Raw genomic sequence first — 72089 nt, 5'->3', positions numbered from 1 at the left:
AGACAAACCATGAGAGACTCTTAACTGAGGTTTGCTAGGGGGATGGTGTTAACTGAGTGACAGGCATTAAGGAGGGCATGGGATGTGATGAGCACTGAGTGTTACATACAACTGATGAACTACTGAACTCTACATCTGGAATGGAAGATGTCTACATGTTGGCTAATTTAATTTAAAAAATACAATCAGATGCACCTCTCCATCCCTAAAAACTTCTGCTCCACAAAACATACTGTAGAAAGAACAAAAATACAAGCCATAAACTGGGAGAAAATATGTGCAAGTTGTGTGTCAAAGCAGGACTTGTATCTAAAATAAATATCAATCTCTCAAAATTCAGTAAGCAACAAACCTAATAAAAAATATTGGACATCATTAGTCATTAGGGAAAGCAAATTAAGATGAGATACCACTATATATCTTTTAGAATGTCTAGAATAATTTTTAAAAAAATTTTTAAGTTTTTTTTAAAGTAGTCTCTACATCCAGTGTTGGGCTTGAACTTAACCCTGAAATCAAGAGTTGCATTCCAAGTGAGTCAGCCAGAGGCCCCTAGAATGTCTAAAATACTGTTTTTTAACTAAATATGCAAGCACGATGAGAAAGTGTAAAACATTTGGAGCTCTCATACTGCTGTTAGAAATGCAAAATTATACAATCATATTAGAAAAACAAAAATTGTGAAAAAGTGGAAAGAAGAAAAGAAAATATATTGTCAGTCACTTCATAAAATGAAATGCAAATGGCATATAAACAAGTGGAAAGAAGAAAAGAAAATATATTGTCAGTCACTTCATAAAAATGAAATGCAAATGGCATATAAACAAGTGGGAAATTTTTCAGTCCCAACATTAAAGAAAGAAATGAAAGTAAAATATCAGATTTTTAAAATAACAGTACTCAATATTCGTGAGGATTCACTAAGACATATATTCTCATAAACTACTGGTGGCAATGCAATTTGTTAAAGCTCCCAGGAACATGATTTGTAAATATCTGTCACGAGTTATAAAAAATTTCATCCTCTCTGAATCAGTAATTTTACTTCTATGAATGGATCCTAAGGAAGTAATCAAAAATGAAGACAGAGATTTATATATAAAGAAATTCAGCATGGCATTATCTTCAATACAGAAACACTAGAAACAACTTTAATACACAAAAGACTTATAAATTCAATTATGGCACAACTATAAAGCAGAATATTATTCAGTATTAAAAATATTTAAGAAGTGTTTTTGATGACATGGGAGAATATTTCTGATCCAGTAAAAAAAAAAATCAGGGTAGAAAATTTTTTATAGTATGACACTGATTATATATACATAAACATGTATATATGTATGATTTTAAAAGTGTTAGGATTATTTATATATGGAGACACACACAGACACACGCACACACACACCCCCATTAAGACCACTAGACTAGACTTTGCTGTTTTATTTTTAAAATATTTAAAATTTTTCTTAAATCTTCTGGCTTTTTCACATTTGAAATTATTATCAGAAAAACTTACGTTGTTTTGCTGTGGTGAGCACTGGGTGTTGCATGAAGTGTTAAATGACCAAATTGTATACCTGAAAGTAATATTACACTGTATGTTAACTAAGATTTAAATAAAAACTTTTTTAAAAATTACATTATTTTAAATTGTTTTCCTTTATGGGGCACCTGGGTGGCTTAGTCAGTTGAATGCCTGACTCTAGGTTCAGTTCAAGTCATGATCTTCATAGGGCATGAGATGAACTGCATATGGGACTCCAGGCTTGGTTGAGAGTCTTGCTCTACCGCTCCCCCCACTTGGATTGGCACACATGCTCTCTCTCAAATCTTAAGCAAAACAAAACACTTCCCCCATCCAAAAAAAACCTGAAGTAAAAAAGTTTTCCTTTAAAATGTATTATAAGATCTGTATTTTATGTCTCCTTCAGCTGGAGACCTGCACTATGTCAGATGTAACTGTGTCTAAAGGGAAAATGTCAAGGATGTCGTTTCCCTCAGGATTATAGGATACTAGGATCTCCACTCCCTAGATAGCCATGATCTCTTATTGGCAAAAATAACTTCAGTTATAAGATCTTAGATTTTTATGGATCACATAATGGCCATCAACATCATAAAAAAATACATTGTGTTCCACCCAAACCTGACTGAGAAAATTTCACAAATTACGTATCATGATATACAATATCATAAAATATCTGAAATCTTTTAAATATCTCTATCACCATGTAACTGATACCCCATAATGAACAAAAGAGGATGGACAGAGAGGATGTCCTTTCATTTCAGTGATAAAATGAGGTGTTTAAGTCAAAGTTTTCAGTCATTCTAGATTCCCTGGTACTTCAGATATTAAAATTCTATACATCTCAAGTTACCTAAATTTTACCTATCAGATTGTTAAATAGGAATGCCATAATACAGATTAGGAGAATGCAAGATTTACAAGAGTTTTTATAAGCAATTAACTGGGGAAAATAATTAGACAGGGAAAATATAAGCTAAAAGGAATGTTACATTTAGATACATACCAAGCAAATTCACCTTGAAGAAATAATGACAGATAATGGATTCATCTGTCTACACAGGATCAAGAAACAGATTTTAAATACTTTTGACCTTAACTGAAAATATTGTGTTTCTATACAATTAATAATACGAGGCAAGATATGACATTAAAGGCTTACTTCATGAAATGACTCTTGAGGGTTTGTTGTTTTTTATCATTATTATTATTATTTTACAGAGGAGGATTTCTGTAGTTCTGTAGATTCATTTAAAATGAATGGGAAGAACTTCTGGTTTCTGCTTAGGAGGTTAAAAAAAAAAATAGCAAGAGAGCATCATTTTAACCCTTACGACAAGAACAACAAGATGCAAGATGATAGCCAAATTTATAACTCAACCTGAACCCATCAAAGATTAAAGTTTCAGGGCAATAAAAGCTAAGAAATAAATATCTTCAGGAGGTGAGGTGGCATGAATACTTTTTAACTGGGATAGACCTTGCCAGATGCCACTAAGAAGAATTCAGCTTACATTTTCTTAAACCAATTATTAAAGACCAAATGTGGCTAAACAAAACCACATGGGGCATATATATAAAGGGAATTTGCACCTACCTGCAGCCTCTTACCACATACTTCGCTGGGAACTCACAAAAAAAGATGGGAGGCAGGGCAAGATTTTTAATAAGGCATCACTTATGGGAACACTATTTACCAGGAGAAAGGATATGAAACCTCCATTTGGATCCTTCCCCTTTATTTTCCCTACCCAACAAAGGCTTAAGCCACTGTGGAAGAGCAGCAAACTCTGTGACCCTTCGGGCACTAGTTTTTATAGTAAAAAGCAAGCGTCTTGTTGTTCTTATTGTAAGGGTTAACAGAAAACACAACAAAACCTCTACTGGTGGGAAGGATGGGAATGTGTGCCCGAGACAGACCTCTAGGTGGAGGTTGGTTAGCTTAATTCCTGATTAAATTGGCTTAATGCCCAACTGTAAATGCCTAGCAAAAGGAAAGGTGTGCTCATTTCCAGTAGAAGAACTATGTACCTCAGTCTACTTCCCTATACAAAATATCTATCTTTCAATAAAAATTATGTGGCATTTCAAAAAGAAAAACACCCACATTATCAGGAGACAAATCAATCAACAGTAGATTCAGATATTATGCAAGTTTTGGAAATACTAGAGAGCTTCAATATAATGTTAATGGCCTGGTGGAAAAGATGGGCAACATGCATTATCAGACGGTTAATTTCGGCCAAGATGGAAACTCTAAGAATTGAATGTAAATAAATGCGAGCCATGAAAAACAAAGTAAAAAATAAAATCTAAAATGCCCTTCTTTATTAATTAGTAGATATGACGCAGCAGAGAAAAGGACCAGTAGGCTTGAAGCCAGGTCAATAACAATCACCTGAACTAAAACATAAAGGGGGTTTAAGGACAGGGATAAGAGAACTCTTAGAAGCTGTGAAGGAGATGGTGGGAGATGCCCTGTACTGGCCTCATAGAGCAAGCTAGACCACGGAAACAAGATCCTCACTGCGCATGTGCTTCCAGTAGTTCTTTTCCCTGTTCATTCCGTCCCAATAAAAACAGTGCCAGACCTTCAAGCATCCCATCCCCTACATGGTAGAAATAAGACTTTGTCGCAAATATCCATGCAGATCTCCACCTTTTCTCCCCTCCCTCGGGGTCGGGGGGATGCTGAAGGCCTCCAGCTGTTGTTATCAACACTGGTAAGGATACTCTATACTGTTAGCTCCAGGCTGGTAACAGTAAACCCCAGTAAATTGGAGCTTACCGCTCTCCGCCAATCCAATAAATATATAAAGCAATGCAGAAATACAGGCAAACTTTCTCTACCAGGGTGGTCTTCTCAACACGTCCAGCACTACTGCCTCAAACATAACTCACTCCTGTGCATTCTGCTTCTTACATATGTTTATAAAGCTGGTCACAATAAATATTATCACTGCGTACACCATGAGTGCATTATGGCGTGGGTCACTGTGTGTTCTAATATTCGGCATCCACTAGGGATCCCTGTTACTGCCACTTGATCAGGTATTAGGTTTTGTTGTTGCTCATCAAAAAAAAAAAAATGTTTATGGGTGGAGAGATATCCCCCACTGGAACAGTAGCAAGGTCACTTGGATAAAGTTAGATGGTTGGTGACTGGATGTTTTCCAAGAATCATGGCAAAAAGTTGAAATGTTGTAAGAGGGCTATGGAGGGAAGTGATGCATAAATTGATGTCTTGCTTCCTCTGTCTTTGGAGGAATTTTTGAGAACTTTTGAGTCCTTAAAGAAAGGAAGATGGGAAAACCTTTCTCACTGCATCCAGAGAAGCTACTAGAACTTATCATTTGCCCTAGAGAGGTCATGGGCAAAAACCCCATCCACCACCTCCTCCATTTCCAACAAGACCTTTACTTAACCACTTCAGAAATGGGGAGTTACTCACTAAGGGAAAATAGAATGGTTGTTATTGTAGCCATGCAGGCAGTTTGATAAATATCATATCAAATATCATAAATATCATATAGCATTTTATATAGGAGATTGAAGGGGGCACCAAATTAATATAAGAGCTAGCTCCCTCCAGAAGTGCTATCATCAGCATGAAGAGGGGTCCTTAAAGCCTTAGGATGTCCATTTGCATGAAGAAGGAGTTATATTACTTTTATTGCATGAAGTTGCACGTTAAGCAACAGGAAGAATAATACAGAATTGTTTGGGTTTATCGTTAATGCTAAGGAAGGCTACTGCCTTTGGTGGATTTGGGAATACAGACCCCCCCATTGGGAGATACTCCTGATATCAATATAAAATGGATTACTTCACTGAGGCAATTGCCTCTTTAAGATAGTTGTTGTGTTAACATAGTTACTGAGGGATCAAGTGAGAATTCTTTATAATATAACCTTGATACAGAAGATGTAAGGTGATTTAATATGAGCATATCTTTTCCAAAAGGCCATTGTCCTTGCATTTGCTCTTCTCACTGGGAGAAACTTATATTACCCTACCTCAAGAAATAATGAAACAATAATAAGAAAATAATAAAAAGAGCCCCAGAATGTGTCTTAGGTTTCTACCTAGGATGGAAAAAATGTGGGAAACAAGAAGTTAAAGAGAGGACATTTCCTAGTTAATTTGGTTGTAACAAATGACTACTAAACTTAGTGTTTTAAAACAATGACAACAGGGGAGAGGGCCCAAGATGGTGATGTAAAAAGACCCTGAACTCGCCACCTCCTTGGACACACCAACTTTATACCTATTTATAAAGCAATTCCTCCTTAAGAAAAACTGTGGATTGATTGAACAGCTTCTGCACAACAAAAAATAGACCACATAGAGAATGATAGAGAGACAGAGACATGGTAACAAAGGGAAACCTCACCCCCAACATTGAACTGAAGTAGGAAGGGAAAGTACTGAGGGACCATGAGCAGATTTGTCTATGCTGGGATGTGGTGTGGTGGGGTATGGCTTAAAAGGGCACCTTGAATTTAAAGCGTCCAGCTTTAGAACTCTGACACAAATGGTGGAGGAGCTGCTGGAACTCTCTTTTAGTTGGAGGAGGTGGAGATTACCACAGTTAACATTTCTCCTTCACCTTGATAGTGCAGATGGAAGTAGAGTCTGGATATTGTAGCCAGCCTGCCACGTCAGTGAGCCTTTGGGATTCTATCCAAGCTAGCCCTGGATGCCTGGGTACAGGAATTAAAAAAAAAAAAAAAATAGCCACTGTTTAAAAGAAGAACTAGAATATAAAGGATCCACCTCTAGAACTACATCAAATGGCTCTAACCCTCTCCAGTTCAAGCCACCCTGCCATGGTGGCCCCAGCACAGCACACATCAGAACACATTCTGGCAGCACTCACTACAGCTCCAAACATCTGGTCAAGGTGAGGCAGGTATGAAGTGCTGGAAACGTTCAGGCTCACACCACTTTGACTCTAATTTCCCAAAAAGCCCTGGTACATGGGGCACTCCAGGATTCCCCAGCTCACAGCCACTTCAACTTCAACTCTGCTGCCAGGGTGCATTCTGGGTAGAAAGTACTAGGATCACCCTAGCCTGTGCTCAGTACAGCTCCAACCATCTCACCAGGGCAGCCCACCATAGAGTACTTCAGGACACCCAGTCCAAGCCAGTCACAGCTCTAGTCAGCCAGCCAAAATCACCAGGCTCACATAGTCTATACAGGGCATAAACATACACAAGACCATTCCTTCCAGTTTGGGAGAAGTAGCTCTTCTTAATTCATAGAAATAAACTTAGAAAGACAAGCAAACTGAGACACATGAATATGCCTCAAATGAAAGAACAAGACAAAACCTCAGAAAAAGAGTGAATTGAACTGGAAATATGCACTCTTCTTGACAAAAGTTCAAAGCATTGGTCATAAAGATATTCACCGGACTGGAAAGAGGAATGAATAAACTCAATGAGAACGTCAACAAAGACGTAGAAAATATAATAAAGAACTCATCAGAGTTTAAGAATACAATAACTGAAATGAAAAAGATAGTAGAAAGTATCAACAGGTTAGAAAATGCAGAATAGATCAGTGATCTGGAAGATAGGGTAATAGAAAGCACTCAAGCCAAGATCAAAAAGAAAAAAGAATTTAAAAAATGAGAATAGGTTATATGAGCTCTTTTGGACAACATTGTGTAAACAAATATTCATATTATAGGGGTTCTAGATATAGAAGAAAGAGGAAAAAAGGCATAAAACTTATTTGAAGAAATAATAGCTAACAGCTTCCCTGACTTAGGAAATGAAACAGACACCCAGGTTCAGGAAGCACAGAGAGTTCCAAAATAAGACAAACCCATGGAGACTCATAATGTATAATAGTTAAAAAGTCAAAGATTAAAGACAGAAGATCTTAAAAACTATGAGAGAGAAATAGTTGTATACAAGTGTACAAGTGAAATCCCATAAAGCTGTTAGCTGGTTTTTTCAGTAGAAACTTAGACACAAAGGCAGTGGCATGATATATTCCAAGTTCTGAAAGGAAAAAAATCTGCAACCAAGTATACTCTACCTGGCAAGGTTATCATTCAGAATTGAAGAAAAGATAAAGTTTCCCAAACAAAAGTTGAGGGAGCTCATCACTATTAAACCAGGCTTATAAGAAATGCTGAAAGGATTTCCTTAAGTGGAAAACAAAGTCCATAATTAGAAGAAGATTATGGGGACGCCTGTGTGGCTCAGTGGGTTAAGCCTCTGCCTTCGGCTCAGGTCGTGGTCTCAGGGTCCTATGATCAAGTCCCACATCAGGCTCTCTGCTCAGCGGGGAGCCTGCTTCCTCCTCTCTCTCTGCCTCTCTGCCTACTTGTGATCTCTCTCTCTGTCAAATAAATAAATAAATAAATAAATAAAATCTTTAAAAAAAAAAGAAGAAGATTATGAAGAAAAATGTTATGAGTAAAAACAAACATGCAATAAGAGTAGTACAATAATCACTTATAAAGCTAGTACAAAGGTTAAAGACAAAAGTAGTAAAATTAACTCTATGTAAAAAAAATTAAGGGGACTCACAAAAAGTAAAATATGACAACATATATAAAAACACTGAAGGGGGAAATTATTTTAGAATGTATACTAATTTAAGTGGCCATCAACTTAGTAGAAATAATAGCGCAATAGATACAGTAAAAATAAAGGAAAAAAAGCCAAGTATAACACTAAAGAAAGTCATCCATCACAAGGAAGGAAAACAAGAGAAGACAGGAAAAGAAAACTACAAAACAACCAGAAAACAATGAACAAAAGTAAGTATGTACTGGGGTGCCTGGTTGGCTCAGTGGGTTAGGGCCTCTGCCTTCAGCTCAGGTCATGATCTCAGGGTCCTGGGATTGAGCCCCACATCGGGCTCTCTGCTCAGTGGGGAGCCTGCTTCCCTTCCTTTCTCTCTGCCTGCTTCTCTGCCTACTTGTGATCTGTCTGTCAAGTAAATAGATAAAATCTTAAAAAAAAAAAAAAAGTATGTACCTACCAATAATTAATGTAAAGGACTAAATGCTCTAATCAGAAGACATCGCATGACTGAATGAATAAAATAAACCTAAGACCCATCTATATGAATCACGTCAGACCTAAAGTTTGAAAGTGAAGAAATGGAAAAAGATATTCCATACAAGTGGAAATGGGGGGAAAAAAGTGGGGCAGCAATACTTATGCCAGACAAGATTAGACTTCAAATCAAAGCCTGTAACAAGAGACAAAGAAGGACATTACATAATGATAAAGGGATCAACACAACAAGGAGGATCTGGCCATTGTGAATGTCTATACACCCAGCAAATACATAAAGCAAATATTAATAGACATACAGGGAATAATTGACAGTAATACAATAATAGTAGGGGACTCTAACACCCCACTAAGATCAATAGATAGACCATCCAGGCAGGAAATCAGTAAGGAAACAGTGACTCTGAAGGACACATAGACCAGATGGACCTTACAGATAGATACAAAACATTCCATCTAAAAACAACAAAATATGCATTCTTTTCAAATGCATATGAATGCTCTCCAGGATAGAGCACATGTAGGCCACAAGTCTCAAATTTAATAAGACTGAAATCATAACAAGAATCTTTTGTGACCACAATGGTATGAAACTAAAAATCAATTACAAGGAAAAAAAAAACTGGAAAAACAAACACATAAAAGCTAAACAACATGCTACTAAATACCCAATGGGTCAGTGAGGAAATGTCAGTGAGGAAATTAAGGAGGAAATAAAAAATACATGGAGACAAATGAAAATATTATGTTCTAAAACCTTTGGGATACAGCAAAAACAGTTATCAGAGGAAAATCTAGTGATACAGGACTAACACAAGAAAGAAAAATCTCAAACAATCTAACTTTATACCTAAAGTAACTAGAAAAGAAGAACAAAGCCCAAAGTTAGTAGAAGAAAATAAGAGTAGAAATATAATAGATAATAAAAAAGAGAAAACAACTTGTTCTTTTAAAAGATAAATTGATAAACCTTTAGCCAGATTCATCAAGGAAAAAAGGAGAGAAGACCCAAATGAAATGAAATGAAATGAAATGAAAGAGAAGTAACCACTGACACCACAAAAATACAAAGGATTATAAGAGATTACTATGAAAAAATATGTCAATAAATTGGATAACCCAAAATAAATTCCTAGAAAGATACATCTTGTAAGCTGAATCAAGAAGAAACAGAAAATCTGTACAGACTGATTACTAGCTATTTATCTTATTACTAGTAATAAGACTGAATGAGTCATCAAAAAACTTTTAACAAACAAAAGTTCAAAAACAGATGGATTCACAGGTGAAGCCTACCAAATAGAGTTAAAAGCTATTCTCCTCAGACTATTCCAAAACATAGGGAAAAAAACCACAAAACTCCCAAACATTTTATGAGATCAGCATTACCCTGATAACAAAACACTTAGAAAGGAAGGAAAGATGGGAAGGAGAGAAGGAGAAGAAAAGAGAGAAGAGAGAAGGAGAAAGAAGAGGAAGAGGAAGTGATGAGGGAGCAGGAGGCTGGCTGAGGACAGAGCAAGAGCTGGAGCCTCGCACCCCCTCTCCACCCACACCCCTCCATATGTGTAGCATTCCTCAGGCACCCCTGACCGCCATAAAACGATAAATAGTCAACTTGCAGGGATCGCAATCCTGCAGAACAGGAATCTCCCGTGCTCTACAGATGTCCTAGAGACCTAAACAGGGAGGTTACCTTATCAATAGCACAAATTTCCAGAGGCATATAACTCTCAGTTCCTGAAGCCCTAATGTCTCCCTCCCACCATAAACTCGAGGAGACTGAGGTAAGAGGGAATGTAAATGACAGCAGGATCATAACACCCCACCAAGAATCTCCCAACTATCTTGATGTTAGTGCCTGACGACATTGATCAGGCCATAAGGGCAAGGCCTCCCCTGGCACCTTGTAGGCCCTCCTTAACATGTGAGAACTCTGTTGAAACCTGCCATCCCTTCCCCTCACCTTCCCCCAACCGCAAGGTACATAACCTGCCTGCCATCCCTCACAACCTGGGGCAGCAGCTCTTCCTGCCCATGGGTCCTGTCCCTGTGCTTTAATAAACCACCATTCTTCACCAAAGATGTCTCAAGAATTCTTTCTTGGTCATCGGCTCCGGACCTCAGCCCACCGAACCTCACCTAGGTTCTAGAACATCATCAGAAGGAAGGAAGGAAGGAAAGACAGAAAGAAAGAAAAAGAGAGGGAGGAATGTCTATACACCCAGGAAGGGAGCACCTAAATACATACAGCAAATAGTAATAGATGTACAGGGAAAAATTGACAGTACTACAATAATAGAGGGAGGGAAGGAGGAAAGGAAGAAAGGAAGGAAAGAAAAAGAAAGACTACATTCAATGTCTCTGATGAAGACAGATGCAAAATTTTCAACAAAATATTAGCAAACCACATTCAATAATACAGTTTAAAAAAAAAAAGAACAGGGGCGCCTGGGTGGCTCAGTGGGTTAAAGCCTCTGCCTTCAGCTCAGGTCATGGTCCCAGGATCCCGGGATGGAGCCCCGCATCGGGCTCTCTGCTGGACAGGGAGCCTGCTTCCTCCTCTCTCTCTCTGCCTGCCTCTCTGCCTACTTGCGATCTCTGTCAAATGGATTAATAAAATCTTAAAAAAAAAAAAAAAAAGAAAAAGGAACAACATTCACCATGATCTAGTGGGATTTATTTGGAGAATGCCAAGTGTTGTTCAAATGCAAGTGCTGATCTTTGATAAGGACATGTGACAGTGTGACATTGCTCCAGGAAGCTCCCAACTATTTTACTGTTAATGCCTTACTAAAAGGAAAAAGACCTCAGCCTGACAAAGACAAGGCCTCTGGTTTCTGGCAGGTCCTCTTTAGCATAGGAAAGTTCTTTTGAAACCTCCCTTTTCCTTACCTCCCCCAAGCCCATGGTATATAATCAGCAACCCCTCACAACCCCAGTGCAGCAGCTCTTTCTGCCCGAGGATCCTGTCCCTGTGCTTTAATAAAATCACCTTTTCGCACCAAAAAAAACTCAAAAAACAAAACAAAACAAAAACCCAAACCAAACAAATGCAAGCGCTGATTGTAAATCAATCAATGTGATACAGCCCATTAACATAATAAAGGATAAAAATGAAATGATCTCAACAGATGCAGGAAAAGCATTTGAAAAAAAATTCAATATTGGTTCATGAAAAAACAGAGTGAGCTTAGAGGGAACATACACCTGCTTTATAAAGATCATATATGAGAAACATAAAGCTAACATCCCACTCAAATGGTGAAACTCAGAGAGCTTTTCTTCTAAGATCAAAAACAAGACAAGGATGTCCACTCTCGACACTTTTATTCAACATGGTACTGTAAATCCTGGCCAGAGTAATCAGACGAGAAATAAAAGGCAACCAAATTAGTAATAAAGAAGTAGAACTCTCAATACATGGAGATTTGATACTATATATAGTATCAACTAAAAAAACGCCACCAAAAAAACTATTAGCATAAACGAATTCAGTTAAGTTGCAGGAGGCAAAATTAACATACAGAAATCTGTTGCTTTCTATATTCTAATAAAGTATCAGTAAGAGAATTTTAAAAGCAATTCTATTTACAATTGCACCAAAAATAATAAAATACCTAGGAATTAATTTAACCAAGGAGATGAAGACTGATAGAAAAAACTGATGACACAAATTCAAAGACATATTGTGCTCATGGAAAATAATTAATACTATTAAAATGTCCATACTACCCAAAGCAATTTAAAAATTCAATGCAATCTCTATGAAAATTCCTATAGCATTTTTTTTAAGAACTAGAACAAATAATCTGAGTTTTTAATAAAACCATAAAATACTCCAAATAGTCAAAGAAGTCTTGAGAAAAAAGGACAGAGCTGGAGATATCAGCCTCCCTGATTTCATGCTATGCCACAAAGCTATAGTAATCAAAACAGTATGGTACTTGCACAAAAATAGACACATAGATCAAAAGAATAGATAGCACAGAAATAGCCCCATGCTTATATGGTCAATCTACAACAAAGAAAGAATATACAATGGGGTAAAGACAGTCTCTTCAATAAATGGTGCTGGGAAATCCAGACATCTCCATGCAAAGTAATGAGACTGGGCCACTTTCTTACACTATACACAAGAACAAATTCAAAAGGAATTAAAAACCTAAATGTGAAACCATGAAATTTCAATTTCAAACCATGAATTTTCTAGTAGAAAATAGAGGCAGGAATCTTTTTGACATCAGCACTAACATTTATTTTTCTAGATGTCTCTCTTCAGGGAAGGAAAACAAAAGCAAAACAAACAAAAACCCTGCTGAAACTAGACCAAAACAAAAAGCTTCTGCACAGCCAAGCAAATCATAAACAGAATGAAAAGACAACCTACTGGATAGAAGATATTTGCAAATGACAAATTCAGTAACAGGTTAATATATACAAAATATATAAGAAACAAGTACAACACACACACACACACAAATAATCCAGTTTAAAAATGAGCAGAACACCTGAATAAACGTTTTTCCAAAGACAGACAGATGGCCTATCGACCCATGAATAGAGGCAGGAATCTTTTTGACATCTTGTTGAATCTTTTATTCAACATCCCTAATCATCACTGAACTGCAAATCAAAGCCACAAAGAGATATCACCTCATATCCATTGGAATGGCTTGGATTAAAAAGACCAGAAATAGCAAGTGTTTGGGAAAATGTAAAAAAAAAATTAAAGTCTTAATTCCCTGTTAGTAGGAATGTAAATTGGTGCAACTACTGTGGAAAACAGTGTGGAAGTTCCTTATAAAAGTTAAAAATACCGTATGATCCGGTAATTCTACTTACTACTGGGTATTTGAATTTAAAAAAACAAAACAAAACACTAATTCAAAAACACATATGTACCCCTATGTCTACTGTAGCATTATTTACAATAAGCAAGATATGCAAGTAACCTAAGTGCCAGTGGATGAATGGGTAAAGAAGATACGTTATATATAGAAGATTGAATATTACTTAGCCTGAGACCTTGCCATTTGTGACAACATATATGGATCTAGAGGGTATTACGCTAAGTGAAATAAGAGAAAGACAAATACCATATGATTTCACTTATATGTGGAATTTAAAAACCAATACAAATAAATGACCACCACCACCACCACAACAACAACAACAACAAAAACAGACCCATAAATACAGAGAACAAACTGCTGGCTGCCAGGGTAAGGGTGCGTGAGAGATGGACAAAGTGAGTGAAGATGTGGGAGGGGGTTCAGGCTTCTAGCTACGGAATAAGTCACAGAAATGAAAGGTACTACATAGGAAATACAGTTAGTGTTCTTGTGATGGCATTATATGGTGACAGATGGTACGTACACTTGTGAGCACAACATAAGGTACAGAATTGAAACCAATGGAATGTTGTACATTACCTATACTTCAGTACAAAAAATGACAACATATATTTTGTTCTTAAATCTACAATTTGAGCAGGGTTTATTGGGGATAGTTCAATCGATGTTCCACCTAGCATGTACTAGAAGAGCTAGAGGCTAGAACTGGAATGTTCTGAAAGCTCTCTCACTCATATGTCTGGAAGATACTCAAAACTCAGCTAGACCCATTAGCTTGAAAACCTGCATGTGGTCTTTCTGTGTGCTCTGGGCTTCCTCACAACACGGCGACTGGGTTTCAAGGGCTCCAAGGGCAAAAAGGCAGGTGGAGAGCCAGATAGGAACTCTATCATATTTTCTAACCTAGCTTTGTAAATCATGTAATGTAATTTCCCCCTGAATTCTATTAATTAAAAGTACCTAAAGTTGATTTATATTCAAAGGGAACGGTGGGAAAGGGGTGCCTGGTGGCTCAGTGGGTTAAAGCCTCTGCCTTCGGCTCAGGTCATGATCCCAGGGTCCCGGGATCTAACCCCACATCGGGCTCTTTGCTCAGTGGGGAGCCTGCTTCCCTTCCTCTCTCTCTGCCTCTCTGCCTACTTGTGATCTCTGTCTGTCAAATAAATAAATAAAATCTTAAAAAAAGGGTGGGGAAGTTGGTCCCACTTTTTGTGGCAGGAGTCAAAGAATTTATGGATATATTTTAAAACCACTACCATCTGTCCACTGGCACAAATTATTTACATTATTCCCATATGCAAAATACACTCAAGACCCGCCAAGATCCCCCACAGCTTTCATTTATTATAGAACCAGGCTCAGCATTATCACTTTTTTTTTTTAAAGATTTTATTTGACAGAGAGAGCAAGCATGAGAGTGGGATAAGGTGTAGAGGGAGAAGCAGATACCCCACAGAGCAGGGAGACTAATTCAGGGCTCAATCTCAGGACCCTAGGATCATGACCTGGCTGAAGGCAGCCACTTAACCGACTGAGCCACCCAGGTACCCCTCACCATTATCATTTATTCTAATTTGTTCTAGGTAGGAGCGAAACACTTCAGGTATATCTCCTTGAGTCTAGCTGGTCAAGTGAAGTTTTTCTTAGTTGAATACCTATGAACCAAAGAGAGAACTTTTCTACCTCAATTCACCGAACATATGATGAAAGTACAGGAACAGGAACAACTACTTTTCTACCAACAGGGTAAAATGGGAGGTGCATAGGAATCACTGGTCTATAGCGACTCTAAAATCTTGCCAAGCCCATGTTCCTGCTTCCTCAATTGAGTCTCAGTTCTACTACCTTGCAGTGATTCACTTTGGCTTTTCGCCCTTCCCTCTGTGCTCTTGTCACCTTTCCTATTAAGAATTGTTGTATAATAATTCCAAAACTGAGTCTCTTAAAAAATAATTATTTCTCACTATTTTTAAGGGTCAGGAATTCAGGGGCAGCTGGATGGCTTAGGTTCAAGAGCTCTTACAAAGCTGCTATCAGATATTGGCCAGGGACATAGTCATCTGAAGGTTAACGAGGCTAGAGAATCCACTTTTCAGGGAGTTTACTCATGGGCCAGCAAGCTGGTGTTGACTAGTGATTGGAGTCCCAATCCTTCTTTATATGAGCTTCTTTACAAAAATTTTTTAATGTCCCTCACAGCAAGCAATCTAAGAGTGAGGTGGTAGCCGTAATGACTTTATAACCTCACCTTGATTTACATACTATCGCTTCCACTGAATTGTTTTTTTTTTTTAGATTTTATTTATTTATTTATTTGACAGAGGGGGGGGGAGCAAGTTCCCTGTCGAGCAGAGGTAGATACAGGGCTCGATCCCAGGATCCTGAGATCATGACCTAAGCTGAAGGCAGAGGCTTAATCCACTGAGCCACCCAGGCAACCCTGAATTTTGTTTTTAAAGAAGCAAAGATCAGTGTAGGAGGGGGCTACACAAGGGTGTAAATATCAAAAGGTATTAGAAGCCATCCACAAAGATAAATGACTAAGACTCATGAAAATATAAAAAAAAAAAAACCCACAGAAATTGAACAGGTGCTCACCTGAAAATAATGGAAGATGTAGAAGAGACTGGCAGAACCATGTGAAAGTCAAAAATGTATATGGAGGGGGCACCTCAGTGGCTCAGTGGGTTAAAACCTCTGCCTTCAGCTCAGGTAATGATCCCAGGGTCCTGGGATCAAGCCCCACATTGGGCTCTCTGCTCGGCAGGGGGCCTGCTTTTCTTCCTCTCTCTCTGCCTGCCTCTCTGACTACTTGTGATCTCTCTGTCAAATAAATAAATAAAATATTTTTAAAAATGTATATGGAGGAAATAGGGGAAAAAAACAAATGGTGTCCTAAATAGTCTTAACTTTCCAGAAAGTAGTTCATGGTGAAAACTTATTTGGGTGCTGAATTTGTCATACCCATTCTGAGTTCTCGTGACTTTACTGACATCCTATTCCCGGAGAATGCTGAGGAAATCACTTAATGGGTGGCAGATTCCAGAGTCCCTGTTTTTTTTTTTTTTTTTTTTGGTTGTTGTTGTTTTTGTTTCATTTTCTTTCAAGTTTTCATTTAAATTCTAGTTAGTTAATAGCAGGTGGGATACTAGTTTCAGGAGTAGAATTTAGTGATTCATCACTTACTTGGAGAAGGATGAATTTAATGAGTCCCAAAGGTCAGGAGATAGACTGAAGACAAACTTTTAGCTTTTGATGGTCATGGGTCGGTATGGCCTTTTCTAATGGATAGGGAGTTGAGTGGTCCTAATGGTTGAGTTGGTTCAGCTGGTCTGAATCAGATCATGCACAAACAGAAAGTTCTATCAGCAACCTTAGTATTCAAACCTCCTCACTGAGCACCTGAGTAGCAAGGGCCAGGTACCAGAAACACCCTCAAGTATCATAGAAAATGAAGTATTCCCTACCTCATTTCAATCTAGCCTGTAGATCTATAACGTGGTGGCAGGGAGTAATTTCTTCAATTGGAGCACACAACCAGCTCTGCTGCCTCAGCACATCTTCAGAAAGAATATTGGGACTGAGGGAATGCTGTGTGCTCTGTACTTCCCTGATTTTACGTTCTTATCAGTAAAGCTGGTCATTATGTACACCTCGAGTCACTCACTAGTGTGTGGGTCAATATGTAACATGACAACAGTTGTCATGTAAACCCTCTCCCAAGCAACACTCCACAACCTCATGGGCTCTAGGCATCCTCTGAGGCTCTAGCGGCATGAGAGACAGGTTCAAGTATTAACTTGGAAATGGAATGGGGCTTTTTTGGTACAGCCTGAGTATGGAAAGAGAGGAATGGATGTACCTGTTCTATGTGGGAGGGGGTCCATTCAGGATACTTTGACTTGCAGATGCCATTATGTCCTGGAAGAATGTGCAAGTTGAAGTAACCTAGATAGACCCCAAGACAGAATAGCATTATCATGTTACATTGGCATTTCCTCTTTTTTCTAGCCTGGAGGGAATCTTTCCTACTGTATTCAGTTAGCAATAATTGTAAGATGTGATCCAACTCACTTCAAGAGACATGTGGCTTTAAACAGATGTTCTCCTGTGTTGGATTCCTCCAAAGGATTCTACTCAAACTGAATAAATAGGAAGGATAAGAAGCTTGGATTTTAAATTTCAGAGAGAAAACAATTCTTAGATGAATGAAAAAGAAATAGTCACTCTTAGGAGCCTTCACTTAAGGTTGTAGGTACTTTTTGGTCATTAACCTAACCACGCACATGGTTACATTATCTAATGCTCTTCTCTTTTCCTGTGCAATCAAACCCCACCAGGGCCAGGAATGGACATCAAGAGAGTTTGCTGCAGGGTGCCTTTAAAAAAAAAATTTTTTTAGACATGATTCAGGGCTGTGAACGATTTTCTCCTAAAAAAAAAAAATCATTTTGAGCTAATGACTGTTCCAGCTCTTGTGCATCAAATGTCATTTACAGGGTCAGTGAGTGGAATAAAAAGGAAAATGACAGGCTTTGAGGAGACACATGTTGGCATTTAACTACCAAAAAGCACAGAAATTGAGGTATTTTTTAAGAGACCCAAAGTACAGACTGTGAGGAGAGAGAAGGAACAGAAAATGTGTTATGAATTAGGGGAAAAGATGAGGGCTTGGGAGAGGTGTGGTGGCATGAAAAAGGAGAAGACACATACAGGGAGAAAGAGAAAACATAATTTCTTCTCTGCTTTGTAGACTTTGGTAGACTTTGGGTTTCAAAAATGGAGATTTGACTCACATATATACCTCACCTTCTTCCCAGAAACACATTAGAACAATGACGGGGAAATAAAAATAATAAAATCATCTATGGCAGCACTGAAAAATAAGAAAGAACATAAAATCTTGAGGGATTTCTAGACAATATGAAGCTTGCATTAGGGTTCTCCAGAGAAACAAAACCAAAAGGACATATATAACATTCTAGACAGATTTATTATAAGGAATTTAGTTGATTATGGAGACTGACAAGTTCCAAGAGTAGCAGGGTAAGTCAGCAAGCTGGAGATTCAGAAGAGTCAATGATATAGTTCTAATCTGGAGCCTGGCAAGTCTTGAGACCCAGGAAGAGCTGAAGTCTCAGCTCAAGTCCTAAGGCAGGAAATAGATGTTCAAATCTGAAAGTATTAAGAAGGAGGAATTCTCTTTTTCTGTGGAGGGTAATCCTTTTTTGTTCTATTCAGGCTTTCAACAGATTGAATAAGGTTAACCCACATCAAGGAAAGCGATTTCCTTTACTCGGCCTACCCATTTATATTAACCTCATCTAGAACATCCTACCAGAAATATTCAGATTGAGCAAATATCTAAACACCTTATGGCAGGTCAAGTTGGCACTTAAATTTATCCAAAGACAAAGAAATGAGATTTAAAAAAAAAAAAAAAAAAAAAAGGAAAGGCAGATTATAGTGCTCAGACCATGATTCCACAGCTAACCTCAGTTGGAAGGGGGTGCCTCTGCTTTCAAAAAAGAGGTTCCACCAGAGCTCCTGGTGGGGGAAAAAAATCTATAGCTTTAGTGTCGGGGAAAATAGCAGGTCAGGCTACAGACAGTTGGCAGAATTCACATAAAGGACTTCTTGTGGCTCTGGCCACAGCATCTGTCCTCAAGATTCGTTTGGCATAGACAGTTATAGAAAATATGGGGGCACTAACTAAGTAAACATTCTCTTACCACATCCTTTATTTATCTCATCCTTTATTTATCTTCCTACCAAAGCTCTGGCTAGACACTGATATGCCTAAATATGACCAGCAAAGGCTGGATGAAAGGGATAAACTGGGGGTATACACATGAGAACTTGCACATAGAGCAGCTTCTTGCCTCAGTTCCCCCTTCAGCCCAGTGAAGAACTTACGGGCCTCCTAGGGTCTAACATCCACTAAGGCACAAGATTATGAGAGGGAAGAAAAATGCTCAGCAAAGCTGTGAACACACCTGGCCATTTCACCCTTACCCTCATATACCTTCCCCTGGTATAGCAAAAACAAAGTAAACAAAATGGAAGAAATTAAAGTTTTCCCTGTTTCTTTTTCCAGAGATTTAGAAATTTGTACAGGAGCCCTTAAAGTCTGAGGAAAAAGTTATTATAAATTGTAACACTAAAAAGACCTACCTTTTAAAGAATGAGCAAAAAAAAATCAAAAGACCCCAAATAGACCCAGTATTTCAGAAGGGTTTCCTGAAGATTTAGGCAAACATTACAATATAAAAAGTCTCCTCTAGGAAACATGAAAATTTGTAGAAATCTTCAAGTTACTCTTTCAAAATAGCTCAAGAGGACATTATAGTCATAGAAATCTGAAATCCAGACACAAGTTTGAACTGTACAAAATGGCTGATACTTGATCTCTTTTGAGCTAATAGGGTTATACCTAATAGATTTCTTTCCAATGACAAAATGAAGAGTCAAAGGCCTTAGGGTGTGGACAGAAATAGTTTAATGGTTATAGTGAAAAGTAAGAATTAAGTAGATATTACAAAAAATGACTTAGGTCAGTTTGAGAAACTGTGAAAAGATTTAGAGGTAAGGGATTAAGAAGTTAAGAAGACTAGTACATTGAAAAATACACTCTAGCTCTGTCCATGTCACTGTAAATGGTAAGATTTCATTCTTTTTATGGCTATTTATTTTATTCTTTTTTATTCATATCTTCTAGAGCAAATGGAAGAGAAATTATAATAATTTTTAAAATTCCCAGGAGTGACATCATCAAGAGGGCAACACAGAGCAACCCAATTTCAGTCCTCCATGCAAGAAAGTCAAACAACAACTATTCATAGACAAGGCACCATTCTGGAACTCTCAGAACTTAGAAGTAAGGGAGAAGCACCCCTCTGGACAACAGAGACTGAAAAAGACTACATTAGAAGGATAAAAGGGGCAGTTTAATTTTCACCACATCACTGCTGCCCCCAAACAAGCACAGTGCTGTGCAGAGAGCCTCCCTGGGCCTAAAGTGTCTCTGGTGTGAAAAAAAGATCCGAAGGTAACATCCAGCTTCCCTGGCATTAGGGGATGCTTCCTGGGAGGCTCACTCAGGTCTCACCTCACAAAGCTCACTGGGGAAACCTGTGAAGCTTGACCACTAGCAATCAGACAGAAAAGGGGAGTGGCACTCATAGTACCAGTGCTCAGATGTTGGCAGACCACAGTCTTATTTGTAGTGGTACCTAAGAAGAAATCCTAGCCAACAGTTCTGGCCATCTACAGAGCCAATATGGTGACCATGTTCGGCCAGGAAGCTTGGTTGGCAATTCTGCCTGCTTTAGATTGCCAGCCAATGAAATGTGCTAACCACAGAGTCCATTTTATGACCTTGACTGGGTATGGAAGCCAATTCTTTGTCATATCCAACTTCTCAGAATAGCCTCCAGTCCCACCTCTAGAGGAACCATGGCCAGAGATGCATGGCAGCCACGGATATACCATGAAGCACATCCTATGGTCAGGCCAGACAGCAAAGCCAGCAGACTTGCCCAACTACTGAACATAGCCATATTACCAATGAGCCTCAACAGTGGCCCTGAGCCACCCAGAGCAAAGCCTATGACATTGTCCAGTCACAGAGCACAGCATATATCCCTGCTCAATTACTGAACACAGCCATGGCTTTGCCCAGCCAGTGACCTCACACAACTGTAGAGTATAGCCTGAGGCTCCACCTGATTAGAGAGCATGGACGGCAATTCCATATGATCATAGAGCATAGCCCTTACCCCTGTCCCACTCAATGATAGACACCTGTGAGGTGAGAAAACCCAGCCAGCAACCTCACCCCAAAGTGAAGCACAGCCAATGACCTACCTGATTACAAAATCTAGCTTCAAAGCATAGTAGCACCATCTAGTTGGGAAGTATAGCCTGAATGCCCACTCGATCAGGGATTATTATAGACCATGGCCTGCAGTCCTGCCAAACTGTGAAATCAATCAGTGGGCACTTTCCAGGAACACAACCTGAGAACAAACCTGACTGGAGTGATTGCAGAGCCCAATTAGTCACCTCACCTGGTCACAGAACACATCCATCAGTACTGCCAAACCAGGAGTCCCCACTTCAGACAGCTCCCCTTGAATGTGGAACACAATGAACAGGACTACCCAGTCATGGAGCCCAGCCAGTAGCACCCCTGACCTCAGAGTATGGGTAGTGACCTTGCCTAACAAAAGACCCCAGTATCAAGCCCTCCTTGCTCATGGATGTACCAACTGACCTGGTACAAGCTGAGCTGACTGATGAAGTTGTTTCCTTGCTGAAAAAAACCTATAAAATTTTTAAGAAGAAACTGCTAACTCAAATGTGCAGATACCAAAGCAAAACATTAAGGACCATGAAAAACTGAATAGACATGACACCACCAAAAGATGGTAGATAAAATTCTAATAATCAGCTCTTAAAGACTGGAGATCTATGAGATAACAAAGAATTCAGGACAATCCTCTTAAAGAACATGAAGATAACTAAATGAAATTGGGAAAACAATGTATTAACAAAATGAGTTCAACAAGTAGAAACAATCAATAGAAATCCTAGCACTGAAGAACACAATAACTGATGAATTCAGTAGAAAGCTTCACAGCAGACTTGACCAAAGAGAATAAAGAATCATGAACTTAAAGACAGATCATTTAAAATTATCCAGTCAGAAAAGCAAAAAGAAAAAAGAATTTAAAAGAGTGAATAAAGCTTAAGGGACTTATAGCACACCATCAAAGTAATTATATATGCATAACGGAGATCCTAGAAAGAGGAGAAAAAGGGACAGGAGGCCTATTAAAAAAAGAATGAACGAAAACTTCCCTAACTTGAGAGAGATGAACATGAAGATTCATAAAGTTCAAATGAACCTAAATAGGTTCAAACCAGAAAGGGCTACTCAGACTCATTATAATTTCATTTCTAAAACTCAAACACAACGAATTTTGAAAACAGCAAAGAAAAACCATTCATCACATATAAGAAAGTACATATAAGAATATGGTAGTTTCTCAATAGAAACTTTGTAGGTTAGGAGAGTAGGATGATATATTTAAAATACTTGGAAAGAAATCTTGTCAACAAAAAATACTTTACTCAGCAAAACTGTCCTTCAGAAATAAAGGAGAAATAAAGACTCCCTGAAACAAAAAACTGAGGGAGTTCATCACCATTAGACTTGCCTTATAAGAAAGGCTAAAAGGAAGTCTATATGCTGAAATGAAAAAATGCTAATTAACAAATACATATGAATGTGTCAATCTCATCAGTAAAGGTAAATTGTAATGTGTCAGTAACCTAAAGGGCAAGCAGCAGAAAAGCAAAAGTATAAAGTTCCTGTATTCTATCAAAGTTTTTATCAGTTTAAAATAGGATAACTAAACTATCAGTTTAAAATATTTTATAACTAAGATATTTTATGTAAACCACATGGCAACCACAAAGGAAAAACCTGTAGGTTTTAAAAAAGATTATAACAAAAGAGTCAAAGCATGCCATCATGAAAAGTCAGCAAATCACAAAGACACCAAGAAAGGAATCAAGGAACAAAGGATCTACAAAATAGTCAGAAAATAGTTAAGAAAATGTCAGTACTAAGTTCTTACTTATCAGTAATTACTTTAAATGCAAACGGTTTAAGTTCTCCAAAGAAAAGACATAGAATGGCTGAATGGATTAAAAAACAAACAAACAAACAAACAACAACAAAAGCCCCACAAGATCCAATGATAAACTGCCTACAAGAGACTCATTTTACCTTTAAGGACACACATAGGCTAGGAGTAAAGTAATGGAAAAAGATATCCCAAGCAAATGGTGAACAAAAGCAAATGGTAGCTATATTTATTTATATCAGACAAAAATTTTAAGTTTAAGCTAAAAATGGTCCCAAGAGATAAAGAACATTATAAAAGGGTCAATGTTCATACATTTAACATTGGAGAACTTAAATATATAAAGCAACTTAACTAAATTAAAAGGAGAAATAAACAACAATACAGTAATGGTTAGGTTCTTTAATACCCCATTCAACAATATATAGGTCATCCAGAAGAGAATCAGTTTAAAAAAATAATAAATTTGAACATAGGACCAAATGGGATAAACATATACAGAACATTTCTTCCAATGGTGGTGAATAGACATTCTTCTCAAGTACACATGAAACATTTTGTAGAACACATTATATGTGAGTCCACAAAATAGTCTCAACAAGTTCAAAAAGTTAAAATAAAATCAAGTATGTTTCCAACCACCATTATATAAAATTAAAATCAGTAACAAGAGCAACGCTGGAAAATTTACCAAGATGCCCTTCAATGGACGAATGGATAAGGAAGATGTATGTGGTCCATATACACTATGGAGTATTATGCCTCCATCAGAAAGGATGAATACCCAACTTTTGTAGCAACATGGACGGGACTGGAAGAGATTATGCTGAGTGAAATAAGTCAAGCAGAGAGAGTCAATTATCATATGGTTTCACTTATTTGTGGGGCATAACAAATATCATGGAGGACAAGGGGTGTTAGAGAAGAGAAGGGAGTTGGGGTAAATTGGAAGGGGAGGTGAATCACGAGATACTATGGACTTTGAAAAACAATCTGAGGGGTTTGAAGTGGCGGGGTGGGGGGAGGTTGGGGTACCAGGTGGTGGGTATTATAGAGGGCATGGATTGCATGGAGCACTGGGTGTGGTGAAAAAATAATGAATATTTTTTTTCTGAAAATAAATAAATTGAAAAAATTTAAAGAAAAACAAAAACTAATACCCAAATCAGACACAGTACAAGTTTAACTGGAAAACAAAACAAAACAAAACAAAAAAACCTAATCCTTTACACTATGCCAATTCAATATATGTATGTTTAAGCCAAATTCTTTCTGAATTGTATGAGAAATTTGAACAAAAATATATGAAATTTTGTACTTTGCATGTTTACATTAGTGTCATGAATAGTGATAAAATAAAATCTATTTAAATTAAAAAAAAATTACAAATGGAAATTGAACCACCTTCTTGAGAAATCAAAGGATCAAAGAACAATTAAGGAGGAAATAAAAACATAACTTAAGACAAAAGAAAATGAAAGCACAACATACCAAAACTCACGGGATGCAGGAAAAGCAATTATATGAGGAAAGTTTATCATTGTAAATGCATTCACCAAGGAAAAATAACCCTCAGATTATGATTCCACCACCAATTCTTATATGGGGTTTCCCCTTCACACTAAGAAATCCTGTAAGACCAGCTGGATGTTCTACAATTTAAGTCAATTCAATTCTGGAATTAATCACCTAGAGATACCATCAGATTCCACAAATTAAGAGCTCAGTCCTAAAGACGGTCCTCTTTCCTCACTTGAGATACCAAAAGCAAGTCCATACTAGCTACAGATCAAAGGTTCCAGTCACCTCCCCATTGATTTCAATTTCCTAGAGCATCTCACAGAACTCAGAAAAACATTTTACTTATCAGAGTATCAGTTTATCAGGAACAATACAAGGATGTCCACTCTCACCATTACTACTTAACATAGTACTAGAAGTCTTAACCTGAGCAATTAGACAACAAAAAATAAGTAAAAGGCATCCAAGTTGGCAAGGAAGAAGTCAAACTTTCACTATTTGTAGACAACATGATACTCTATGTAGAAAAGCCAAAAGACTCCACCAAAAAACTGCTAGAACTAATAAATTCAGCAAAATTGCAGGATATAAAATCAATGTAAAGAAATCTGTTGCATTTCTATATACCAATAATGAAGCAGCAGAAAGAGAAATCAAGGAATCCCATTTATAATTGCACCAAAACCCATAAGATACCTAAGAATAAACCTGACAAAATAGGTAAACAAAACAAAACAAAACAAATTAAACCAAAAAAACCTCTACTGTGAAAAGTAGAGAACACTTAGGAAAGAAATTGAAGAGCTGATGAATGCATGAAGATGTGGTATACATATATACAATGAAATATTACTCAGTCATCAAAAAGAATGAAATCTTGCCATTTGCAATGACATGGATGGAACTAGAGTATATTATGCTAAGTGAAATAAGTTAGAGAAAGGCAAATATCATATGATTTCACTCATATGTGGAATTTAAGAAATAAAATAGATGAATGTATGGGAACAGAAAAAAAAAAAAAAGAGGAAAGCAAACCATAAGAGACTCTTAACAATAGAGAACTGAGGGTTGATGGAGCAGGGAGTGAGGGATGGGCTAAATGGGTGATAGGTACTAAGGTCGTCACTTTTTATGATGAACACTGGGTGTTATATGTAAGTGATGAATCACTAAATTTTATTTATAAAACCAAAATTACACTCTATGTTAACTAACTAGAATTTAAAAATTTGAAAAATAGAATACAAGTTTATTGTAAAAGGATGTAATTTAAGAACAGATAGAAGAGATGCATATGGCAATGTATATAGGAAGGAACACAGAGCTTCCATGCTCTCTGATTGTACCACTCATGAATATCCAAATATTCATCAACCCAGAAGCTTCCGATCTGGGTTTTCCCAGAGGTTTTGTTTCATAAGCATTCTTTTGGGTTTTCCCAGAGGTTTTGTTTCATAAGCATGATTAATTAAATTATTGACAATTGAATTCAACCTCCAGCTACTCTACCTTACCCAGATATTGGAAAATAGTACTGCAAGTTCCAAACTTTTAATCACATGGCTAGTTTTTCTTGCAACCACTCCTATTCTTAGGAGCTTTCCAAAAGTCGCCTCACTAACATAACAAAAACCATCTTTATCATCACAGGAAACGCAGAAAGTTTTAGGAGTTTTGTCCCAGAAATGGAAACGAAGACCAAGTAATCACAGTACTTCACAGACAACCTAATATTATACATCAAGTCACTAGAAAAAGAACAACAAATGAAGACCAAATTTTGAAGAAGAAATGAAATAACAAGAATCAGAAATGAAATAAATGGAGAAGAGGGAAATTATAGGAAAGATTAACAAAATTATTAGTTCCAAAAAAAGATAAGCAAAACAGTTGAACCCTAACTTGACTAGCCAAGAAAATAAAAGAAAATAAAACTTTTATAAATGAAAGAGTAGATACTACAACTGATATCACAGAAATACAAAGGATCATAAAAGACTACAATGAACAAGTTATACACCAATGAATTAGACAATCTAGAAGAAATGGATAAATTCCTAAAAACATACCACTTACCAAGAATGAATCATGAAGAAATAGAACATCTGCACAGAACAGAAAGTAAGGAGACTGAGTCAGTAATATAAAACTTCCTAAAAAGAAAATCCTGGGACCAGATGGTTTTGCTGATAAATTCTACCAAGCATTTAAAGAAGAATTAATACTAATCCTTCTCAAACTATTCCAAAAAAGAGAAGAGACAGGAACAATGTCAAATCAGTTTTACCAGGCCAGCATTATCCTAACACCTAAGTCAAATAAGGATACAAGAAAACTACAGGCGAATATCGCTGATAAATATAGATGCAAAAATTCTAAACCAAATTCAATAGCACATACTCCAGGATCATACTCCATGATCAAGTAGGATTCATTCCTACTACACAAAGATGGTTTAACATATACAAATCAATAAATGCAACATACCACATTGATAAAAATCACGTGATCATTTTAGTGCAAAAAACCTGACAAAATTTAACATCTTTTAATAATTAAAAATGCTCAATAAATTGGGCATAGAAGGAATGTACTTCAACATAATAAATGACAAGCCCACAGCAAACATCATACTCAATGGTGAAAGTTTGAAAGCTTTTCCTCTAAGATCAGGAACATGACAAGGATGCCCACTCTCACCACTTCTATTCAACATAGAAGTTCTAGCCAGGGCAATCAAGCAAGAAAAAGAAAAGACATTCAAATCAGGTGGGAAGAATTAAAATTGTCTCTGTTTGCAGATAACATAATCTTCTATATAGAAAATGCTATAGACTCTACCAAAAAACTATTAGAATTTAGAATCAAATTCAGTAAAGTTGTGGGATATAAAAAACACAAAAATTATTTGCAATTGTATATATTAACAGTGAACTATTTGAAAAAGTAAACAATCCCTTCACAATAGCATCAAAAACAACATTTAGGAATAAATTTATTCAAGGAAGTGAAAATCTGTACCTCAAAAACTATGACATTGATGAGAAAAAGTAAAGACAAATAAACAAAGATAACTCATGTTCATGGATCAGAGGAATTAATATTGTTAAATGCCCATTAATATTGTTAAAATGCCCATACTACCCAAAGCCATTTAGAATCAATGCAACCCCATCAAGATTTTTTTCACTTTTAAAAATTTTGTCTTTGTTCTTCTCTATTATGTTCAGTGATCCACTGCATAGTACATCATTAGTTTTTGATGTAACGTTCAATGACTCTTTAGTTGCATATAACACCCAGTACTCAGCAGAACATGTGCCTTCCTTAAAACCCATCACCCAGCTACCCCATGCCCCCAACCCCTCCCCTCTGAAACCCTCAGTTTGTTTCCAGGAGTCAATAGTCTTTCATGGTTCATTTCCCTCTCTGATTTCTACCCCTCAGTTCTCCTTCCTTTCCCTTATGGTCCTCCATGTTATTCCTTATGTTCCACAAATGAGTGAAACCATATGGTAATTATCTTTCTCTGCTTGACTTATTTCACTTAGCATAATCCCCTCCAGTTCCATCCACCTCGATTTAAATGGTGGGTATTCATCCTTTCTGATGGCAGAGGTAGAGAAAAGAAGAGGCACCTGCACCCCAATGCTCATAGCAACAATGTTCACAATAGCTAAATTGTGGAAGGAGCTGAGATGTCCTTCAACAGATGAATGGATAAAGAAGATGTGGTACATATATACAATGGAATATTATTCAGCCATCAGGAAAGATGAATACCCTATCAAGATTCTAATGATTTGTATGGAACCACATAAGACCCCAAATAGCTAAAGCAATCTTCAGAAAGAACAAGGCTGGAAGCATCATCCTTTGTGATTTCAAACTACACTACAAATCTGCAGTATGCTATTGGCATAAAACTAGACATATAGACCAATGAAACCGAATCAAGACCACAGAAATAAACTGACACAGAGATGGTCAGCTGATACTAGTCAAGGAAGCCAAGAATACTCAATGTGGAAAAGACAGTCTTGTCAATAAATGGTGATGGTAAATGTGGACATTCATACACAAAAAGAATGAAACTGTCTTAACTACTCACAAAAATTAACTCTGGGGATACCTGAGTGGCTCTGTTGTTAAGCATCTGCCTTCAGCTCAGTTCATGATCCCAGAGTCCTGGGATCGAGTCCCACATCGGGCTCCTTGCTCAGTGGGGAGCCTGCTTCTCTCTCTGCCACTCCGCCTGCTTGTGCTCCCTCTCTCACTGTATCTCCTCTCTCTGGCAAATAAATAAATAAAATCTTTTTAAAAAATTAACTCTAAATGGATTAAAGACTTACAGGAGAGACCCTGAACCATAAAGAAGAAAACATGAGAGAAAAAGAGTCTTCACATTAATCTTAGCATTGATCTTCGGGATGTTATATCAAAAGCAACAAAGCAAAAATAAACAAGCAGGACGACATCCAACTAAAAATCTCCTGCACAGCAAAGGAAACCATCCACAAATTAAAAAGGCAACATACAGAATGGGAGAAAATATGTGTGAATCATGTATCTGGTAAAGTGCTAATCTCTAAAATATATTTTAAAAGTCGTACAATTCAACAGGAAAAAAATAAGAATGAGCAAACAATACGAATAGACATTTTTTCCAAAGAAAAAGTACAAACGGCCAACACATATATGAAAAAGTGCTCAACATTACTAATCACCAGGGAAATGCAAATCAAAACAACAGTGCGCTATCTCACACCTGTCGGAGTGACTTATCAGAAAGATCAGATGGTCTTCTGGTGAAGATGTGTAGAAGCAGGAACCCTCATGCACTGTTGGTGGAAACATTAAATGGAATAGCCACTATGAAAAACACTATGGAGATTCCTCAAAAAATTAAAAATAGAACTCTGTATGATCCAGCAATCCTATTTCTGGGTGTATATATATGCAGGAAATGAAAACAGGATATTGAAGTGGTATCTGCATGTCCATGTCTTTTGCGCATTATTTGTAATAGACATGGAAACAACCCCCTTCTCTCATTATATATATATATATCTGTATATATATATATATATATATATATATATATATATATACATATATATGTGTATATATATGACAGAACAATATTTGATGAAAATAACTGAGAAACAAATCCACAGAGACTATGGATAGAAATGTAAAGTGGTGCAGTCCACTTGGAAAACAGTCTGACAGTTCCTTAAATGTTTATTATTACTTGACAGACAGAACACAAGTAGGCAGAGAGGCAGGCAGAGAGGGGGTGGGGAAGCAGACTCACTGCTGAGCAGAGAGCCTAACATGGGGCTTGATCCCAGGACCCTGGGACCATGAGCTGAGCCGAACCAGGTGCCCCTCCTTAAATATTTAAATAAATAGAGTCATGACCTAGCAGTTCCGTTCCTCAGAATTATTCCTATACATTCAAGAGAAGTGAAAAACATTCATCTATACAAAAACCTGAAATTAAAAAAAAAAAAACCTGAACACAAATGATCATAGCAATGTTATTCTGACAGCCAAAAGCTGAAAACAATCCAGTGGCCTTCAAATGCTTAATGAACAAACAAATGTGGTATATCTGGTCATAAAAGAAAATATTGATACATGATACAACATGGTTGGACCATTATGCTAAGTGAAAAGAGCCAGTCACAGAAGATCACATATTGTAGGATTCCATTTAAACGAAAATATCAAGAATAGACAAAATTCTAGATAGAGAAAGTACATCAGTGGTTGTCTAGGGCTGGGGTGGGGGAGGGTGAGGAATGAAGAGTGAGTGCCAATGAGTGTTAGGGTTTTGTGGAGTGGAGATGCAATTATTCTAAAATGGATTGTGATGATGGCTGCAATCCTCTGAATAACTAAAAAAAAAAAAATTGAATGGAGCATTTTAACAAGTTAATTATATGGGATATGATTTATATCTCCTCAAAACCATTATTTTTTAAAAAAATCATCTGTCCAAATAATATCTTAAGTTTTAAGGTTCATCAAGTTCCCCAAAGCATTAATGAGAAAAAAAAGCAGGTAAGCATTACTCTGGTGAATTATAGTAATAATCATGTTATTTCAAGCAAAAAGTAAACCTCTTGCAAGTCCAGGTAGAAAAAAATCTAGATTACTTTCAAAGGAAGAGAAGCAGATTGGCATTTCTCTTTCTTAATTTTAAACACAAGAAAGTGACCTAAAAGCCTTGTTTCCAGGGTTTGGGGTTGATGTACATGCACAAGAGAGTACAAAACCACCCCTACAGAAGCAGGTATCTAACCCATTCATGCAAAAGCTCATGCTGAAAGCGGTAATTTGATAAATTCTTCTACCTGTGAAATAAAAGACTTAAAAAATTAATATCCTAAAGCACAGGGAAGTATCACAGAGAAGAATGGGCATAAAGCTTTGTGGGATGACTATGAACCTGAAAAGACCCACCATGTTACAGAAAGCCAAGCAGTGGTCCAAAAGCGTGTTAATGACGCTGTATTGCTTATTTATACACCACCAAATTTATGTAGCATGGCACCTTCATTATCCTACCAGCTGTTTGTTACTGAGATCCATTTTGTGCCAGGTACTGCATTGTCTTTCACGATCTCTTAATTATTTCAGTAACCCTATGATGGGAACATCGTTTCCCTAATGCTTAGAGCAGGGTTTCTCAGCCTCTGCACTGTTAACACATGAGGGTAAATAATTCTTTATTATGAGGACTGTGGGAGGCTTAGCTACCTCCGTAGCACTAGACGCCAGTCGTGTCTTCAGACATTGCCACATGTCCCCTGGGGAGGAAAACTGACCCCAGTTTGAACCTTTAGCTTAGAGTGATAAAGCAATTTACCCAGTTCAAAGCCAGACCTGTGTGACTCCAAATACTGCTGCGGAATAAAGAACTGGTAGCAAATTTATGGAAAGAAGCATTCTAGAATTCCGGAGTCCTGGTCTCATCTTTGTACCATCACTAACAGCTTTTTAAGCCTGGCTAACAGTGCCGCATCCTGCCTCTGAGGCCCTTTCCAGCAGTGAGTTATGTGGGCAGTTGGGTTTAGGGAATAGGAAGCTATTTAGGTTGATGCTCTGGGCGGTCTACAGCTGAACCACTCCGAGGAGAACAAAGCTGCTTTGAACTCAAACGACTTCAGCGACATCAAACAGGGGTCCTCTGAACTCTTGAAGGGCTCTTAATATGATCTCAGTCTGCAATAAGGCCTGAGTCTTCTTTCCTTAATTAGGCAGACTGGCCAGTTAAAATGATGGATTTTCCTGTGGATAATATTGTCATCTGGCACTATTCATATTTACACAGATGCCAAGAACAATGTAAAAACATGAATGGCACAATTACCAATGAAGAGGTGATATAGGTCCCTTGTCCAGATCACCTAGGACACTCCAAGAAGGCCAAATAGTTTTCGTATTTAGCTTAAGCCAAAAAAAAAAAAAAAAAAAAAAAGCAGGATGATAAATATGAGCCTCTAAAAAAAAAAAAAATCCTATCATGCATTCTAAGACTAAAAAAATGCTTACTGATTCAAAGTAACTATAAAGAAGTTTCCTCAAAATTATTAACCATGTTTCAAGAAATGTAGCTTTATGCTTTCCTGAGTTTAATAACATCTACCAATAACTACACTATCCTAGGGGATATCCAACAATAACGGTTTTAATAAACATTGAAGACTTTTTGAAATGGCATATTTAAATTTTTCATTGACACTGTGAAGTATTAAACCCACTCTAGTTGGATGATCAGAAATTCCAAATTTGAATGTTGGATTTCATTGGTTTTTATTTCAAGGTTTTTTTCCCTTATGCTATAATTGGTTATTATATGTGCAGCCCCTCCTTTTGTTAGTGTAGACAATTAGGAATTAAAGATACACATTCCTGAACAAATTGGTGAGTATGTTCGTTAGACTCTGGTCTATCTTCTAGGTTTTACTCTTCTTTGGCCATGAACCACTCACGCATGATAAAGAGATTTATTTCTCTACTGGAAATGGAGAAATACAATTAAGGCATGTTACAAAATGCCTAATTTAACCTCTCAGACACCAACATGACACAGAGAGTGAAAAACTAAAGTTAAACCTGAGATCTAAAATAAGATTAGGATTTCAACCATATCATTCTAAAGAGCTAAAGACAAAGGATGAAGTGAGGCACCTTCGGGTCTCATAGGCAAGACAGGACACCCAAACATCCTTGTTCGGGTACCTCTTCAAGCAGGAGAAAGATAATGTAATTCATTCATTAAAACACCTAATCGGTACTACAAAACCATTCTCATCCCTCCCTTCAATGAGTATTTTCTGAATCATCTTTACTTTATGCCAGACACAGGCTTAGCTCTCAAGCAAGTGGTGTCCAGCTGCTCAGCTGCCTCCTGGTCTTGTAATTTTTTTTTTCTTTTCATGTGGCTGGCTCCTCTTCCACTCTTTCAGTGGTTAGAGATGTTTCCTTTCCCTTTAACTTCTTTACAAGACACGCCTAAAACTTAAGTATTAAATGGCTCTAGGGAAGGATTCTAGGATACCTCCCTTATTAACAAGAGGTCCTGCAGGGTGTGATGCTTCTACAGTCCACAGGGGGATGCCCCACATTCATTGTTCTTATCCTGGGTGCAGTCATACCCTCTGATCTCAGAGGGTAGCAGAAAAAGCCTACTTCTACCAACTCCTTGATCCTAAGCAAAAGTCATAGTCTATGATAGTGTAATTTGTCATTACTGATAGGAAAAATGATGTTGCTTCTATGAGATACTCCAGAAGAAATCCCAATTGTTTAATATCATTAATAAAATTATAACCTACATGTATTACATAGATGTTTAGGTCAAAAGACTAGCCCATACATCTAGCTCAGGTCAAGGACTCTCACACAGCCTTCAAGTATTTCCACTTATCTCAAAATCTCCATGAATAATCCTTGGTAATGCATTTTGATGGCTTTCCCCACCACCACCACTACCACCAAAGAAATCTTCACTTCAAAGATTTTTTTTTTTAACACTTTGTATGTAAACTATGCAATCTGAAGCTTAACGCAACCAATTCTGGTGGGTCAGTTCATTGTTCCCATGATTCCTCTTATTCTTCTGCCATACATTCCCACCGTATTCACTTCAGCTTCTACCGCTGGGCTGGTACATTACTGGAGTCAAGACAAAGATCCCATTACCAGCCCATTTGTAATTGATTAATTTGTTTATTCATCCAATAAAAATATCTTAAGTGTTTTGCTATCTATCTATATGCTAGGCATAGTAAATGCAAAGATGACAACTTTCCATTCCTCCAGGCATTTACAATCTCTTTGGGGAGAGAGACAAAGATATATAGAATATAGTACATCAAATGCCTGAATGGGGTAAGGAAAAGGTGCTATTGAGCACGTCCATGGAACACCCAAGCCAGCCTCAAATGGTTACAGTAGACTTCTGACAAACTCTGAACTGAATCTAAAAGACAAGTAGGAAGTCAACAAGCAAAGGGGCTTGAGGAAAGTGAGAAGGAAATTGTGCCAAGTCCTGAAATTTTGGAATGGAAGGAGCTTGGGTCCACAGGTCTACAGAGTGTGGGGAGGGGAATGGCAGAAATAGCACATCAGGTAGGGCCTTGTATGGAAACAAAAGGGAATACTAGAAGAATTTTGACTGGATGACTGATGTGATCAATTTGCCAAGTTGTAAGTAAGTAAGGGTTGCAAAGATCGACACATGTAGCAAGCATGGCTGTTGCCTCCCTAGTATCAGTTCTCTGCTTGTCTCTTACTAGTATTTATGGGGAACAGCAGTATTTCCACTTAAAAATGGTACTTCCTGGCCTTTGCAAATAGGGTTGCTCCATAAGCTGTAAATAAAGGTTTTTGGTTAGGACTTCTGGAAAAGCTCTTTTAAAAGGGACTGATTAGATGGCAAATTCTTTTGCCCTTGCTATCTTCCTTCTTGCTGCTACCTGGAATGTGGATGCAATGGCTCTAGCAATAGTGTCTATATTGCTATCATGAGGCAGTCCTGAGAATGGAAACCACACGCTGAGAATGTCAAAGCAGAAACAGAATCAGTTCTGTTGTTGTGGAGCTGCCATAATGGCCCTGTTTAGCTCCAGTCCTCCTTTATTTGAGGGAAAAATACAGATTTATTTTAAGTTGCTAGGATATGTGTTTTCTATTACAGACAGCAGAAAGTGTGATAACTGGTAAGGAAAGAAAACAAAGCTAGAAGAGACGTACTGATAGTTTTCTGCATGAAGCTACTGAATGGCCTCTACTCAGTAGTAAAGGGATTGGAGGGGAGTGGATGGATTAGGGAAAAATGAGGTATAATGAAGCTTAATGATTTGCGGCAGGTATTGAGGGGGAATGGACAAGTTCCTAGCTTTAGAGAATAGGAGTGTTAATCATTATCTGTTTACAACACACTTTCAAAAAATGTTTGATACTAAAACTTAGCCAATTTGAAAAATTCAGTCTCTCAGATGTATGTTCAACTTTCAACCATACCCTCTCCCAAAAAGCATGTAATAAATTCTATTAGGTACTAAACAAACTTTTGAATTAATTATATCAAATCACATCCCCAGTTTGAAATGTAAAAGTCTTTAACTTAAAGGGAAAACTATTTTAGCTATTTTCCTCAAAAATTAGGTGTGCTATGAAAATTGCATGGTAGAATTAATTTCCATAATTCTATTTTTTAAGAAAAAAAATTAGGTAAGCTCTCTACCCAATGCGGGGCTTGAACTCAGCACCAAGATCAAGAGTCACATGCTCTATGGACTAAGCCATCCAGGCACCCCTTCCCTCTCCCCTTTAAAGGAAAATGTAAATTAGTTGGGGAAAAGATTAAAACTAGAGACTTCAGTAGCTTAATAAATCCTACATTCTTCAAAGACAGATATATATCCTTCAACAGGTAAGACATTTTTATGTACATAAATCTATACATTGTTCTAGCGTTAGCGGTCCACTATGTTCATTTCCCTGAACATAAATTCAGGGAAATGCAGAGAATTGGTATGGGTTTCAGATGTTTATTCTATTCCTAAAACTCCCAACCTGACATGGCTTAATTTTGTACATCTTTTGACCCAACTCAACATGTTTTATGAAGCCCATTCTTATCATTAAACCTGGAAGCAGTTCGGGTTTCTCCAAATTTACTTGCTTTTAAGACTTTATTAGATATCTTTACCCAATAGATTTAACTGGGCCAATTAAATCAACAAGGAATATTGTACATATGCATAAAACCAATTATCTCACTGAGTGAAGAACTCACTCTGACGTAAGGTTTCTTTTCCTCCATTTTTGAAAAGCAGAAATTTTGTTTTGACATGGCAGCCAACTCTTTATTTTTTTTTTATCACCCAAAGAGGCACCAACAACGTTGAAACTTTTGGTTTTTATATCATTTTGGAGCTATCACCCACTGTAGTTGTTTTATTTTGCAATCTTATAGGAAACTGAAAGAAGACATTGAAGAACAAACCATTTCGTCATTTCATTGCCTGAACTGGAAAGAGAATAGGACAGGAGGTATAAAGACACAAATATATTTGAGTAATCACTTTGAAAAATCTGAAAAATGGGAGGAACCGCTCACCCATAATACTGCACAAGATACTGACAAGTCATTGTATACTTTAATTCAAGTCTTTATTGAGCATCCTCTCTGTTATAGGTCATGCGAGGTGCTATGGCATGGTATGCTGGATCCAGCTCTATAAGCTGGCAAGAGCTTAAACTTTCAGAAATTTTTGACCTAATGTTAGACCATTGGTAATTTGAAGCTGTCCAAAGTTAGAGTATTTATGGTGCAAAAATTGGCAAACACTACAAATCAGGGCATTCTACCTTCAGGGAGCCAGTTCACTATCATGGCACTAGAAATGTAGTCATTAGTAAGAAGCATGCTGGGTCCTCAGGGCCTTGCTTCTTAGTTTGGGGATAAGAAAAGTACAACAGGGGTCAGAACACAGGACACCATGTACTGTGCTACAATCCACATAAGTTACCCAATGCTCAAACCAGAGCGACACTACATTAGAAGAAAATGAATCCTAGTTCTCTGCCTTCTAAGAACATGATACACATCCAAGGACATAGAATAAAACAACCCTTATAGAACACTTATCTCCAACACTGAGAGACTAGAGATTCTGAAATTCTCTGATTGCAAGTTAGATAATAATTCCGCATCACACATACTTTTAAATGAATGGACAATGAATTAAAGAAAAAAGAAATCCCCTGAGGTAGTGATTCAGAGGCTAGGGGGGAAGTGAGACACAATCACCACCATAGTGGCCTCTATAGACAATTACCTTGCTAAGTCTAGGTTCTAGGTACATGCTTTAAAATAAAGTAAGGTTAAAAAGTTGCCTCTTCTGATCTTCTACAATCATAAACCGGCCTCCACACAGAAGTCATATAGCACATTTTGGGCCCAAAACCTCTCAAGGAGATTTCTACTTAGTATGGACCTGGGTGTGATCACTAATCTGATCCCTAATCTCTGGGGAAAACAAATCCTTTCCAGAAAAATGCAACCCAGTCTCAGGGAAATTTCAGGAAATGTTCTGGAAAGTATAAGCTCCCAAACAAACAAACAATCACAGCACATAATAAAAAACCATCCTAAGAGAAAAGAAAAAGCCACAATCACAGGCTGTATCTATAAAGATCTCACATATAAGAATTATCAGATATAAGTCAGGTTGAAGAATTAAATGTGTTGAAGAATTAAAGGGGAGAATCAAAAAATTCTCTTCATCTTGTTAGCATTTTAACTCCTGTCAATGTTCCTTTAAATACCCGCATGTTGACTATTTTATTTTGTATCATTTCTGCTTGTATATCTTCTTGAAGATAACTTAAGTATTCTGTAGGTGAGAATTATAGTCAACAAGCTCCTTTTTAATATGAAAACATCCTTACTTTAGCCTCATTCTTTTTATTTCTTTTATTGTTAAAATGTTTGGGGTACCTGGCTGGCTCATCAGAAGAGTATGTGACTCTTGATTTGGGGGTTGAGTTGAAATCCCATATTGGTTGTAGAGATTACTTCAAAATAAATTTTTTTTAAGGATTTTATTTATTTGAAAGAGAGAGAGAGAGAGAGAACAAGCACATTCATGAGAGGGGGAAGGGTCAGAGGAGAAGCAGACTTCCTGCCGAGCAGGGAGTCCGATGCGGGACTCGATCCCCAGACTCCAGTATCATGACCTGAGCCGAAGGCAGTTGCCCAACCAACTGAGCCACCCACATTCCCAAAAAGAAAAAAAAGCTTTTTAAAGGAAATGCGTAAAATATGAACAGTTGTAAGAAGAATAGCATATATAGATTTTTTAAATTAAAGAACAACACAAAGAAATAGTATGTGTATATCTAAATTAATACACATATATTTTTGCTGAGCCATCTGAAGGTAAAATGCAAATATCATGACATTTTACCCTTAAACATTTCAGCATTCACCTAGGTGAAGTACTGGAAAATCAGAGATTACAAGACCTGAAAGACTCTTAGAAAAATCCAACATTCAGCTAGAAATCAGAGGAAGTAAAGAATGAGGAAAAGGCAGTGTTTGAAGGTACAATGATTTACATTTCCCAGAATGGAAAAAATATAAATTTCCCATTTTCTGGAGAAGTTTGATATTACTATTTTTAAAATGTCATGTAGAATTTATTACTAAGTCTATATGGACCTAAAGACTTATAAGACATTTTTAAATATGAAATCAACATCTTTAATAAATTTAAGAGAAGTCATGTTTTTATTTTTTCTTGAATTTGATTGATTACATCTCTCAGAACATTGTTCCATTAAGAATGGATTTCCTGTCTCCTAGTTCAATTATTGAAAGAAAAGTATTTAAAATTCCATGTAACATTATACATCTCTATTTCTCCTTCTGGTTCTTCAGGGTTTGCTTTGTGCAATTTGAATAATATTATGGTCTCTTGATCAACTTATCTTTTCATCATTATAAAGTAATCCCTGCTGATATTCTTTGATCTGAAATCTACTCTGTTGATCTTAATATAGCCCACTCTAGCTTTCTTTGGACTAGTGTTAGCATGGTATTTCTTCCCCAATCCTTTTTCTTTGGACTAGTGTTAGCATGGTATTTCTTCCCCAATCCTTTTACTTTTACCCTCTCCTAACTACATAGGTGTGTTGCAAACAGCATACGATTCAGTTGTATTTTTACATTCAATTTGACAATCTCTGCCTTTAATTTGGGTGTTTAGATCATTTACATGTAATATGATTATCAATATTGATTTAAATCTACCACCATCACAGTTGTTTTCTATTTGCCCAGTATGTTTTTTCTTCCCCCTACCTCTTTGAGTGAAATCATATTGTTCTTTTGTCTTTTTTCTCTTTCCTTTTGGGTAGTTTCTATAGCTATGTTTTTAAATTCACTAATCTTTTGCTCTCCATCATCTAAACTGCTGTTAATCCCATCCAGGATTTATTTCAGCTATTGAATTTTTTCATCTTTAGAAATCCATTTCAGGTCTTTTTAATAATATCTTCTATTTCTTTTAATATGTGAATTCTTTCATCTTCTTGAGCATTTGAGGTATATTTCTAATAGGATAATAGAGAAATATATTGAAACAGCTATCATTCATGTTATTGCTGAGTCTGTTTATATTGCTTGAGATTACATTTTCTCCTTCTTCTGAGGTTTTGTTTGTTTGTTTGTTTTTGCTGCCTAGTAATTTTTTATTTGATGCTAGGTGTTAAGATTTTTTTCACTTTATTGGGGACAGATTTCATAGTATTCCATTAAATATTATTGGGATTTGAGATGCAATAAAGTTATTTGCAATCAACTTTATCCATTTGTTTTTAACCACTGTTATAGAAGACTCAGAACAATCTTTAGGGCTGATTTGATTTCACTACTGAGGTACTATCCTTTTTATAATAACTATTTGTCATGTCTCTTAGGAAGTTTTCCACTTTAGGTGATGAAAATGAGAACTATTCGAGGCCCTGTATAAGCTATGGAAATTGACCTTCTACTCCTTTCTGGTGACTTTTTCAGTCTCAGTAATTTCTTTGTATGGATTTGCAGATCCATATTCCACTGACTCAAGGGGACATATCAGAAGAGCTTTAGGGCTCTCTTTTCAGTTGCCTTGTCTCTAGGATTTTGTTCCACAAATTCTAGCTTCCTCGACTTTTCTGAACTATAGATTCAGCCAAATTGCTAGACTCTATTTGTGTTTCCCTTCCTAGTACTGTGGTCTGAAAACTTTATACAATCAACTATAGCACTTTTAAAGGGCTAACTTTGTCTTTATTTTCCCCTTGTTCTCAGGGATCACTATACCATGCTGTCTTCTGTCTAATATCTGAAAAACCATCATTACTTTTTTAGTAGGTTCCATTTTCTAGTATTAGGTGACAGAACAAATTTGATCTTTTTTCTTCCATCATTCTTCTAACATATCAAATTTCAAGTGACTGGAAAAGAAAAGACCAGAAGAAGCAAAGATACTCCTGAAGAAAAATCACCAAATAGGTAAACTTCCCTACTAGATGCCAAGACTTACTACGAGTAATAATAATTAAGGCAATCTGGTTGTGATAAATGGGAAAATAAATAAAAATCGAAGAAACGGACCAAATGTTTATAGAAATTTAACATCTCTGGGGAAAGGATGAATTATTTAATAATAGGGTTTACTACCAATCTCAGAAAAAGAAAGAATTCAACCCTACTTTGTACCATATACCAAAATCAAGTCAGGTATAATAAGGACTCTTGCACTTATGCTCAGATACTGCAAGATTAATAAGCACATTGTTCTTGGTAACGATGCAGAAATAATCCAAGCACTCAACAAAAGAATGGACAGGTAAGTATGGTACAGTCAGTTACAGAAAGGAATATGCAGAGATACAAATAATTATACCTATACTCGGTAGTATAGATGAATTTTTGAAATGTAATTTAAGTGAAAAGAAATCACAAGAATACAAATGGTATGACACCATTTGTTACAAAGTACCAAAAAAGGAAAAATGAAATAAAGATACTTTATTATAAGATTATAAGGAAAGCAATGCAATCATAAGGATTTCAGAATAATGGTTACTCTGTGGGGCAGGGTGTGGAATGGTGATTATGGGGACAGATAGGATGATAGGAGTAGAGAACAGAAGAGTTTGGATGGTTTTTGTAATGTGTGGTTTAAGTTGGGGAGTGAACTTAAGAGTATCTATTGCATGATTATGTTCCAAAATTTAAAATATGTTCCATATATTTTGCATAATGAGCTTCATAAAACTAAAAAAAAAAAACAAAAAAAAAACAAAAAAAAAACTATTGTCATAACCTTGTCCTGCAACTTCTAGGAGCCTCTCACACAGCTAGGGGGAAGAAGTTCTCTCTCTTCAGATAAGGTCTACCTTCCCATGCTGTTCCAGATTACTTCTACAGCCTTCCCTTCTTTGCATATAACTCGCACAACTCAAATTCCTTCACCCCTCTACAGACACCGCAGAAAGTAGACCCTCTTCAGTTTACGTGCCTTCTTTTTTACAAATTTGCCTTTGGCATGCTCAGAGTGGGTAAAGTGGTTTTCTGACAGCTCTAGCAGACTGTGTTAGAGGGAACAAGTAATGCTGTAAGCATATATGTTAGCAATTGTAAAACAAGTGGGGTCTGCCAGAGGTAACAAATAAGGGGTATGGGAATCCTGGCTGTGGGTGAAGGTTAGGCTTCAGGCAGAAGGCAGCATTAGAACAGGGCTTTGAAAAGCAGGTAGAATTTTGATAGAGGAGACCTTGAACATTCTCTGCAGAGGGAAATATCATGAGAGAACACTACGGAGCTTTGACTTTTGGGGGTTGACTCATTCATCGAAGAAAAAGGAAGAAGAGAAAAATTGGATTGAGATCACTCCTTGAAGTTAGGATGGCAAATGTCTTTTTTCTTTATAATGAGAAGCCATTGAGGGTTGAGTCAATAGTGACATGACCAGGACTCTCCGTGAAGATTCAAATAATGACTCTTGACCACTTGCCATGGACAAGGCACTGGAGGTGTGTCTATGAGGTGGGTGTGCAAAAAACAAAAAGACTTATATACCATCTCTGCCTTAGTGACTCCTAATCCAGATGGAGTTAAAGGACAGAATCGGGGGTTGGGGGGTGGGCAGGGTAAAACAACTGGGCAGTTTTCCAGCCTCTCTGAAACCGGTCTCTAGAGCATGTTTTCCGTATGTGGTTACAAACAGTGTGAATAACCAGCTAAGTTCCCAAATTAAAGTACAAAGGCAGGTCATAAATTCCTGTCTTGCTCAGCACACTTTAAGTTGAATTGAGTGATAATTAGGTGGTATAAAGCTAGGGGAGAGGTCATTAGCAATTCTCAGGAAATATGCATTCCCTTTTATAGGACCAACCCCTGATCTGTAGCCCTAAGTCCATGGACCCTATTTTTGAAGTACAGACCATGGAAATTTACATGGCCATATGGTGTGTTAGAGTGCAACGTCCAATCAAGGATGGATTTGCCTCTGCTGGGCATAAGCTCCAAGGAGGGAATATACCAGTCCTTCTACCAGACAAGCAGCGGGTTATTGATGCTGAGTATGCCAGACAGAATCCTCTTATGCATCTCCTCAGCTTGATCTTCAAATTGCCTGTATTGTGAAACCTCTCACCTATCAATCTGGATAAATGCACCAACCTGCCTCAGGGGTGGCGAGGTGATCTATTTATGTTTATCACTGAATATTGACTGAGATTTTGATGGCGTGGAGCAAGCTGGGTCTCTCTTCCTCTCCCCTTATCCATCATCTCCCAAGCACCAATACACCCTATTGAAAAGGAAGAGGCTGCCAAGACATATGCTAAAATGATATTGTATTTCATCCTACTTTTGAAGTAATGAGATCGTTCAACATGAAATGTAATTTAAAAGTGCAATGGGTTTTTTTTTTTTTCTTTTCCCCCTCCCTTGGTAATAGCTTCAGACTCTGTGTGCAGCTGACTGACACATCAGTAACAGGTACAAAATGAAACCTATTCCTTTTAGAAAATGAGTGTCCGCTGAGAGAGCTGGACAGAAAGCAGCAATGGCGTGAGTCTTTGAAGACTGCCTGTGCCTTGAGCTCCTCTCCCAAAAGGTCTGGGATGCATTACTCTAGCTCCACACAAAACCAGGATCACAGCAAAGAAAAGCTTTAAAATACATGCATATTAAGCTAACTCCAAAACGAGACACCAAGAAGGAGTTCAAACCACATTCCTTTTCCTTTTAGAAAATTTAGAATTTCCCTTCATCCGCTTTAAAAAATAGTAAGCTTTCCTTCCAGGACTCAGAAATTCTGCAGCTGATTCTGATGCAAAGATGCCAGATACATTAACAGTTTCAGGTGTGTCTGTTACCCCTCAAGGGAGGGAACAGCAGGAATTGTCATCAACAGGCAAGGTTGGAAATGTAATCTTCTGGAAATTTCCACATTCAAGATGAAGTTACACTTCATAAGACAGCTAATGGTTTTAAATTCACGTATTTAAGAAGTGGTAATTGTGAAATAAAACATTAGCAAGGCTCCAAAAATTGAGCTAGAACATCTTAGTCTCTGGTACAAATGGTACAGGAAATGTGTGATTTGTTACAGGCCTATCTGTAGACATCGATGAAATCTTCTATTGCTATAATTTAAACATATGGTCAATATGAAGATTAATACAGTCCAAAAAATCAGCTAGAAATACAAATGCTAAGTATGTTAAGAGATTGGATTTTGGCTTGCTTCATTCTTATTTTGAATGTGTTTTAGATTTCTTTAATACTCAAAACCATATAGTAGGAGACAGGTGAAGAGCCACATGCCTGTTTTCCTGGCTTTTGAAGGAAGGAGTGGTGCAGTCTTCAGCAAGGTGTTTTATCTCTTTTGGCCTCACTTTATAGATATAAAAGGCAGTTATTAGTGTATAACTTATAAGATATGTGTAAAGACCTGGTATTTTTAAAGCTCACTTTTTTTTAAAGCTCATTTTTTATTTTTTTTATTTTTTTTTAAAGATTTTATTTATTTATTCGACAGAGAGAAATCACAAGTAGGCAGAGAGGCAGGCAGAGAGAGAGAGAGAGAGAGAGAGGAGGAAGCAGGCTCCCCACTGAGCAGAGAGCCTGATGTGGGGCTCAATCCCAGGACCCTGTGATCAAGACCTAAGCCGAAGGCAGAGGCTTTAACCCACTGAGACACCCAGGCGCCCCAGGGATCACATTTTGAGCATCTTTGGTCTACAGACTTGAATGGAAAACAAGAGATTAACTATAATAGAGTAAGGAAAAACAAGATAAACACTGTATTATTTTTAGTTACAATCTATGGGTTATGAAACCTAAAAGGAAATGTACAGTAGAAATTCTTTAATGGAGTTAGTTGGAAGTCTCTTCTCTTTTTGCCAGCTGTAACGGACAGAAAAAGACTCTCCCCCATCAAACCACTTCTTCCTTCCTAGGTTGCAGTTCCATAAGCAGCAGCAACTCCTTTGAGCTCCTAGCCTTTCCCAGTGACACAAGAGGCTACCAGGCTTTCGAGAGAAACCGGTTGATTTGGAATGGGAGAGGGTGGAGATTGAGAAGCACCGGGGGCAGGGGGGTATGTGATGCTTAAAACTACAGGCATCAATGAGCAAATGGGTACAGCATTCCTCCTCACAGATTCAGCAAAATGGATGTGTCCATAGTAGTCACAATTCGTTTTGTTATTTATGACCCACGTGTTCCAAAAAGCTTGGTTCTTTTTTTTTTTTTTTTTAATATTTTGAAATGTATCTCAGCTGTATCAACCTCAAGGTGGCAAACTGAAACATTAAGTTGCCTTGTTGCTGGATGAACAATACCAAGAGTCACCATCATTGTCTTCAGTTGTCAGTGGAGCTGAGAACCTGGTGCTATACTTTGCAGAAAGGCAGCTGTCTCCACTGAGCACTGATTGTGCAAGGCCTGGTAAGTCCAGTCCCAAGGCCCCTTGCACTTCGATGCAAACTTTCCCTCAGATTTTAGAAGGCCCTAACACCCCTTGGGCTCATGCAACCCAGCCGATGTTCAATAAAGCTTTGTAAAAATAAATAAAAATAAAATTTTGGGGTACTTCAGAGGTTAGCTATCCCATCTCTGGAAAAAAAACGGATGCCTCAGAATTGGGGATCAAATAAATCCAAATGATGATGTGAAAATCTTATAGAATCCATTCTGAGAAAATAAGGTACTGTTACAAAAGTGACAGACTGTCAGCAACTTAATGCCCATCATTTTGTCAGTAGAGTACTATGTAGCCACTAATAATTAGATCTTTGAAACCAACTGATAATTATAGTATTATGACAACATTTTTAAATTAAAAGGATACAGCATTGCGTCTAGGGCTTAATTATGGCTATATTTCTAAAACTCTGAGCCCAAGAAGCACCTGATAGAAAACCTTGCAAAATGTAGACATATTAGTTGTGTTTGCAGGATAGTATACTTTCAGAACTTGCATTTTTTGCCAATTTAATAAATCTGCACAAAATTTATATTGCAAAATGAGCTATTTTCAAAAGTATGCCTTTTAAATTATGTTATTTCAATGTTGATAACATTAAGAGTAAAAAGGAAGATAAGAAATTTTACTCTAATTATATTTATGCTAAAATACCTACACGTTAAAAAATAGAATGCATTAATAATGATTGCTCTTATTGAGAGGGCAATGGCCAGGGCTAGTTTTCTGGTCACCAAATTTATTCAGTGTAGTTTAGAATGAAACAAATATAAAAACGTAATGGGGAAGTGAGTGTTTCTCTGAATAGATTTGCAGTTTATTTAAAATAAAATGGTTTGCTTTTGGGCTTCTCTTACTGAACAGGTCACATCCAAGCCTCTCCTGGTCATCTGCATGCCTGAACCTGTGCTCCCACATGAGAGTAAATGTGAACAGGAAGCTCATTGTTCTTCTCACTTGGATGTGAGCCCAACAGAAGAATAGGCCTCAATTCTCAGAGCTTCAGGAGTGGTCACAAGCCTGTGAACCAGAATCTTGCCCTTTCACTCAGGCCAAGCTAGGTCCCTGTCAGCCCCACTCCCATGGCCATTAACCAACATGGCTTTGTGTCCATGAGCTATATAACATACCAGCTTCACATGGCAAGTGACTACATACCTGGGGCTCAAGATAAGAGTATAAAGTAGAAAACGAGACTTTTAACCAACCATGCCAAAATAGGCTTTCTTGTATTTAACAGTCAAAAATCCCATCTGGTGACTCTTTGTAGGGTTTTACCCAAAAATGAAAGCTTCTTTCACCCCAAGTCCTACAGTTCTAGGAATTTTGCCAGTCACCTTAGGAAAATTGAACTCTTTCTCATGTTATGAACCCCCAAAAGATGTTAGAATGTGGTCATGCCAGTCTCCAGATAACTTTCTCTACTGACTCATAATGTCACATGCCAAATCACTTACTGAAAGTATGCACGAGGACCAGAAATTCATTCATGCACCCACTCATTCAAATATTAAGTGCCTTCTGGGTGCAAACATGCCAGGTGCTGTAGATAAAGTGGTTCCTAAGACACAGTAGCCATCCTCAAAGAGCCCAAAGTCTAGATTCAGAGACAAAAGGAAAGAGTTTCAACAGATGACAAGATCCTTTAGGAGATTAGAGACAGAGAGCCTGGGGACAGAAGACTGCTGGAGGAAACAATGTCTAAGCTGTAAAGGAAAACAACAGGTAGCAGTTAGCCTGGCAAAGGGGAGGGCAAGTGGAGTGGGAAGGGGAAGAACTTTCTAAAAAGAAGAACAACAGGGTCACAGGCTTAGAAAGACACGAACATGATCAGTTCATGAGACCATTTAGTACAGCATCATAGCAAAGCAGAGTTCAAGAGCGAAGTGATGAAAAGACTGCTCAGGAAGTAAACGGTGGGGGGCAGGGGTCATAAAAGCTTTAAAAGCCATGTTGTCATGGTAGCATGTTTCAAAGGTGCCTGCCTCTCCCACCTGCTAATCCTAGAAGTGGGGAATGAAGGGAGAGAATATTGGTCAAATCCCAGGACGCACATGGGCCAATATAATTGGTGTGGAGCTTTTCCTGTAAATGCATAAGCTCAAAATTGCCCAGCCTATTGGCACATTCTCTTGGACTTGACTATTTGCCATTCTGCTTGTCGGAATCTTTTTTGGAACCTGCCCTTTTCTCTTGGATCCTTTTTTCCCTCAGAGTGTCTATTGTCTAGGGGGTACCTGGAGCTTCCTTTCCTAGTCTAGAAGATTCTTAGCCTGTGGAGGCGGAGTGTGAACTGGGGTGGAACTCAAAGGAAAGGAGGCAACCTCCAGACTCCTACCCGCCTGGCCTCAGCTCAGGGAAATTTGGCTGGTTGCCTGGCCTCGCGTGAGAGCTACAAATATTTGTTCATCAGAGAACACATAAAACAGGATGCATAAAAGGCAGCTAAGGGAGTTGGTATATGAAATGATGGGCTTTATGGAATCTGAATCTACAAAAGCTGAAGGATTGCTTTGTCCCTTCTTGGAGGGTGATTGTGACAACGAAATCATGGTCTCATTGCCAATCTGCCTCAAAGTAGATACATAGTACATGCATTCTTCCTCCCCTTCATCACTGAGCTCTGAAATTCACAAAAACCTGGCCAATTAATGTCAGCTTTGGAGGTTAGCTACAACTCACAAGAGGAGCCCTGAAGAGAGTAACAGATGTAGATATTTTAGGGGGGCAGGTAATTGTACCCTGAGCACATAATTAAGGCCTATTCTTTGTTAGAAATTGTGCAAGGGCTTGCAAATCAAGCAAATACTTTGCACTTGGGAAGCTTGTCAGTCCAATGGAGAGAGAAGTCCACACAAATGACATGACTAGTGCCTTGAAATACATGCATGTAAAGAGCCAAGACATGTAACAGCTTGTTACATGAGGCACCCCTCCCTCCAGGTGAGAAAGTTCTAGAAGGCTTCATGGAGGAAGGGATATTTGAAGGAGAGTAGGCTTGTGATTCTGAGGTAAAGGGAATAGAATGCACCAAGGTAGTGGGGGAAGGAAATATGAAAAAGAAGCGTTTCTGTTTGGATTGCACAAGAACTATGTCAAATGTAACAACCAAGGGAGAGCAGCTAGAAGGTTCCATTGGGATCAAGTGATGGCAGGTCTAGAGGGCCAGCCTTTCATACCTACTCTAATGTGCTTTAGCTGGGGCATCTGAGGACACTATAGCAGGACTGGGTGTAGTGGGTAAACATGGTTTCAAAGAAATACAACCACCAGCTTTGCCCAAATTTGCACTTTTGGTGCTGTGTCAGGGAGTGCCAGCCAGGACAGGCTTCCCACCAAGTACATTTAATACTGAAAAAATTTAATTTAATTAAAAAAAAAAAAAAAGGAACAATTGCCCTATTTCCATCCTTGGTAGCTGCACACCTGACCCCCTCTTTCCTCATCACATTCCAGTAAACTGCTGTCACACTCCCCAGGGTTGACCCACCCCAGGCAATGTGGCAAAAAACACAATTAAGATCCAGGACTCAGAACCACAGCACACCTGCAACAGAGCAGGCCCGAGATGAATAATTACAAAAGGCAGCTCCACCCCTGGCCTCTCCCTGCTTTGGCAGAATCAGGGTAACAGCTGTGGAAAAGCAGCACCTGCTTCATTTCTGCGTCTTCTACATGCTCTCCACACCCTTTTCTGCAGAGTAACCCATGTGTGCCTTTATGAACAAGCCATGATCCAAATATTTTTCCCGAAGGACTTTTTATTCTATCACATTTCCAAGTCCTGGTGCTTATTGCTCTCACGACCTCAATAGCCTATGGCCAATAAAAGTCATATTCATCCGTCTAGATTACACTTAAGTATCTCCCCCTCCCCCAGGCTCAAACAGTCCTTACTGACGATCATTTGATCTGCCCCCTGTCACTCCTCTTCACGTCTGTATTCTGTATGGTAAAAGGAAGTTCCTCCACCAGGAGTGGTGATGGACAATTGAAACTAGGAGATAGATTTCCAACTGAATGCCTTGTTAAACACACGTAATCAACCCCAAATAAAATGACACATTGATGATAAGGAACCATTGGCCCCATGGGGAGGATTCCAGGGAGAAACATACATTCTGTGACCAAATCTCCAACATAAGCAATAAGAAGTCACCCACCTTTAAAAAAAACAGCCAATGAAATCTAACAGGAAGTAAGAGGTTGAAGAAAATCAATATTATTGGCAGATTTAAGCTGTGCTCACTAGAGACTCAGATTTTTTTAAGCCCTAATTTCTGATGAGGTTTTCACTTGAAAGTGAATTGTATGAAAAAGAGAGAACATTTCCTTCTGATAGAAACAATTATAGTTAAGGACTCAGGTGAGTCAATAAAATCTTAATCACCTATAATTACACTGAAGAGCACTACTGCCAAACACTCACTGTTCTCTAACAGTTTGCCTTTCTCTTTCCCTGGATGCCCTCCTCGTAGGTTCACTTATCAACTCCTACTTCATTATCAAGACTCAGAACAGGTAACTCTTCCTCGATGAAGCCTTCCTTACAACCTCAGACAAAAAAATCTCCCCACCTTTATGCTCCTGGAATTATTTCAAAGATATAATTAACATACAACATTAAATTTCAGGAGTACAAAATAACGATCCAATATTTGTATTATTGCAACATGATCACGGTAAGCCTAACATTCATCATCAGTCACCATTTTTCTTATGAGAACTTTTAAGGTCTACGCTCTTAGCAATTTTCAAGGACACAATACAGTATTAATTCTAGTTCCTATGCTGTACATTACCGACCCATGTCTTCTTTAATAAGTCGAAGTTTGTACCCTTTGATTGTCTTTACCATTCACATCCCCACCTCTGGCAACTACCAATGAATTTTCCATATTGATGAATTCAGGTCTTTTATTTTTCAAAAAGATTTCCCATACAAGTGAGATCATGCTGGATTTTCCTTTCTCTGACTTATTTTAGTATAATGCCCTTGAGGTCCAGCCATATTGTCACAAAGGGCAAGAATTTTGTCCGTGGTTGAGTAGCGTTCTGGGGTATGTGTTGATCATCTGTTGATGGACACTTAGGTTGTTTCTGTATCCTGACGACTGTAAATACTGCTACAATAAACATGGGGGTGCAGGTATCTTTTCACGTTAGTGTGTTCATTTCCTTTGGATAAATATCCAGATGGAATTGGAGTTTTTATTGTTCCCTGTAAAGTTACCACATTGTGTGCTATATACTATGGGTGTCTTCTTCACCTTAGTCAGCAGGAAGTTCCTAGAACATTTTATTTTAGAGAGTAAGAAAGCATGATCCCGGGTGGGGAGATGGGGCAAAGGGAAGGAGAATCCTCCGACTCCCCACTGAGCGTGGAGCCCAATTCGGGGCTCATCCCAGGACCCCGAGAGGATAACCTGAGCTAAAATCAAGAGTTGGACACTTAACCGAGCCACCAAGGCTTGATGAGAGCATATCTTGATCATTTTGTACACACTATGGCAGCTATGATGTCTTCCAAAGAGTTCTTTTATGAAAGTTTTAAGTGAAAAAACACATGCCTAATGATAAACCAAACAAGAATAAATCGAACTTTGAGAAAGTGGCTTGAGTACCTGATCTATAATTGGGTGTTAGGGAAAGGCTAGTAGAATTTAAACCTGAATAAAATTTTTTTTTCAATAGCATTCCATTACAATACTTTAATCAACCTCTAATTATTGAATACTTCTAGCATTTTAATTAAAAGAATCCTACAGTGAATGTAAATATACTATCATTTTTGCAGATGGGGTTATTACTATAGAATTGAGTATTGAAGAGCATTTGATGCCCAAGTGGGAAATACGTGCTTTTAGGAATTTATACAAATCGTTATTTGTGAGTATTCGTCTAATATTCCACAAGTAAATATAATTTTGGTTCTGTTTTCTTTTAGCTGTACTTGACTCAAGTTAGTATGTTTAAGCTTCTCTTTATTCATAGTTAATAGTTTTGTTTTTGAATATTTGAAGGATTTTAGCCAATGAGTTACCTGCCCTTGTGCTTGGTCTCCTGTCCGCTGGACCCTTGAATCCACTCTCCATTTTCCCCAGTCTGCTCAGTGTGGGAGTGGTCTCCCTTGCCCTCTCGCTATGGGATGGTTTCACCCAATGAGAACTAACTTTAGAAAATCCCAAGAAGTGTTGGTAGAGGGAGAAGGAAATAGCTCAGCGCATATAGCCCCCTAAAATCCTCCCAAGCATCTTGTCAGTAGCTGCATTTCTCTACCCCAAACCACAGCTTGTTAGAGGTCTCTTCTCCAGTTTCTGAAGACCACTCCCTCTCCTTGCTCTTTTGACTTTGAAGGACAAGGGATGTGCAGGTCGCAGCTCTCCATTCTTGCTAGTCCTGGGGTGCTTTGTCGTGCCTTGTTGGATTTCCTTATCACAGCCCACACATCTACAGTGTTCTATCCTCAAAGATCTCCATTCATCCTTCTGAGTGTTCCATCCATTACTTGACCGATGTGGTAATTGTTACTAGGAGTAGTTCCAGGATCTGGGTGGTAGCACTTCACCCCCAGAGACAATGTAGACACCATTTCTGAGATTTGCAGTGATGTCTTTTGTAAAAATAGAAGTATTCTGACCCACAAAATCTGTGACATTAGCTGATTTGATTATGGAGTACCTAGAAATAAAATAGATGAGCTGAGCTCCATTGTATTTAACATTCTAGCTCCTATGGACAGAATCCTAATGTAGGTCACTATCATGAGCTTCCATGACCTTTTATCCATTTCCAAGTCATCAGCTGTTCACAGACCCAGAGCAGGCTGCATCCTTTGAGGAAGGACCTATAACACAGCCATAGATATATACTACAAATCTTCCTCCAGGCCTTCCCTAGAGGTACCTGCACTTATTTAGAGGGTAGATGTGCCTTAGGGAATGAATACCCAGATATTACAAAGACTGTACGATTCTACCTCTGACCAGATATCAAGCCCAGGACAGTGTATTGCCACCATGATCTATAGTTTGAGTGGTGATTTATGGAAGACAGATGGGTTTGGGCATTGATTCACCTCTCCATCTAGAAGAACCCATCATGATTTATTTCTCCAGTTTTGGCATGTCGAGAGCCACCACCAAAGACTTATGAGATACAGAAGGGGTAGTTCTTACCACACAGTCCCATTTAACTAGCTTTTTTGGCTTATACAAAACCTAGATGGATGTGGAGAATAATTGTACATTATCACAAACTTAGAATTACCACAAGCCAGTTTTACCTTTGGCTCCAAATGCAGTAAATTACTTAGAAATACCACAATCCCTTGTAATGGGTATGCAGCAACCTAGAAAATGCCATTTCTCCAATTTTTATTGATAAGGATAATTAGAAGAGGTTTACCTTCACATGTCTTATCAAGACCCTGTTAATGCTTTTATGTCATAATATAATCTTCAGCGAACTTGAGGACTTTGTTATCTCACACACTATGGTAGACCATTACTTTGGTGACAGTGTAGTAATTGTACATGAGGAAGAAAACTGCCCATAATGAATTGGATAGTATATGATTCACCAAATTATGGAGTTGGGCGCAGCATCCATTACTAAACATAAATGATCTAAATAGCACTGGGCTCAAGTAGGTCCAGAAGGCACAAGTAAATGGCATGAGTTTGTAGATCACTCCTCCCAAGGCACCCCTTTCTAATGCTTCCCTGCCTTTTTTTTTTTTTTTTTTTTTTTTTTTTACCCAAACTTATTGTTTTGTTAGGAATTCCTGGTCACTAGTTAGCAGAGGAAAAAATACGAGCACAGTTTACAGATGGATCTGGAGGATATATAGCTCAACTGGGGTAGGAGGGGTGGCTTTGAAAGTGCCATGAAGGACAGACTCTGAATAGGACATCTGACTGCCTACATTGCTTAGAGAAGACAAAAGTGAAGCTCCACAAGAAGTAATTGGCAATGGTTAAAGCTGGGTAGCTGGTTAGGAACCTGGAAATATCAAGATTGGAAAACTGGTGATAAGGAACCCTGGGCTAGAGATGTGTGGACACATTTCTCAGAATGCACACAGAAAGGATATAATTTCTTACAAAAATGCCCATCAAAAGGCACCCACTACAGAGCAGTGTGTGGTTACTAGTCAGCCTCTTTACCTAGCAAACCCAGTGTTTGCTCAACCATTGGAGGCATGGTTGGAGGATAGACTCAAAAGCAAGGACTTCCTTTCATGAGACTCAGTTTCTGCTACCACTGAGTACCCTACCTGCCAATGGCAAGTAGCACTCAATATGGCCCTAATCCCTTGGTTTACCAGTCAGCCACTGGGGGCAAGTTGATTACATTGTTCCTCCCATTATGGAGAAGATAACAATTTGACCTCACCAGGATAAATGTATATTCTATTAATGGATTTGCTTTCTTGCCTATAGTTCTGCCAACATCATGATTGATGCCTTATTTACTGTCACAGTATCCCAAACAGCATCTCCAAAAAAGCAATCATTTTATGGCAAAAGAATGTAGCAATGGGTTCAAGTCCATAAAATTACAATGTGCCCCATTACCCAGAGGCAGCTGGCTCAATGAGATAGTGAAAGCTAAGTTGCAGATCCAGTGGGGAGACCACATTCAGGAAGGATTGGAGCTGACTTATAGGTTGTAGTATATTCCTTAAATCAGCAGCCAGTGTGTGGGGCCACTCTAATTGCCAGAATGCATGGGTCTGGGAAGTAAACTGTGGAAGTGGACTTTTCTTGTTTGATAAAAGAATTTGTTGAAGAAACTTTGCTTTCCTTTGCGACAACCTTGGACTTGATGAAGTTGGAGTCCCTACTGCCCCAAATAAAATGGCAGTGGACTATTTCAACAAAATGGAATCCCATCCACCCTAGCAAAAGGTAAAGGGAACAAGGAAGGAGTGGTGGAAATGCTATGGTTATTAACTTAGGGCTTTTGACCAATTACAGAAGCAGAGGCTGGAATAGCTGACTGATGTAGAGTCATTGTTCTCCATGCTTCACCCCTTGCAATCTCAAAAGAACACATGAGGTTTCATGTGATAATACAATTGCAGTCATATTCAATTGAGATCATTTCCTTTAATGCTTCTTGATTTTCTTTAGTTTTACCTAATATTTCTGCTCTACAGATATTGATTCCTGGTTCTATCCTTTTTTTTTTTTTTTTAAAGATTTTATTTATTTATTTGACAGAGAGATCACAAGTAGGCAGAGAGGCAGACAGAGAGAGAGGGGAAAGCAGGCTCCCTGCTGAGTAGAGAGCCCAATGCAGGGCTCAATCCCAGGACCCTGGGACCATGACCTGAGCTGAAGGCAGAGGCTTTAACCCACCGAGCCACTCAGGCACCCCTCTCTTTCTCTATTCTTGATGTCTTCTTATTTTCACTTGTAACTCCCACCTCTGACTTTTGGCTTTGTGTTCTAGAAGGATGACATTTGTTGGTCTGATTTCTAATATGGTTTTGTTGGTCTGACTTCTAAGATGGTTTTCTTAAATATTCATTGTGATGTTTACTATATTTTGTCTTGCAGAAATTATAATTTCTAATATCTTTTTCATTTTTAGGATTCCTTCTCATAGCAGTCCTCTCTTGTTTTATAAGTGTGATATCTTCTCCAATATCATGGCAAAATATAATGTTTTTGATTTGTTCCCATTTTCTGGCCACTCAAGCTTGACTCAATTCTTCAAACTGATTTTGTTCATTTCACAAAGCAAAATTGAGATCAGTGGTTTGAGTTGCTGCATATTAGAATCAACTGACAAGCGTTTTCAAAATGTACCATCCCTACTTTCCATCTTTCAGTACTATTCATCCCAAATCCCAACAGAAGTATAGGTATCTCCAGGAAAAGAGATTTTAGAAACAAAACATCTACCCCCCCCCCCATGCTTCTGACATGCTTCCTCATCCCACATCAAAACCAGCAAACTGATATGAACACTACAGAGAAATAGTGTGAACTCCATCTGGGAAGCTCAAGTCATGTTGGGTCACCATGATCTGTAGATGGTTGGGCAGTGGTAGCTCACAAGATAAAGTTTCTTTCAGTTATAGCAGGTCAGAAGTACTGGTGGAGTCTTAGAGGTGACGGTGTTTGATCTGATCATCATGCCACATTGCTTGTCCTTCAGTAGGAATCCAATAAATATTTGCTCAGGGGGAAAAAATATGAGGAAATCAGAGCAGCAATTGCTAAGAGAAGTCAAGAAAGCAGTAACAGGGAGAATCTGTTGTGCTGGTGAATTTTCCTTCCCATACCGAGCACTGTTACTTGGGGTCTGCTGAGGTTCTAGCTCCCCACTCTTTGGCTGTGTTGTACATCTTCTGGAGCCAGTGCAGATAGCCTGCATGTTTGTGTGCTGCCATGAGTATGGGTTAGGGCTACTAGCATGGAGTACGAAACCCTGGGTACTTGGCTCCTAAAGTTTTGCAGGTACCCACTCTAGGTACTTTTCATCTCCACTTGTGCTCAAGCTTTTGTCACAGAAATGCTGGCAGTTCTCAGGAGGTATGACTAAAAAGGTATTTATCCATCACTTACTTCCATAGAGCTACCACCTCTCCTTGTACAGACTTGCAGATTAGTGGCAGTACTGAGATTGTCCATCAACCCAAAATCTACTTAGTCTTTTCTAGAAATTTTATGAAATATCTGACCTATGGAGAGGATATTTCTCTTTGAAATTATAAAAACTACATTACAACAAATAACTTTTGTTTAAGCTCTAATTTTTGTCTCTAAAACATGTTTGTGATGTAAATTTCTGCAGCTAAGGTCAGAGGTGTCAGGCTTATGGACTGTAAGGCAAATGTGGCCACATATTTTTTGTCCAGTGCAAAATGAATTTTCCATTTGAATCAAAGTTTGAAATCATCCTGCGGAAGACATGACCGATGTTCACCAATATTAGAATTTTTCTCTTCTGGTAAGAAAAGTGGCTATCTCAGCCACTTGCTGTTTGAAAAGATCATAGGACTAGGTTTGGTCAATGAAATATGAAAAGTTAACCATACCACTTACTGGTTAATCTCAAGTCTGTTACCCAGCAGCAGAACTGCAGGAGCCATGCATCACAAACACCGGGGTCACAAGGTGTTATGGTATACTGTACCTACTCTAAAGTGGCTACTGCCTTGCCATACCCAGTATGCAGCCTCTAATGAGACCAGTATCTCTCCAAAATGGCTCCTGCCCAGTGGATGGGAAAAGATGAGCCTTGCCCACTAGTACATGACAGTAGTGGTTGTATCTAACAGCCAACCACATGAGAGGCTACCCTTTACCCCACCCTCCAGCATGCCCTCAGGAACTGCAGTTGAGCCTCTCAGCCAGCTGTGGGGACCAGTCCTATCCACTGGTATACCCACAGCAGTCCAGGCAAGGTATTACAGTCAGCCAGGCAAGGGGTCAGGCCCACCCACTAGCACACCTACAGAAATTGTGACCCAGCCACAAAAGGGCACATGCAGGCCACATGGGGGATACCCCTGGAGAACCTGGTTCTGATGACCAGTGATGGAGTTACTGGACACCACAAGATGCCTTCCACATAAGACCACTCCAAGGCCATATGTAGCTGATCTACCTAATACATAGAACACACAAAGAGGCAATTTAGGAGATGAAGGAAGATTTTGCAAATGAAAGAACAAGATAAAACCTTAGAAAAAGTATACAAAATGGATATAAGCAATCTACCTGATAAAGAGTTCAAGGATATGGTCATAAATATGCTCAATGAACTCAGGAGAATAATAGATAAACACAGTGAAAACTTTCACAAAGAGAAAATAAAGAACTAATCAGAGCTGCAGGATACAATAACTGGAATGAAAAATACCACTGGTGGGCAATGAATACTGTTATGCTGAAAAGAAATAAAAAATTTAAAAAAGAAAGAAAGAAAAATACACTGGTGGGAATCAAGAGATTAGAGATGTAGAATGGAATAGTGATTGGAAACAGTGTTGTGGAAAATATCCATGCTTTATGGCAAGAAGAATTTTAAAATATTGGGATAATTTAAGAGATCTCTGGGACACCATCAGGTATACAAACATTCTTATTACAGGGATCCCAGGAAGACAAGAGAATGAGAAAGGAAATTTGTTTGAAGAATAGCAGCCAAAAGCTTCCCTAATCTGGGGCAGGAAGCAGACATTAAAGTCCAGGATTCATAGAGAGTCCCAAACAAGATAAACCCAAAGAGCTCCTCACCAAAACACATAATTAAAATGGCAAAAATTAAAGAATCTTAAAAGCAAAAGAAAAACAACTAGTCGCATATAAGGGAAATCGCATAAGACTATCCATTGACTTGTCAGCAGAAATTTTGCAGGCCAGCAAGAAGTAGCATAATATACACAAAGTGCCAAAAGGAAAACAAAACAAAACCAAAAAACAAACAAAAAACCCTACAACCAAAAATATATAGCCTGTAAGGTTATCACTCAGACTTGGAGAGAAAGTTTTCCAGACAAAGAGAAAGTTTCTCACCACTATGCCAGCCTTACAAGCAATGTTAAAAGGACTCTAAATGGAAAAGGCCACGAAAGAAACAAAAAATTTAAGAAAGAAGAACTCACTGGTAAAAGCAGACATATAATAAAGGTAGTTAATCAACCACTTATAAATTAGTGTGAAGGTTAAAAGAAACATAGTTGGAAAAAAAATACTCCACATCCCTTGGCATCAGGGAAATCCAAATAAAAAGCCACAAAGAGATACCACCTTACACAGTTAGAATGGCTAAAATTAGCAAGACAGGGAGCAAATGTTGCCAAGGATGTGGAGAAAGGGGAACCCCCTTACCCTTACACTGTTGGTGAGGGTGCCAGCTGGTATAGCCACTCTGGAAAGCAGTATGGAGGTTCCTCAAAAAGTTAAAAATGTCCTACGACTCATCAATTGCACTACTGGGTATTTACCCCAAAGATACACTATAGTGAAAAGAAGGAGCACATGCACCTTGATGTTCATAGCAGCAACGTCCACAATAGCCAAAGTGTGGAAGAAGGCAAGATGTCCACCAACACATTAATGAATAAAGAAGATGTGTTTCGTATATACAATGGAATATTACCCAACCATCAGAAGGCATGAATACCCACCATTTGCATCGACACAGATGCAACCGGAGGGCAAAGTGAAATAAGTCAAACAGAGAAAGACAGTTATCATATGGTTTCACTCATATATGGAATATAAAGAATAGTGCAGACAACAATAAAGGAAGGGAGAGAAAGCTGGATGGGAAGAAATCAGAAAGGGAGACAAACCATGAAGGACTCTTAACTAGGGGAAAGAAATAGGGCTGTGGATAGGGAAGTCGGGGGAGGTGATGGAGTAACTGGGTGATGGGCTTTAAGGAGGGCATGTGATGTGATGAGTATTAGGTGTTACACAAATGAATCATTGAACACTATCAAAAACTAATGATGTACTATATGTTGGCTAATTGACTTTAAATTTAAAAAAGAAAAAAAAGCAGTGGGGTCAACTATATCTATAATAATTTTTAAATATTTTATTATTTAGTCACCACACAGTACATACTTGTTTTTAATATAGTGTTCCATGATTTCATTGTTTGCCTGTAACACCCAGTGCTCCATGCAATACATGCCCTCCTTAATACCCATCACTGGGCTCACCCATCCTCCCCCAATACCCTCCCCTCTAAAATCCTCAGTTTGATTCCCAGAGTCCATAGTCTCTCACGGTTCATCTCCCCCTCTGATTCCCCTGTTCATTTTTTCCTTCCTTTGTCTAAACATCATCCATACTATTCCTTAGGTTCCACAAATAAGTGAAACCAGGTGATCATTGCCTTTCTCTGTTTGACTTATTTCACTTAGCATAATCCCCTCCAGTTCCATCCAGGTTGATGCAAATGGTGGGTATTCATCCTTTCTGGTAGCTGAGTAATATTCCATTGTATATATGAACCACATGATCCTTATTCATTCATCTGTTCATGTCTTCTACCTATTTTTTGACTTGATTATTCGTTTTTGGGGTGTTGAGTTTGAGAAGTTCTTTATAGATCTTGGATACCAGCCCTTTATCTGTAGTGTCACTTGCAAATATTTTCTTCTATTCCATAGGTTGTCTCTTTGTTTTGTTACTGTTTCCTTTGCTGTGCAGAAGATTTTTATCTTGAAGTCCCAGAGGCTTTGCTTCCCTTGCCTCTGGAGATGTGTTTTGAAAGAAGTTGCTGTGGCCAATGTTGAAAAGGTTGTGGCCTATGTTCTCCTCTAGGATTTTGATGGGTTCTGGTCTCACATTGAGGTCTTTCATCCCTTTAAAAGTTTATCATCTTTGTGTGTGGTTTAAGAGAATGGTTGAATTTCATTCTTCTTTATATACCTGTCCAATTTTCCCAGCACCATCTATTGTACAGACTGTCTTTTTCCATTGCATATTTTCCCCTGATTTGTTGAAGATTAGTTGACCATAGAGTTGAGGGTACATATCTGGGCTCTCTACTCTGTTCCACTGGTGTAGGTATCTGTTTTTGTGCCTGTACTATGCTGTGTTGGTGATCACGGCTTTGTAATATAGCTTGAAATCAGGGAGCTTTGCTTTGCTTTTTCAACATTTTCTTGGTGATTCGGGGTCTTTTCTGGTTCTATACAACCTTTGGGATTGTTTGTTCCAGCACTTTGAAAAATGCCATTGGTATATTGATCAGGATGGCATTGGAAGTATAGATTTCTCTGGGCAGCATGGATATTTTAACAATAATTAGTTAAGGGATGCACAAAACAAGAACATGTAAAATATGACAACTACATAAAATGTGGGATGCAGAGTAAAAACGTAGTGCTTTCAGAATGTGTTAAATCTTAACAGAAAATAATCTTAAAATAGATGGCTATAGTCAGTATTATATATGAAACTTATGGTAACCATAAGCCAAAAAACTTTTAATAGATCCACAAAACAAAGAGCAAGGAATCCAAACTTAACATTAAAAACAAATTGCAAGACCTAAAAACAAACCAAAAAACCCATTAAAATAGCAATAAGTACATACCTACTCATAATTACCTTAAATGTAAAGAGATTAAATGCTCCAATCAAAACACAGGATAACTGAATGGTTAAAAAAAATCTATATGCTGCCTACAAAGACTTCAGACCTAAAGACCTACAGAATAAAAGTTAAGGAATGGAGAAAGATATTCCCTGAGAATGAAAACACAGAAATCTGAGGAAGTGGTACTCATTAAATAAAATCTTTGTTTTAAAGTTTATTTTATCAAGACAAAGCCCCCCCCCACACATAATGATAAAGGGATCAAGAGGATGTGATAATTGTAAACATCTGTATACCCAATAAGAGAGTACCTAAATACATAAAGGGGGTAACACTAAGAGAAATTGATATTAGTAGTAAGAAAATTTCAACATCCCACTTACATCAATGGAGAAAACATGCAGACAAAATAAGGAAACAGGGACTTTAAACAACACATTAGACCAGATAAACTTACCATTCTAACCCCAAACAGAAGAATACTCAATCTTTTCAAATGCACATGGAACATTCTCCAGGACAGATCACATGTTAGGCCACAAAATGAATTTAAGAAGATTGAAATCATATCAAGCATCTTTTAGGAACACAAGGATAGCTAAAATTACAAAACAAATTTAGAAAAACTGGAAAAAAACAACCACAAAGAGGCTAAATAACATGTCACTAAACATCCAATGGGTCCATGAGGAAATTAGAAGGAAATAAAAAATAGCTTGAGATAAAAATAGAAGTCAGACATTGCACAATATATGGGATACAACAAAAGCAGTTCTAAAATGGAAGTTTTAAAAATACAAGCCTACCTTTAGAAACAAAATATATCAAATAACCCCATTTTACTGTTAAAGGAACTAGAAGGAGAAGAACAAGCACAGCCCAAAGTTAGAAGAAAGGAAATAATACATATCAGAGTGGAAATAAGTGAAATAGAGACTGAAACACAATAGAAAAGATCAATGACTAAGAGCTGGTTCTTTAAAAACAAAATTGATAAACCTTTAGCAGACTCTTGAAGAAAAAAAATGAACTATTGGGATTTCATCAAGATCACCCTGGATTCTTGAGTGACTATTAATCCACATGAGTCATAAACTATGTATTATCACACCAAGAATGTGAAATCTTTTTTTTTTTCTCTCTCTTTTTTTTTTTTATATTTTTATTTTTTATAAACATATATTTTTATCCCCAGGGGTACAGGTCTGTGAATCACCAGGTTTACAGACTTCACAGCACTCACCAAAGCACATACCCTCCCCAATGTCCATAATCCCACCCTCTTCTCCCAAACCCCCTCCCCCCAGCAACCCTCAGTTTGTTTTGTGAGATTAAGAGTCACTTATGGTTTGTCTCCCTCCCAATCCCATCTTGTTTCATTTATTCTTCTCTTTTTGAGTACAACATTATTCTGATTACTTTGTATCCTGGTTTTTCGTCCCATATAATATACCACTATTTTCCCATACTCTTTAATATTATCCAAGAAGAGGTTTAATGTCTCCATATTTTACTACAAATTTGTGTACCATAAATTTATTGAATATCCTATTATTGAGCATTTAGTTGGAAGCATTTTTGAAAACTATAAGTACTGTAATGAGATTCATTATATTTGGCATTGGTTCTTTAATCAAATTCCACTAGTGCTACTTCTATGATTAAACAGGGTTCAGTATTAGGAGAAGGAAAGAAAAAGTGAAGTGGGGGAAAATCAGAGGGGTAGATGAACCGTGATAGACTATGGACTCTGAGAAACAAACTGAGGGTTTTGGAAGGGAGGTAGTAAGAGAATGGGTGAGCCTGGTGGTGGGTATTAAGGAGGGCACATATTGCATGAAGCACTGCATGTGGTGCATAAACAATGAAACTTGGAACACTGGAAAAATAAAATAAAATGTAAAACTTAATAGGGTTCAATATCATGTTGCTTTCTGTTAGTTGCAGCAGTAACAGATGTTTGAAAAATTTCAAGTCTTTATATGAAGATATCATTAGTTGCATAGAAAATCCTTTAAAAAAAATCTATAAAACTAGAATAAGTGAGTTTACCAAGACCAGGCCATATAAAATGGGCAAAAGTCCATTGTATTTTATATACAAGTGTGCAAACAATTGAAAAATGGAATAAAAACAATTTACAATACCATAAGACAAAACCCTTACTGTTTAGTTTATAAATAAAAGACATGTATGATCTCTATATTGAAAATCATAAAACACTGATGAGAAAATTTTAACAAATGAAATACACAATTTTAAACTAATGGGGCTAGAAGGATACCAATATGGAAAACAATGAATCTTGGCCCCTTACTTCATATGATACGTAAACACTAAGACAAGATGGATTGTAATCCTAGTTGTAAAATTATAAAACTTCTTAAAAAAAATAAAAACAAATCTTTGCCATGTGAGGGTAAGCAAAAAATTTCAGATAGGCTAGAAAGCAGTAATCAACAAGAATTTCATAAATCAGATTTCTTCAAGATTAAAACTTTTTGATCATAAGCTGTCATTAAGAAAATTATGGACAAGCTGTACACAGGAAAACCATATCTACAAAACTAATAGCTCATGAATCAATTCAAAAACTCAACAAAAAACAAAAATATCAAATAAATGGAGGAAAGATATAGATACTTTATAAAGGATGATGCATATGTAATTAAAAGCACATTAAAACAAAGCAAAAACAGTTATCAGGAAAATGCAAATTAAAGCCACAATGAAGTATCTCTATACACACACTAGAGTCACTACATTTAAAAAAAACTGGCAACAACAAATGTGGGAATAGATGTAGTATGACTGCAACCTGCATGCATTGTTGGTAGGAATATAAAATAGTGCAACTGCTCTGGGAAAAAAAAATGACCCAGGAACTCCATACAAGACAAAAATGAATGTCTATAAATTGTATTAGAATGTTCGTATTTTTGTTTATAATAGGCACCTGATCTGGGTGTTCACCAACAAAAGACTAAGCAAGCTTTAGTATATTCATAGAATAGAATATTGCTTGTCAATAGAAAAGAATGAGCTATTGATAAATTCAGTAGCATGGCTAAGTGGGAAAATAGTTTCCTGCACAAAAAGTTATGTTATACGAGCATAATCAAAGAGGATATATAAACAAGATTCCATTTATCTGGTTTTAGAATAGGGAAAACTAATACATGGTCAGAACAAAAACAACAGTTCCCTCTGAGGAAGGAAGTGCAAGCAAGGGTATACTGGGAACAGGCAGGAGGAACTTTTCTAGAGTAATGATATTGCTCTATATTTTGGAGAGGATTTAGGTTATACAGGTGTATCATCTGCCAAAAATCAAATTATCTATACCCACTCTCAAAAAGGTGGGTAGAGAAGAAATGTACTGCAGCATGATAAAGGATTTATTGACAAGCCCACAGTTAACATCATACTCAACAGTAAAGAGCAGAAAGCTTTTCCTCTAAGATCAGGAATAGGACAAGGATTACTTTTATCAACATAGTATTTAGAAGTCCTATCCAGAGCAATTAGGCAAGATCAAAAACAACAACAACAACAACAAACCAGTAAAAAAGATACCCACCCTGAAAAAGCAAAACTTGTCACCATTTGTAGATGACATATGATATACAGAAAGTCATGAAGAACACACACACACACACACACACACACAGACACCCGTTAGAAATAAGTGAATTAAGTTATAGGACACACAAAAATCCATATACAAAAGATAGGTACATTTCCTTTTATTTAAAATTTTTTATAAACATGTAATGTATTCTAAGCCCCAGGGGTACAGGTCTGTGACTCACCAGGCTTACACACTTCACAGCACTCACCATAGCACATACCTTCCCCAGTGTCCATAACCCAACCACCCTCTCCCGACCCTCCTCCCTGCCAGCAACCCTCAGTTTGTTTTGTGAGATTAAGAGTCTCTTATGGTTTGTCTGCCTCCTGATCCCATCTTGTTTCATTTATTCCTTTCGATAGGTACATTTCTATATGCTAACAAATCAGAAAAAGTGAAATTAAGAAAACAATCTCATTGCCAACCTCATTTGCATCAGAAAGAATAAGATTTCTACACTGAAACCCACAAAACATCAATGAAAGAAACTGAAGAGGACACAAATGGAAAGATATCATGCTCATAGACTGCGACTGTTAAAAAGTCATACTATCGGGGTGCCTGGGTGGCTCAGTGGGTTAAGCTGCTGCCTTTGGCTCAGGTCATGATCTCAGGTTTCTGGGATCGAGTCCCACATCGGGCTCTCTGCTCAGCAGGGAGCCTGCTTCCTTCTCTCTCTCTCTGCCTGCCTCTCAGTGTACTTGTAATTTCTCTCTGTCAAATAAATAAATAAAATCTTTAAAAAAAAAAAAAAAGTCATACTATCCAAAACAATCTATAGATTGTTGATCTACAATAAAGATGCCATTGGAATTTTTTTTTTTTTGGTTTTATTTACAATTTTATTTTATTTTTTTTAATATAATTTTTTATTTTTTATAAGGATCCCACCATGGAATTTTGATAAAGATTGCATTTTTTCACAGAACTAGAACAAGTAATCCTAAAATTTGTATGAAACCACAGAAGACCCAAATAGCCAAAGTAATCTTAAGAAAAAACAAAGCTGAAGCCACCATACTGATTTCAAACTGATTTACAAAGCAGATGAAAATATGCAATGAGGAAAGAACAGTATCTTCAATAATTGGTAAACCTGGACATCCGTATGCAGAATAATGAATCTGGCCACTATCTTAGCACTACAGTCGAAAGTTCACTCAAAAATGGATTAAAGACCCCAATGTGAAGGGGTGATAGATAAGAGATAGAGGAGGAATAGGGTGACCCTGAGCCTGACTGCTCACTTGAACACAGCTAGATAAAGATCAAATTCTGAACACCCATGAAAAGACCTAAATGTGAAACCTGAAACCATAAAACTCTTAGAAGAAAACAGACAATAAACTTGACAGCGGTCTTGGTGATGAGTTTCTGAGTCAGACACCAAAAATAAAGGTAGCAGAAGCAAAAACAAAAACAAACAAACAAACAAAAATGAGGCAACATGAAACTAAAAATCTGCACAGCAAAGAAAACCATCCACAAAATGCAAAGCCAACCTACTAAAGAAAATTTCCAAACCATATATATAAGGGCATAATATCTAAAATATATAAAGGAACTCTTAAAACTCAATAGTAAAAGCAATTTTTGATTAAAAAGTGGATAGAGGATCTGAATAGACATTTTTCCAAAGAAGACCTACCAATAGGTAATAAATACATGGCAAGTTGCTCAGCATCACTAATCATCAGGGAAATATAAAAATCAAAACCACAATGAGATATCACTTCACCCCTATTAGAACAGCTAGTATCAAGACAAGAACAAGTGTTGGGAAGGATGAAGAGAAAAAGAACTCTTGTACATTGTTAGTGGGGATGCAAATTGAGAAGCCACTATGAAAAACAGGATGCTCCTCTAGAAAACAATAAAAATAGAACTAACATATGATCTAGTAATCCTATCTCTACTTTTTATCTAAAACAGAACACTAACTCCACAAGATATATGCACCTCCATGTACACTGCAGCATTATTTAAAATGGCCAAAATATGGAAACAAACCAAGGGTCCATCCATGGAAGAACAGATCATGAAAATGTAATATATACAATGGAATATTGTTCAAGAATAAAAAAAAAAGGAAATCCTGCCGTTTGCAACAACAAAGATGGACTAGAGGGCATTATGTCATGTGTAGTAAGTCAGAAAAAGATAAATGCCAAACGAGCTCGCCCTAGATAGGGAGAACATACTGGTGGTTACCAGAGACGCGGAGTGGGGTGGGAGGTTGGCAAAATAGGTCAAAAGTTACAAACCTCCAATTATAAGTCATGTGGATATAATGTACAGCATGATGACTATAGTTGATACAACTGTATTGCATATTTGAAAGTTTTTAAGACTAAATCTTAGTTATTATAAGAAAACAGAATGTTGTAACTGTGTGGAGACAGCTATTAACTAGACTTACTGTGGTGATAATTTCATGATATATATAAACATCAAATCATTATGTTGTACACCTGAAACTAATGTGACATGTCAATTATACGTCAAGAGAAACAAAGAAATTAAATATCACAGTAAGATGTGGTAGATATACACACAATGGAATATTTTTCAGCCATAAAGAATGAAATTTTGCCTTTACAACAATGTGGATGGAACTAGAATATAATGTTAAGTGAAATAAATTCAGAGAAAGATAAATAGCATATGATTTCACTTATTTGTAGAATTTAAGAAAAGTGAGCAAAGGACAAAGAGTGAAGCCATGAAACAGATTCTCAACTATTGCAAGCAAACTGGGTCATCAGAGGCAAGGGCATTGGGGGCATGGGCGAAATAAGTAATAGGGATTAAGGAATGTACTTCGTGTGATGAGCACCAAATGATGTATGAAATTGTTGAATCACTTTATGGTATACTTGAAACTAATATAACACTGATGTTAACTATACTGGAATTAAAATTTAAGAAATGTTACATTAAGAGCAAGCATTTCACTTCATGTAAATCTTTACTATCAAACAAAAATGTAAGAGATGTAAGCAGATATTAAACTCTAGGTAGTGGGATACATACTGAAGAGACTGGGGGTGGCATGTACAAGACACCTAAATTCACTTTGGACTGTCCCTCCAAAAGATGGATCAATGGATGGGTAGAGAGATGAATATATACAACAAATACAGAAGAAATATTATGGAAACTAGATGGTGGGTGTTCACTGTGGAATTTTTAACTTTTATACGTTGGAATTTTTTTTCTTAAGAACATATTAGAAGGAAAGAGGTTTATTGCTCATAGATGTAAAAAAGGTCAGCCCAGAAGTTGGCAATATAGAGCTTGTATGGCAGCTCTATGATTTAAGAATCCAGGCTCTTTCCATATTGTTATTCTGCTTTCATTAGCATGTCACCTCATGGCCCATGATGGCTGCTAGATCACTTAGCATCTAGTCTGTATTCCAGTCAGGACACTCATAGCATTCCAGAAAATCTTTCCTGTCCCTTGTGCATTGACAGTTTTTCTCTTTATTGACATTCAACACTGCATTTTTTTCCTCTCTTCTTAAAAATATCCTTTTCTTGGCCCAACTTCTTCCTCTATAAGCTACCAGCTCATTTCCTCATCCTCCTTTCGGTGAAATTCCTCAACTAACAAAGATGTCCATTTGCTGTCTCAGATGCCACAGTCTTCATCTTGTATCTGCAGCACTCAGGACAGCCAGTCACTCCTTCCTTCTTCATATAGTTTTCCAGGACATCACACTTCTGCTTTTCTTCCTGTCTCCTTGTTTCCCTAGCAGTACTTTCTTCAAACTTTCCCCTCTTTCTAAGGTCACAGTGTCAGGCTGCGGGTCCCAAGGCTTAGTGCTTAGACATTCTCTCTTCTCCACCTCATCTGGTTTCCAAGGATTTAATACTATCCATTGGCTTAGGACTCCGTGGTTTACCTAACTGTTCGCCCAAACTCCAGACCTGTATATCCTACCTGACCATGACTTGCAGGTCAAATAGCTATCTCACCCACATTTCCAAAACAAATTCCCGGTCCTCCCCAGAAAGCCTCCTTCCCAGTTTTTAACAGCAAGTAATGGAATTTGTCCCTCCTGAGAATGAGAAGACATGGGGGTAGAAGGATCAAGGAAATAATGGAGAGCAAATGCAAGAAATAATCTAAGAAGCTGAATTTCTTATAATCCATTGGTACCCACCTAGAAGCTCAGCTTTCACTGTTCCACTCCTAACCAATGGCTGGCTTGCACTTGGTCACTGCTTAGGTTCAAGTAGCCCATGTGACAGTGGAGAGCAAACCTTGAGCTGCTGTGGTGCCAGGGTATGTCTGAGCTTGATTCATAGGGAATGCCATGGAGCCCCCAATTTCTGTACTGGCAGAGGTTGTTCTATAGTCCAAATGGCAAGTGCCCCCAATTCCCCCACAGCATCACAATGGTTCAAGGGACAAAGTATTGGGCACAAAGCCCACTCAGAACAGTCATCATTACTGTGGAATAAGCATATGTAACCAAAACAAGCTAAAGGAGAGGTATAAACCCTTTCAGAGATTTTGTGGGTAAAGGCTTCCACTGAAGGTGTGGATGCTGAACAGCCTTGAGTGGGAAGAGAGAATTCTCTACAATTGGCACTGGCCAAGCCAGACAGTTAGTGGGAGTGTGAAGTTTAGGTGGAGTGGATAGTATAAGACCAAGACAATCAAAGGGGATCCAAAATGGTACACAACTTTTTCCTCTGTAATCTGTTCTTTATATGTTTTCTTCTAAGAGTACTTCTCATCTTGTGGAGGCCCTCTACAGTCTGTCTACCTTAACCAGCCAGCATCAAGTCTGCTCTGTAAAAGGAGTGTCCTCCCTGTCCCATGTGGACACCATGCTTCAAAATCACTTGTGTTCCACTTCTGTAATTCTTCTTCCTGTCCAAATCTTCACTCCAAGGCTCAGTTGAAGAATCTCCTACCCCATGAAATTTCATCTCTCCTCTCTGAATTCATGGGGCTCTTATAGTCTGAATCACATAATTTCCCACTCAATGATACATTATTAGATACTATCCTATCCAGCCATTGTGATTTGTTCCCCCAACAAATCTGTATTCTTCTCAAAGTCAAAGATCAAAACTTTTACTTTGTTATTTGCTCTTGGCCCAGGCATGAACACATGGTAGGAGGAAAAAAAAAAAAAAAAAAAAAAAAAAATCAATGAAAGTACTTCAATTGTTCACAAGCTGAAAGTCAGCACATAGATTAAAAAGGTTAAACCAAACAAACTCCCCTCAACAAAGACTTCTAAATCACATGTAGGTCTAAAATTATGTTCTTAAAGAGGCAAGATATATAACAGAGCTATCCAGTCATTTGGAAGTCAGTGGAGGATAAAAATTTTTCTAGCAGTGGCCTCGAGTTGCAGAGACAATTTAGTTACAGAAAAAAGGAGGGAGGATGGGAAGTAGGGCAAGATTTTATTCCAAATTGACCTTTATAAAGCATTCGAAGGATGATGAGAGCAAGCTAAGGATGACAGCAGACAGCAAGCTGGGTGCTGCCTTATGAAGTGAAAGTATGACAAGGACAACAGGCACTAATTGTGAGGGAAGAAATATATGAACGGGCATAACATGAAAGACTGAGAGATAAGAGCCCTGGGCATAGGGCCAGGAGAACCACGTTCCATCTTGACAGCTTTCTTAGACAGGAGATGTAGATAAAGTAGAAGAAAGGTGGAAGTGAACAAAACTATCTGAATGATTGGAAAATTCACAACACATAAGGAGTCTTAGAAATGTCTATTTATAAAATTTTTTGTGAACCATCTTGATTCATTCTGAATCAAACCATGGTCCTCCCAGTTTTAGAACCATATACAACATGTTTAGGACACAACTGCCTGGAATTTGACACACCCCCTCTAGGTAGAACAATCTAACAATTTGGGCAGTATTACTTTTATAGATGAAGATACAAAGGCTCGGAAAATTAAATGCCTGCTCTCATGGAGCTTATATTCCAAAGCCCATGCTCATATACCTACACAGTTCCCATGACTGGGAACATGTCTGATTCCAAATCCCTACACATCGCCTCTTTTTCGTCTCTATCCTAGCAAAGAAACCCTACAAATGTTTTTCTTTTCAGACCTGTCATAACATGGTTATAAAAACTTTTTGTCTCAACACCATTTATTTAGACTGTTTAAACTACCAAAGGGAATATGAAGCATGTGAAACAATTGGAAGACTTTATTACATTTTATTTATTTAAATTGCAGAAGCAATGCACAGAAGGCTTCTAGTTAAGTGATAGATTGAGAAGACACAGAGGCCCCCACTTTCCATGACAAATAGTGGGGAAAAGGTTATCTAAAAATTATAAAACTGAGCTTTAAAAAAAAAAAAACAAACTAAAACAAAGGAAAGAGCAGAGTTCCAAAAATAAAAGGCAACTCACAGGTAAACAACCACAGTGAGGAGGAGTTTATCACCTATACCTCCAATGGGTATGGAGCCCAAACTGAAGTTCTAGGGGGTTAGGGTTTGATAAACCACATGAGGCATCAAACCTTGAAGTTGGGGAGCTAGATTTAAACCCCACATAAAGCCTGGAGCTACAAAGAACTACACTATCTTCAAGATGAAAACAACATTTTCCTCATATGCTTGGGGGGGGGGGCAAGGAAATTTACTCTACCGGCGATAGGGATAAGGAAAAAAATGAACAAATTCAAATAGAAATAGAGAAACTATGAACACATCGCCCAAAATTATATGACTAACTGGGGGAAAAAAAAAAAAAACCAGGTTAAGAAAGGAATATATGACCGGACTTGAACCAAAAAACTCCTAAACCCTTGCTAAAGCAAACACAAAAATCCTACTACAAGAAATGTCCATGGCCAGCTATAGATGAAACCATCTCTAGTGGCAAGGAATTCACAATCAAAATTATAAATCCAATGAGAAAATGAAACACAATGAGGGTATGTCTGCAATTATCAATGGAAAATTGAAGCTAGGAGAATTTGAAAGCAATACAAAATAAGCTGAAAAATTAAGGAGATAGAAGAAGCAATAGAAACTATAAAAACTTACTGAAACTAAATACCCCAGTGTCAATTTGGTCAGTGGATTAGATAGAGGCAACTAATGAGAAAACAAGTAAACCAGAAGAAAGCACTAAAGAAACACTCTACTGTAGAGAAAAGTAAAGAGATGGAAATTATAAAAGAACTACCAAAAGGCATGAACTAAGTAAAGATACAGATCAAACATGTATTTGATGCCAAGTTCTGAAAGTAGTCATTGAAAAAAGGGGATGGAAGATAATCTGACCCAGGAGCATTGTGATGGCAGCTTTTCCTCTTCCCTTTGATTTACAACTAATGGGGCACCCATAATCAAAGAGGTAAAAAAAAGTCACCTGGCACAACAAACTAGGGACCACTAAAGGAGGTAGATTAGACTATGCAGGAAATGGTGCAATGAGGGAGGTGGTACAGAGAGCCAAGTGGTGAGACCCCCCCCCCCAACTTGAGGACCCTCCCCCACAACAGGCAGTATGCACACCCAAAGGCCCAAATACTAGGTACAGGCCTCTCCTGCTCTGCTACCACCATTTTGTTTTTATTTTTTAATGCCTTTGCTCCCAACCTTAGGGGGTATTCAGCTCTGATAATGATGAAGTCCCAGAACCTAAGTCAGGTTCGGTGGGGTGAGGAGGTTCGGAGCCGACGACTAAAGAAAGAATTCTTAAGACGTCATTGGTGCAAAATGGTGGTTTATTAAAGCACGGGGACAGGACCCGTGGGCAGGAAGAGCTGCGGCTGCCCCGGGTTGTTAGGAGTGGTTGGTTATATACACAGGAGTTGGGTAGGTGAGGACAAAGGGGTGTTCAGAAGGGCTATTGGGGCAAAGAATACTATCAGGATATTGAAGGCTTAGTTGTTATCAAGTAAAGACCATTGGAAGTCTGGTGGAATGTTACATTCCTGCTATCAAGCATCCTTGTTAATGAGATTTAGGTTTAGAAGAAATTTAACTTTATTTACTTTTCCTTCTACCTCCACCTCCTTCGGTTTTTATGGAGGGGAGGGTGACATTAGGCTTGAGGAACTGAGTTCTGTGTCTTTGGAAATTGGGCTATTGATAAGGTAACTTCTTTGTTGTAATCTCAAGGAAATTTGCAAACCAAGGGAGACTCCTGTTTTGCAGGATTGCGATCTCAGCAAGTTAACTATCATTTTATGGCAGTCAGGGGTGCCTGAGCAATGCTACACATATGGAGGGGAGCAGATGAAGGGGGGGGGGGTGCATGGCGCCAGCTTTTGCTTTGTCCTCAGCCAGCCTCCTGCTTCCTCATCAATAAGGGATTAAAAGCTTGTGCTATAGGGGCCACTTCCTGGAAAACAAAAGGCTCTTTACTACCAGCCTGTTGAATAGCTGTAGTGAAAGTAAACAAAATCTTGTTGAAGAAAGGTTTTTGCTACTTCAAATGCAGTATCAGAGGCAGGTCTCATTAAATACCATGGTGGGGTGGGAAATCACAATGATATGGTATCACAAGAAGAAAATGACAATTTTCCAGTAACCGAATTCCAGACCTGGAATATTGTGATATAACTGATAAGGGATGTGAAATAGCTATTATGAAGAAATATGACAAACTACGAGAAAACTCAGAAGGCAATAGAATGATCTCAGGAATAAAATTAACAACAGGAGTAATTTACCAAAGA

The sequence above is a fragment of the Mustela nivalis genome, assembly GCF_964662115.1.
Source record: "Mustela nivalis genome assembly, chromosome: 6".
NCBI lineage: Eukaryota > Metazoa > Chordata > Mammalia > Carnivora > Mustelidae > Mustela > Mustela nivalis.
This window is presented reverse-complemented; position numbering follows the sequence as displayed.